Source organism: Apodemus sylvaticus, chromosome 19 (assembly GCF_947179515.1).
Source record: "Apodemus sylvaticus chromosome 19, mApoSyl1.1, whole genome shotgun sequence".
Classification (NCBI taxonomy): Eukaryota; Metazoa; Chordata; class Mammalia; order Rodentia; family Muridae; genus Apodemus; species Apodemus sylvaticus.
Genome location: NC_067490.1, coordinates 784,686 through 836,577, shown reverse-complemented (window position 1 = coordinate 836,577; position 51,892 = coordinate 784,686). Strand labels below are relative to the sequence as shown.

General features: G+C 45.6%; 3 protein-coding genes and 1 pseudogene across 6 annotated transcripts; 2 read left to right on the top strand and 2 right to left on the bottom strand.

Annotated features, from left to right (window-relative positions):
* Positions 1–7,558: 7,558 nt before the first annotated feature.
* On the bottom strand, positions 7,559–9,605 carry LOC127670098 (popy Class I histocompatibility antigen, A-1 alpha chain-like). Its single transcript, XM_052164421.1, has 5 exons — positions 9,530–9,605; positions 9,069–9,338; positions 8,647–8,922; positions 7,808–8,083; positions 7,559–7,677 (listed from the first exon to the last, which is right to left on the bottom strand). Exons 1-5 carry the CDS (start codon positions 9,603–9,605, stop codon positions 7,559–7,561), a joined length of 1,017 nt encoding a protein of 338 aa, XP_052020381.1.
* A 6,625-nt stretch (positions 9,606–16,230) lies between these two features.
* Positions 16,231–32,218, top strand: LOC127670097 (uncharacterized; annotated as a pseudogene).
* Positions 31,762–39,195, top strand: Zfp57 (ZFP57 zinc finger protein). Of its 4 annotated transcripts, none has more exons than XM_052163958.1 (5): positions 31,762–32,029; positions 32,528–32,555; positions 33,740–33,846; positions 35,265–35,415; positions 37,930–39,195. In XM_052163958.1, the coding sequence occupies exons 3-5, from the start codon at positions 33,829–33,831 to the stop codon at positions 39,123–39,125; spliced, it is 1,365 nt and encodes a 454-aa protein (XP_052019918.1). In that variant the 5' UTR covers positions 31,762–32,029; positions 32,528–32,555; positions 33,740–33,828; the 3' UTR covers positions 39,126–39,195. The 4 variants fall into 4 exon arrangements, with proteins under 4 accessions (XP_052019918.1, XP_052019917.1, XP_052019916.1 ...); XM_052163957.1 differs by having other exon boundaries at positions 33,415–33,846; XM_052163956.1 differs by having other exon boundaries at positions 32,528–33,497.
* Positions 39,196–40,537: 1,342 nt separating this feature from the next.
* Positions 40,538–50,844, bottom strand: Mog (myelin oligodendrocyte glycoprotein). The gene is made up of 7 exons (XM_052164420.1): positions 50,760–50,844; positions 48,031–48,378; positions 45,232–45,345; positions 42,911–42,931; positions 42,594–42,614; positions 40,871–40,987; positions 40,538–40,629 (listed from the first exon to the last, which is right to left on the bottom strand). Exons 1-7 carry the CDS (start codon positions 50,842–50,844, stop codon positions 40,538–40,540), a joined length of 798 nt encoding a protein of 265 aa, XP_052020380.1.
* Positions 50,845–51,892: the final 1,048 nt, after the last annotated feature.

Genomic DNA, 51,892 nt, shown 5'->3' with positions numbered 1-51,892 from the left:
CCAGGACAAATGGCAGGAGTTGCCTGTTTAACATACCAAAGTGGACTGGCCTCTATCAGCCTGTGACAGGTTATGGCCGGAGCACTCCCACCCTCTCCAACCCAGGGGCTCCAGTAACCTCCCCTCCCCCACCACCACAACCTCCTTAGGCATTTCCCTATACAATCCAGACATTTTGGTTACCTGACCTTTTTTGTACCTCTGAGCTTCTGGCTGCTGCTCCTAGTTTTCCTCTCTCTTCTCCTCCCCATCTCCCCACATGTCCCAGCTCAGCCAAGGCCACTCTGGACTCTCCCAGACATCTCTGCCTCTAGCTGCCCTCTCTCTTTTTTCTACACTACAATTTTCCTCACCATACCTAGGAGCAGCCATGTTCTTTCTTTTCCTTTTTGTTTCCATTCAACAGCCACCTAAAACTCAAGCTCTAGGGGATCTATGCAAAATCTTTGAATATACTTTGAATAAACTTGACCTCATCTCTCCTGTAAACCCTTCCTACTCAGTGAGTCTACTGAGAGACCTCAAAGAACAGAAGCTGTCATGTCATTTTGTCTCTGTCAAAATGCTTACCAAGGCTGTTATATCCACTGAGCAGCCTTCCCTTCCTCCACATCCAAACCATCTTTATTATATTTTCTATGTGCTTTACCTGCATGGGTATATGTGTACCACACGAACCCATCATGGATATTTGTGCCCACAGAGGCCATCAGATCCCCTGGGACTGGTATTACAAATGGTTGTGAGGCACCATGTGGATGCTTGGAGTTGATCCCCAGGTCTTTGGAAAGAACAGCCAGGTTCCTAACTGCTGAACCATCTCTCCAGCTCCCTGGGCCATCTCTAGGAGCCTACTTTTAGGTTTTAAGGAAACTAATAAAAGGATAAGTTTCCACAAATGGGAAACAAAGAAGCAAAAGCCAGGTTAAAAGTTCTGTTTTAGCCGGGCAATGGTGGCACACACCTTTAATCCCAGCACTTGGAAGACAGAGGCAGGCAGATTTCTGAGTTCCAGGCCAGCCTGGTCTACAGAGTGAGTTCCAGGACAGCCAGGGCTATACAGAAAAACCCTGTTTCAAAAAAAACAAAAGCAAAAACAAAAACAAAAGACAAAACAAAACAAAAGTTATGTTTTACTGTTTCATTTCTTTATGAAAAAGAGTTTGTCTGGATCTATAGAATACACATTAAAGCTGTTTTCCTGAAGAAACCTTCAATCAGAATCACACAACATACTTTATCTCCCCCCCCCCCCACAGCCACATAAAAATTTTTCAAAAGTAATGTAATTTAAAAAAATACTTTTTTGTGTTTTTTTTGTTTTTGTTTTTGTTTGTTTTATTTCAAGACAAGGTTTCTCTGTGTAGCCCTGGCTGTCCTGGAGCTCACTCTGTAGACCAGGCTGGCCTCAAACTCAGAAATCCACCTGCCTCTGCCTCCCAAGTGCTGTGATTACAGGCCTCCGGGCTCCAACTTCTTGTTTCAATGTTTGGGATCCACACACTACCTTCCAGGCTCCTCCAAAGGGCTGGTTTCACTTCTCTAGCTCTGTCTTCTGAGCACTCTAAGCTCAGGTTGATCCACTCTACTGCTGCTGCTGTTCTTGGTGATCATACCATGGTACTGGTGAAAGAAAAGAAAATACATTCTAACTCCAGCCTTCTAAGGAGCCCCAAACACTTCACATTCCAGAGCCCACCCTTTGTTCAGAGCTAGGTAAAAAGGCCTTGAATAGGTGATCCTGGCCTTACAAGGTAACTGGAAATGAGCTAAGCTTATCTTGCTTCTGTAAACTGCTTACGCCATTACCCCTATCCAGGAGTTCATGCAGCTATAGACTCCAAGAAAATAGGAAACTAATTGGTCCACTGAGCTTGGGCTCTGATAATTTAAACTGATTGGCCTAAAAACTGTGGAGTGGTACAAATCCATTGGCTCGCATTTTGCTGGCTCTCCATGCTAAGAAATGATTGGTTTGTGATTCGCGGGCTTTGTTGTAAATTTATAAAAGCTGTCACAATTCGGCACTCAGGGTCCACAGTCCTCTACTCCTGTGCAGTGTACGGCTGTAGAACCCAGAATTCTGGAATGAAGAAATCCCCATGGCTGGGCATGGTGGCACAGGCCTGTAATCCCAGCACTCTGGGAGGCAGAGACAAGCAGATTTCTGAGTTTGAGGCCAGCCTGGTCTACAGAGTGAGTTCTAGGACAGCCCGAAATCCTCATGTTATTTGCATCGAGACTGTTTCTCTCAAGTGATTTGTGGGTCGACTTCCGAGGCAATGGGTGCTGGGGCGCCCTCGGTTTTGGGGGGTCTTACACTGGCATCTCCATTACATTGGGGTCTTCCAACTACAACTATAGCCTTCAGTTGCACCAATAGCCTCTCATAGGCTCTCTCGTTATGGTGAAAATCCTTAACCTCTTTGCATGACCCCTTCAATCCTGGGCCATCAACTGCAACTGAGGCTGCACCTTCACCAATGACCTCCCATGGCCTCTCACAGTGCTAAGGCTCAGCTGCTCTTCATGACTCCTTCATGCCTTCAAAACCAGCACCACCTGGGTGACTCGTACCCATTACCAAGTACAGCTGCAGCATGAGACACAACCTTGGCTATCTCTGAAACACAACTTCTTTGTGTTTTCAGAAAACACTTGTCAGAAGATTTCACCTCAGTGATGCTGGTCTCTTCTTAAAAACAGCTAATTTCTTAGCTCTAGCTAAACAGCATCAATTGTCCCAGTAGTCCCTTTTATTCTTGACTCTAAAGCCAGAGCCACATGACCAAAGCTGCCAAGTTCTGCTGCTTGCTGGGGCTGGAGCATGGACCCCCTTACTCTATTACCAGCTGCTTAAGTTTGACTCTCCTGGAGCTTGCTCTGTAGATTGATCTGCAAGGCTGTCTCCTGGGATTAAAGGTGTGTACCACCAAGCCTGGACCTAAATTTAGCTGGGTAGGATCTTGACTCAAAGTCCCATTCCCTTAATCTCCTTGAACACAAGATTCAGCTCCATTTCACTTCCTGGTACCCCATTAATACTTGAACCATATATTTTATATTTTTCCTTTCTAAGATTGCTACACTTGTTTAAAATCCTCCTCATGAGACTTAATCAGAAAACACGGGTGTTCCCGAGACTTCCTTTGTCAATGCAACTAATCTTAATCTCTTCACCTTAGCTTCAGGCAGACTCTTCAGCAAGGACAAAAAAGTAGCCACCTTCTACACCAAAATACCATAAAAGCAGTTTATAGGCCATATTCTGATAATCTTCTCCACTGAAAAGTCTTGGGCCCAGTCTGCACCGTTCAAATCATACTCAGCAAGAAAGTCTTCCTTATTCCTACTAGGATAGTCCATTAAGCCCAATTTAAAGCATTCCACTGCTTTCCAAAGTCCCCAAAGTCCACGTTCCTCCAAACAAAAATATGGTCAGGCCTATCACAGCAATACCCCAGTCCCTGGTACCAACTTCTGTCTTAGTCAGGCTTTTATTGCTGTAAATCAACTCTTAGAAGAACATTTAATTGGAGCTGGCTTACAGGTTCAGAGGTTCAGTCCATTGTCATATAGGCAAGAACATGGCAGCATCCAGGCAGGTATGGTGCAGGAGGAGCTGAGAGTTCGACATCTTCATTTGAAGGTGAAAGGAAAGAAAATAATACAGCCTAACTCTAATGACCCCAAGAAATCAGGAGTTTAAAATGTTATCTTGCTTTGTTAGAAACTAGGTAAAAGGTCACATTCCAGAGCCTGCCCTTTGTTCAGAGCTAGCAGAAAAGCCTTGAATAGGTGATCCTGGCCCCGCAAGGTAACTGGAAATGGCCTAAGCTTATCTTGCTTCTGTAAACTGCTTACGCCATTACCCCTATGCAGGAATTCACGCAGCTGTAGACATTCAAGAAAATAGGAAACTAATTGGTCCACTGAGCGCAGGCTCCGATAATTTAAACTGATTGGCCTAAAAACTATGGAGTGGTACAAATCAATTGGCTCTCATTTCACAGGCTCTCCATTTTAAGAAATGATTGGTTTGTGATTCACGGGCTTTGTTGTAAACTTATAAAAGCTGTCGCGATTGGCTCACATTTCGCAGGCTCTCCATGCTAAGAAATGATTGGCTTGTGATTTGCGGGCTTTGCCGTAAACTTATAAAAGCTGTCACAATTCGGACTCGTGGTCCTCAGCCCTCTACCCCTGCGTGGTGTACGGCTGTGGAGCCCAGAATTCTGGAATAAAGAAATCCTCATGCTATTGCATCGAGACCGGTTCTCACGAGTGATTTGGGTGTTGCCTTCTGGGGTGTGGGATGCTGGGGCACCCTTGGTTTTTGGGGGTCTTACAAAGGCTGCTAGCAGAATACTCACTTCCAAAAAGGTAGGATGGGGGTCTTAAAGTGCACAACCATGGTGACACACTTACTCCAACAGGGCCACAGTTTCTAATAGTGCCACTCCCTGGGCTGAGCATATACAAACCATCATAGTAGGAAACCCAAACAGGGTAAGGGAAGAAGATGCTGCTGTAGAGTCAGATATGAGCAGAAGACTGAGAAGTAAGTCCAGCTGCAGAGGCAAAAAAGGTGGGATGAGATCTAGGGAAAGGAATGGACAAATAGAGGAACAGAGGTTCAGATAGATTGGAGGAGGATGAGCAAATTATAGTAAAATAGGTCACATCTGCATAGCTGAGAGGAAACCCTAGGGATAGTCTGAAGTTCTCTGTCAGTCACTGATGCACACGTGAGGGTCAAATGACAGACTGGTGTGGGACCAATGGCATTACAGTGTTGGGTGTCCACATCCTTCTGGGGCTCTGATGAAGGAGATGTACCCCTTCATTAGTTGGGTGTGTCCCATAGTTTTTGGAACTGATTTTTCCAGATATAATTCTAATAAACCCACATGGCTCTACTACATTTATAGCAGATGGTAGTCCCCACTACTTGCAATACCGGCACTGAGGCAGAAGCAGGATGACTTATGGGAGTAGACAGACAACCTAAACTACTAACAACCTAAACTATCACTCACTTTTCTCATTAATGTAAAAACAAACCAAATGAAAAAAAACCTAAAAGAATGGATGCAGCAAGAAGGATTTATTTTGGATTTGATTTAAGAGGTGCATTCCATCCTGGCAGGAAAGGCATGGTGGAGTGCATAGCAGTTGGAGCATGTGCCTGGACTCACATCTCCATACATCAGGAGCAGAGTGTGGGGTGCTGGATCTCATCTGGCTTCCTCCTCTTCCTCTCATGTCTTCTATCTTGGCCCCCAAGTCATTCAGTGCAGCACTCCAGATTCTAAATCTGGGAGATTCTAAATCCAGTCAAGCTGACAATGAAGATTAGCATTTACAGCTACATAGTGAGTTCCAGCCCAGCCTGGGGTACAGTGAGAGACCCTGCCAAAATAAAGATGGGGGAAGGGCAGAGGGTGGGCAAGTAGTTAACAACATTGGTTGGTTTTGCCAAGGACCAAGGATGGTTCAGTTCCTCCCATCAACATGGTGGCTCACAACTGCCTGTAACTTCAGTTCTGGAGAATCTAATGTCTTTTTCTGCCTCCTTGGGATGGTGCACACACGGTGCACATAAACTCAGGCAGACAAAGATAGATACACAAATCACAGAAGCACAAACTAAAATAAGCAAGCAGGACTTTATAAAAATAACTGGCTGGAGAGATGGCTTAGTGTTTGAGAGCACTGGCTATTGTAGCTGACCAGGGTTCAGTTCTTAGCACCTACACTGTGACTCACAGTCATCTCTAGCTCCAATTCTAGGGCACCCAACAAGTTTTCTGAGTTCTGAAGGCTCCTTCATGCAGCCAGTACACATACATATGCTCACACATACACATAAATAATAATTTAAAAGAATGGGCTGGCAGCTGTTAAGAGCACTGATTGCTCTTCCAGAGGTCCTGAGTTTAATTCCCAGCAACCACATGGTGGCTCACAACCATCTGTAATGTGGTTCAGTGCCCTCTTCTGGTGTGTCTGAAGGGAGCTACAGTGTATTCACATACATTAATCAAATAAACAAATAATTAAATATTGAAGAAAAATAATGAAAAATATGTAAAACCTTTCTCAAGACAGGGAGGGAGTAATACTGGGACTCCCTGCTCAACAATCTAAGACAGGTCTGGGAAGAAGTCCAAATCATTTAGGACCAGATTTGTGGTCACTGATATCAATTATTAGAGTATCACCCAAAGTAAAAAACAAGCAATAAAGGACTTCTGTCATCAGCCCTGAGTTGTCATGTTGATAGACACATGGTTTTCCCCTTCTATGGGATCTAGCTTCAGGCAGAAGACTTAGGAAATAATTTACATAATGGAAGCCTCTGTCTATTTGCTATCTGATAAGCCCCTTGACTGATTTCTAACTCCTAGGTAAAAATAGGAATTTTATATGTGACATGGAGGGTTGAAGGTAATTTTATTATTTCATTATGGAACCAGGTTTGGGAGGAGAACGCACAAGCCTATCAAGTCCAGGGGCCACACAGGATACACTTCCTGCCACTGGACACAGGTGCTGGTCACTGTGGCTGGGGCAGCTTCCCTGTAGCTCCTGGAAACTGGATGTAGCAATGTACCCTTCCAAACACATTCTCTACAGTTTCAGCTTTTCCTTATCCCTGTGTGCTGAAGCAAAGTCCAGCTTGTCCTCATTTGACAAGGATTCATGCTGTGCTCAGCTGCAGGAATGCTTTTGGGAAGGTCTCTGCTTCCTTTCTACACTCTCAGAGGGGTATCCCCCTGAAGAATACAGTTCAAGTGGTGAGATGAGTGGCCAAGGGAAGGAAGTCAAATGGGAAAAGTCAACTCTTAGAATAGATTGAGTAACTACAACCTTTTTCATCTGTGGGAAGAAAAAGATAGGGAGAGAGGCAGGATTGGAGATCCTAGCAGAATTCCCAGGGTTCAGCACTTCAGGAATGTTTTTAGAATTATTATATGAAGAACTATAGTAGAATCAGGAAATAAGAGAAGGGAGGTCCTCCTGAAAAGCCCCCAAGTTCTAGCCAGGAGATCTGTCACAACTGGCATGTCATGTTCAATCACATCAATGTAAGAAGATATTGTCGGGCTGGTGAGATGTCTCAGCTGGTAAGAGGACTGACTGCTGTTTCAAAGGTCCTGAGTTCAAATCCCAGCAACCACATGTTGGCTCACAACCATCTGTAATAAGATCTGATGCCCTCTTCTGGTGTGTCTGAAGACAGCTACAATGTACTCACATATAACAATAAATAAATCTTTTGGCTGGAGCAAGCTGGGCTGGAGCTGGAGTGAGCAGTAGTCCTGAGTCTAATTACTAACATCCACATGAAGACTCACAACCTTCTATTTGTACAGCTACAGTGTACTCATATACATAAAATAAATAAATAAATCTTTAAAAAAAGAAGAAGATATTGTCACTTCTTTCCCAATGCGCTTCAGAAAGAGAACACAAGATCCTAGACTGGATAAGCATACCTGTATGTATATATCTTCTACTAATAGTAAGACAAAAGCCCTCAGATATAACCCATTCATTCCTTACCGTGCCTCTTCCTCGTCACTATGGCAACCACAGCCCCAGTGAGCATAACTCCAAGCAGAACCAGGCCAGCAGTGATTCCCATGATGGGGATGGTGTGCTTAGAAGGGACTGGAAGGAAAGGGAAAGAGAGAGAAGGTGTGAGCCCTGGACCTCAGCTCTTACCCATGATCTTGTCAGGGTCTCCAGAAGGGCTTCCACTTTCCCAAATGATCATCTCTGTGTCCACACCACTCCTTACTCCATTTCAGAACAAGGGGCTGGGCTAGTGCCTCATGTTGCACATGACATGTGTATCTCTGTTCCTCTCCAGAAGGCACCACCACAGATGCCCACTTCTGGAAGGTTCCATCCCCTGCAGGCCTGGTCTCAATGAGGTCCATGTCCTGGGTCAGGTCCTCTTCATCCCACTGCCAGGTCAGGGTGATGTCTGAAGGGTAGAAGCCCAGGGCCCAGCACCTCAGGGTCACATCACCTTCAGGTCTAGGATGATGGGTCACACGTGCTTTTGGAGGATCTGAGGAAAAGAATTGAACAGTTCAGGAATCTTGGATTCTTTCCTGAACTGCAGAGATGTTTACGGACCATCCTTGAAATGGGATGGGTAGTTGAGGGATTGAAGCACCATATAGTATTCTAGATGCAAGCATCTGGAATAATCTACTCCTTGGAAAACTCTAGATATAGGATGAGAAGATGGACTTGGACACCTAAGGGAAAGGAGAAAGGTCTTGACTGTGTGAAACCTGAGAGACCTAGCATCACTGGAGTCAAGACTCCAAGGAGGTTGGGTGTGGACTGAGAACATGGTCTGAGAAAGACCATGGCTCACAAAGGGCTGCAGACTGAGGGAGCAGCTGGTTAGGGATCTTCTCTCCTTCCTTCCTGAGACAGAGTTTCAACTCTCCTGAGAGAAAGTCTGGAGAGTCTCTATCTAGTGTTTGATCAGGAAACCCAGAACACTCTTCCCCCTTCAGCTGCAAGGAAAAGAAGCAGTACTCTAGCCCAGTTCATTTTGCTCCCTTCCAGGGAGATCAGCCCTAGGATAGATGGAGGAGATTCCTAGAGGCCCCCATGTACCTGCTCTAAGCAGAGTCTCCTTCCCTATCTCCAGGTACATTCGGAGCGATTCCACACACTCGCCCTTCAAGTAGGATCTCCTTTGCTCAGAGACACCAGCCTCCTCCCACTTGCGCTGAGTGATCTTTGCCTTTGTGTCACCTGAGGTCCAGGAGTGCAGGTCCTGGTTTAGGGCGAGGTAATCGCGGCCATCGTATGCGTGCTCCTCATGCCCACGGAGGAAGAGTCCATCTGGCCCCACTTCGCAGCCAGACACACACTGAAAGACGTGAGAGCCTCCTCCTGCCCAGTCGTAATTGGACCAAAAACCATGCGTGAAACCTGTCCAGGGTCTCCTCGAGTCCTGCAACCTTGGGCCAAACCTCGGAGCTAAGAACCCAGGAACTAGGGGTTGTCCTAAAGGATGTGAAGGGCTCACTCACCATCCTTGCTGTGGTTGTAGACTCCCATGGCCTCTCGCAAGTTCACCTGGGAATTCTTCTCAATGTCCTTGACGGTCTTGGTTTGCCGCTCCCAATACTCGGGCCCCATCTGCTTCACCCACTCTGCACGCGGCTCCATTCTCTGACTTTTCCCCTGATTGTTGTAGCACAGGAACTGTGTGTCATCCACGAAGCCGACAAAGACGAAGGAATGTTCCCTCAAACCAGGCTGGGTCGTGGCAGTGGCAAAAAACTGCAAGGAATGGATGCCTGGAGGCAGAAGACACAAATCCTCCTTCCAGGGCTTGTGGAGGTGTTGGTGTCAGAAGGGGAGCAGGGCATGGGCTCAGGGTGCAGATTGGAGAAAGGAGAGGGAAGAGTCTGGTAAGGGGATTTGGGGCTCCTTTCAGCTCCAAGCCCTTCCTCTGCTTGGCAGAGGAGGGATCCTGACTTGTACTCACCTGCGCGAACCTGGGCCAAGGCCAAAGCTCTGGGGAGCAGCAAGAGTAGGAGGGCAGAGAGCGCAGGGTTTCCCATCCTTGGTGTTTAGAAGGTCTAGAGGAACTGAGACTTTGTTCCTCTGTGGATTTTATAGCACTGCGGGGTGTGGGGAGAGACCATGATGAAAGAATGTCTTTCTGCAGAATTCAGATGTGCAGTGAGTTCAGGCAGAAGGACTGACTGACACTGATGTAACCTGGAGGAAGGGGTTCAAAGGTAAGGAGGAATCCGTACATCCCTTGGAGAGCAGAGCTGAGAGTCAGTCACGTCAGAGACCAGGAATTTTACTACCCTCTTCCTCCTGCACCTGGTGCCAGAGCTATGCTTCAACATTTTGTTTCCAGGACCTATCTCTGCATGCTTTTACAGATGTGAGGACCTCAGAGAGATATGGCATGTTACATCCACCCACATTTATTACCCACATATTAAAAATCAAAAGATAGCGCTGAGGAAATGTATAGGACCTGGGTTGGATTTCCAACATCCGTACTGGACAATTTTGGTTTCTGGCTGTGTAAATGAAATTTCTCAAACTTAGATAATCTGGAGTTAATGAGTATGGACACAACCACTGCAGTTTCTGGGTCCTAACCCTCTCTTCCAGCCTTCTCAGGCTCCTACAAACAATTGGTGCACATACAGGCAAGCAGGCACTCACACACACACACACACACACACACACACACATGAAATAAAAATAAGTATTTTTTTTCTGAAAGATAAGTATAGTGATTCAGGCATGTATTCTCAACACTTGGGGGGGGGGGTTATACAATCTTGTTACAGAATTTGAAGCCAGCACAGACTACATAAGACTCTGTCTCCACCAAACAAAAACCAGAAAACAAAAGACATTTAAAAAATGAAAATATTCTTTTTATCCCGTAAGTAACCGCAGTTGGATAATATGATTATTAATACACCCAATTGCAATTGGAGCTCCTCAGCCTGGAGTCATACTAACATGTCAACAGATTAGACGGCTGTCAGGAAATATGGGAAGTAAGTTAGAAAAAAGCATAAAAATATCCCGAGGTCATGGATCCTAAGAAAGCATCTATGTGGCTTTGAGGGTCCCACAGAACATGCTTTCAGAACTGCTGTTCTGGGGGCTGGAGAGATGGCTCAGAGGTTAAGAGCACAGGCTGTTCTTCCAGCATCCTAAGTTTGATTCCCAGCAACCACATGGTGGCTCATAGCCATCTATAATGAGATCTTGTGCCCTCCTTGTAGCCTATAGGAATATAGTATTCATACTATATACATATAGAAGAAAATAGACCACAATCTCAGCTTTGTTACTGATATACATCACATCCAGACAGACAGATTCCTGTTCTCTCCACATCATGCCTGCTGATAGAGGGAGGGTCCAGTCAGCATGGGAAAAATACCATTGGATGGATCTGTGAGGCAAAGGGCTGTCCCACAGTGTCTTTAGCAATCCCATTTTGTGCTACTGCAGTTGAAAGGTTTCTCAAAATTGGATAATCTGGGATCAAAGGTAGGGATGGGCCCCAAAGGGTATATTAGATATTTGCTTTATTTACACTTCAAATGGTATCCCCTTTCCAGGTTACCCCTCTGAAAACCCCTTATCCCACCCCCTCTCCCTGCTTATCTCTCCCACCCCCAATTTCATGACTTGCATTCTCCTATTCTGGGGAATCGCACCTTCACAGGTCCAATGGCCTCTCCTCTCATTGATGTCTGAAATGGTCATCTGCTACATATGTAGCTGGAGCCACGGGTTCCTCCATGTGTACTCTTTGGTGGGTGGTTTAGTCCCTGGGAGCTCTGGGAGTACTGGTTGGTACATATTATTGTTCCTCCTTCTGGGCTGCAAACCTCTTTGGCTCCTTGGGTCCTTTCTCTAGCTGCTCCCTTGGGGACCCCATGACTGCTTCTTTGGGGGTCTCATTTGGACAAAATCAGAAGCATTTTGAGTTGAACTTTGGAGTGCCCTAAAGTAGCTCATGACCTGAGTTAGAGCAGGCATTTTGCAGAGACTGACATTTGAACCTCCAGGCTTCATAGCCTTGTTTTTCGGGAGCTTTCTGAATGATGTCTATAAGGACACCCTGTTTTATCTGGTTAGGAAATTATCAGCATATTGTGTGAGGATGGAGACTTGGGTAAAAGCTATAGAATCTAAAACACCCTTAAGTAATGAAGAAAATCCTGAAGGAAATTCACATTATGCCCAAGGTATTGGATTCCAGATTAATTTTCTCTGTTTAAACTCAGAGCAGAGGGAAATATCAAGTCAGGATGTGAAGGAACCTATAAGAAAGATGAGCAAAGGCTGGTCACTGTATACCTGCATACATCTTCCTGAGGGAATTCAAAGAATTACAGCACTCGGGGTGTTGTTTTCTGCAAATCAAGGTATTTGATTTCTGAGTGCAATTTCCTTCTTCCTTTACTAACAAGGTTGGCTTTATAGAGTGAAGAAGTAAAAACAAAGGCAAGTAAAAGAGAGAAGGTTCTTTCTTCTGCATCTTGCAAGGGCTGATGTTAGGCTGGTAAAGGGGAAGGTTTGTTTCCCTTCAAAGGAAGGGCTATTTGTCTGAGGTCAGTAGGAGCCCAGCCACATCAGCCATTAGCGTGTGGGCAAAAGCCAGATGAAACTTCCTGTCACGTGTGGTTCTGTTCTCAGTATTAAATGAAGATAACTTTCCAAATGGGCAATAAGTAGGAAGTCTGAGGTCTGCTCTGAGGCCATGGAAATCAAAGCACACTTCCTTATGATTTAATATGGTAACATTAAACTTACATAACAAAGGTTTCTCTAAATGTACACTGGTGAGAAGACAGAGAACAAAAGAGCCTGCAACGCTGAGGGTGTCTGATACGACTTGGCTGTGATAGCTGCACCATTACATGGGTTGCTTACTGACTCCAACAGCAGCTAGGAGGGACTCAGAAGTCTCAGTTATTCACAATTTCTCTGACCCAAGACTAGAGAAAAATCACAATAAAAATCTAATTTTGGGGCCTGGAGACATGGTTCAGTGGCTAACAGCACGGACTGCTCTTCCAAAGGTCTTTTTTTCTTCTTCTTCTTTCGAGACAGTGTTTCTTTGTGTAGCCCTGGCTGTCCTGGAACTCACTCTGTAGACCAGGCTGGCCTTGAACTCAGAAATCTGCCTGCCTTTGCCTCCCAAGTGCTGGGATTAAAGGCGTGCACCACCATTGCCAGGCTTTCTTCCCTAAGGTCTGGAGTTCAAATCCCAGCAACCACATGGTGGCTCACAACCATCTGTAATGAGATCTGATGCCCTCTTCCGGAGTGTCTGAAGACAGCTACAGTGTACTTATATATAATAAAATAAATAAATCTTTAAAAAAAATCTTGTTTTGAATTTTTTACTTTCAGCTCTAGGCTGCCACTAAAGATTATTGACTCATTAGGGTATGTGGTTTTGTCTTACTGGAGAGGAAAAGGAACCCCTGGAGGGTCCTGATACTTAAGGAGTATGTCCTTTAAATATTCGCCCAAAAGCAATGATGCTATACTATCTGAAGGTTTAAAGGCAAGATTTGCTTTAACAGCAATGTTTTTTTTTAATTAGAATTATTCACTTAATTTTATGTTTTGCCTGCACCCATTTATGTGCACTGTGTGTGTGTTTATGCACACAGAGGCAGAAGAAAGCACTATATCCTATGGAATGGGAGCTACAGATTGTTGTGAATCAAGTGGATGCTAGGAATTGAACCAGGAATGCTTAAGAATATTAAGCATTCTTAACCTCTGAGCCATCTCTCCATTTTGTTCATTTAAAAAAATATTTTCCTGCTGGGCAGTGGTGGTGCATGCCTTTAGTCCCAGCACTTGGGAGGCAAAGATAGGCAGATTTCTGAGTTTGAGGCCAGCCTGGTCTACAGAGTGATTCCAGGACAGCCAGGGCTATATAGAGAAACCCTGTCTTGGAAGAAAAATCTTTTTTTCCTGCTGGGCAGTGGTGGCAAATGCTTTTAATCCCAGCACTCAGAGGCCAGAGGCCAGCCTGGTCCACAGAGTGAGTTTCAGAACAACCAGAGCTACACAGAAGAACCTTGTCTTCAAAAAACCTAAATACATACATACATACATACACACATACATAAGTACATAAATCATTTTCCCCCAAGCCAGGCATAGTGGCACATACTTTTAATCCTGGTACTCAGGAGGCCTGGTCTACACAGTGAGTTTCAGGACAGCCAGAGCTACATAGTGGGACCGTTTTAGCACTCCCCGTCCCCCTCAAAAGTTATTTTCACTTCTTGTTTTCCTAAACATCATTTCCAAAAGAAACCCAAAGCAAGACTCAGCCCCTGTGGCTCTGCCCAGCATTTCTAGCCCCGCCCCCTACCCAACCTCTCCAACCCAGGGATTGGACTTCCCTTCCCTTTCCCCAGCTTCTCTTTTCTATATAACTCGGCCATTTTGGCTACACCTGTTGGATTGCCCTTTGCCTCAGGCCATGGTTCCTCCTCTCTAGCCCCGTCTCTCTTTTCTTTCTGTTCTGCTCTCCCCTCCCCCGCCACCCTCCTTTTTGTGGCCCCGTTCAGTCTGCACCTTTCCAGATGTATCTGGCTGAACTCTCCCTCGTATCTACAGTAAAATAACTTCTCATCAATCATCCCTAGTAGCAGCCATGTCCTCATTCGCATTCATACTTCCACTCAATATTTAAAGATAGAGCAGCCCAGCCAACTATGCTTTCCCCGGTCTCTTGCTTTATACTGGAAAGTGAGTTCCTGACCACAATGGAAATGGAAAAAAAGGTTTGTCTAATACAAGGTCTAATACAAACATGTCTGAAAAGTTTGTTTAAACCTTTCAGCAAAACCCTTGAGATAAATAAACAAACAAATCATGACTCATTTATGTATTTATTTATGTATTTATGTATTTATGTATTTATTTATTTATTATGAGTACACCGTAGCTGTACAGATGATTGTGAGCCTTCATGTGGTTGCTGGGAATTGAACTTTAGACCTCTGCTCACTCAGGTCAACCCCACTCGCTCTGGTCGGCCCCGCTCGCTCCGGTTAACTTTGCACACTCAGTCCCTGTTCGCTCTGGCCCAAATATTTATTTTATTATTATATGTAAGTACACTGTAGTTATCTTCAGACACACCAGAAGAGGGCGTCAGATCTCATTACGGATGGTTGTGAGCCACGATGTGGTTGCTGGGATTTCTAACTCAGGTATCACAGCTCATACCTGTAATTCTGAAACTGTGGAGGCCAGGCAAGAAGCCTTGTCACAGGTTCTAGGCCAACCTCGTACTACACAGCAAGACCTATTTCAAAACAACAACAAAAATAAAAGACACACAGTTGAGCCAGACCCAAAGACAGGCCACAAAGTGCTTCAAGAGGCGGAGCTGAGGGCTCTGACGTCGCAACCAAGGGCTCTGAATGCTGCACACAGAACTGCAGTATTTGGCATTTGGCTTGCTGGGTTTGGGGTAAACCACAATACCTGTATTTTCCTGCTTTTTTTCTTCTATCCTCCTCCTCCTCCTCCTCCTCCTCTTCCTCCTCCCCCACTCTCTGAATGGAAATATTAATTTTATATCATTATTAAAATATCTACTTTTTGTTATTGTTGTTATTTTTAAACAGGGATCATAGTTAGAACTGAGAAGATTTTAGATTTAGATTTCCGTCTGTTACTGAGAGACCCCAACTCAAAAATGTGAAGGTTTTTAGGCCCCTAGCAAACAAGCCTCTGAGGTCAAGTACACCCTGACCTCGGAAATAGCCGACATTTGCTTAACTGATCCTGAGAAGCCCTGTTTCAGGAACTAGCTGACCAAAAAGAATGTCTGAATGACTTGCCTTGTTTTACAATGTTTAACCCCAAGGATGTTGGTTCCAGATAATCTCTAACCCTCCTTAAGGCATAAACTATTGCCTGACTTCCTCATTCTGTACTTCCCCATCCCATGCATAATTTGTCCTCCACTCCTTGCCTTGTGAATTCTTTTCTTTTTCCTCCACCCCCTGCCTTGTGATTTTTCCCTTTTAATACCCCTGACTCCAGTTACTGGGGGTCGATCTCCTCTAGCCCTGCGTGGTTATGAGACGACCCTAGTGCACTGGTTTCTCCCAAATAAACCTCGTGCATTTGCATCAAGAACGGTCTCCTGTGAATTCCTTGGGTGTCGTTTCATCCCGAGATTTGAGTGAGGGTCTCCCCTCATTGGGGGTCTTTCATCTTGGGGGCTTGTCCAGGATTTGCGACCACCCAAGTTTCCAGAGACCCCTCTTGGAGGTAAGATTCTGTCTATTTGTCTTGGTCTCCACCCGCCGATTGTTTTGATGTTTTGGTTCTGTTTCTTTCGGTTTGCAGTCGTCTGCGCTTGCTCGAGCAAAGACTTCTCTTCGAGAAGGTTATCAGCAGACGTGCCAAGAGGGTAACCGACTGCCACCCTGGGAGATGTCCTGGGAGGCTCTGTGGGAACTCTGAGGATGCTCAGAAGATTCCCGGCTGTGTGTTGGGTCAGACTCTGATTCTCTCCTAGGGAAGAGATTCTTTGTCGATCCCCGACCATCTGATTCATTTTTCTGGTGTTGGAAGTCTCGCAACAGACATCTTTTGGTGTCGATATCTGTGTCCGTCTTGAGTGTTGTTTTTATTGTCTCTCTGACCATGGGTCAAACTGTCTCGACCCCACTGACTTTGACACTAGACCACTGGACTGAAATTAGGACTAGGGCTCATAATCTGTCTGTTGAAGTTAAGAAAGGACCTTGGAAGACTTTTTGCTCTTCCGAGTGGCCCACCTACGATGTCGGTTGGCTGCCAGAGGGAACTTTAGATTTGACTATTATTTCTGCTATCAAAGACATTGTTTTTCAGAAAGGGCCAGGGTCGTACCCTGATCAAGTCCCTTATATTTTTGTCTGGGAAGGTTTAGCTCAGGACCCTCCCTCTTGGCTTAAACCATGGACCCACAAAAACAAACCAGGCTCCCAAGTCCTAGCAGTCTGTGATGTGGACCAGAAAACAAAACCAAAGCCTGAACCATTGCAGAAGCCATCAGCTCCGCCTAAGATCTATCCTGAAATTGAAGAGCCTCCCGAATGGTCAGGAACTCCTCCTCTCTACCCTCATCCTTTACCTCCCCAGAGCCCTCAAGGATCAGTTCAGGGTGCCGCTGGTGGGGCAGCAGAAGGACCGGCCTCTGGGACACAGAGCAAACGAGCTCAAAGTCCCAGGGAACCTGATTCGACTACGGTGTTGCCTTTGCGTGCTTACGGCCCCCCTCCGGCTAACCCTAATAAGATATAGCCCCTTCAATATTGGCCCTTCACTTCAGCCGACCTCTACAATTGGAAAAATAACCATGCTCCTTTTTCAGAGAATCCCTCCAGCCTCACTAGTTTGATTGAGTCCCTTATGTTCTCTCGCCAACCTACCTGGGACTGTGGGAAGCCATTAGAGACCCTCACTTTGGCTGACAGGGCAAAGGCCCTGAGATAAGCAAACAAGAGCCTCTCCCTTGGGCATTGATTTAGCCATTGTCTCGAGATAACTGCAGAATGGTCCTGCCTGCTTCATCACCCGCCGACCCCGGTAATTGCGATGGAAGGAAGTCCTGAGATAACTGCGGCAGGCTCCAGCCTGTGCAAACACCTGTTGTCTCCAAGGGAGGACCCTTATCTCTTCCTGCTGAAACTGCTAGGATTGCCCTTCCTTCCTTTGTCCTTGCCTTGGGGTACGCCCCTCCTGAAAGCCTTAAAACCTGTGTACCCCAGAACATTAAACGAGGCTTTGACATAACCCAGATTGACTTGTCTTTCTTGGTGCTTGGCCTCCTTCCTTCTCTCCCCCCTTTTTGACCCTCAGGTAGCACCCCTTCGGAACCCTGGAATAACGGACCCGCGGGACGGGTTACATGGGACGATTGTTCAGCAACTTTTGCAGGTCCTCTTCACTACCGAAGAGAAGGAGAGAATTCTGCTGGAGGCCCAGAAAAACGTCCCGGGCAACAATGGCCGACCCACTCAACTCCAGAATGAGATAGATGCTGGTTTCCCTCTGGACCGACCTAATTGGGATTACAACACAGCTGAAGGTAGGGGGCGGCTGACAGTCTATGGCCGGGCACTCATGGCAGGTCTCAAAAGTGCGGGCAGGCACCCCACTAATTTGGCTAAGGTAAGAGAAGTTCTTCAGGGGGATAAAGAACCCCCATCAGTATTTTTAGAGAGGTTAATGGAAGCCTACAGGCGCTACACCCCCTTTGACCCAACTTCGGAGGGTCACCAGGCGGCAATTGCCATGGCATTTATTGGGCAGTCCGCCTCAGACATACGGAGGAGGCTGCAGCGCTTTGAAGGGCTACAGACTTTGTCTTTACAAGAGTTGGTGAAAGAGGCTGAGAAAGTTTATCACAAGAGGGAGACAGAGGAAGAGAGGAGAGAGAGAGAAAGGAACGAGAAGAAAGCGAAACTAGGCGAGATAAAAGCACGAGAAAAGTCTAACTAGGATTTTGGCCGCAGTTGTAGGTGAGAGAGAGGATATAGAGAAAGACAGGGGCCAAGGCAGACAGGGTACCTGGGCAACTCAGGGCTGAGAAGACCAAACCCAAACCCAGGAGGGTCTATGAGACAACCGTTGGCCAAAGATCAATGTGCGTATTGCAAAGAAAAGGGCCATTGGGCCCGAGACTGTCCCAAAAAGAAACTGAGAGGCAAACAGCCCAAGGTTCTTACTCTAGAAAATGAAGACTAGGGGAGTTGGGGCTCAGACCCCCCTCCCCGAGCCTAGGGTAACCCTAACTGTGGAGGGGAACCCTGTAGACTTTCTTGTGGATACTGGAGCAGAATTCTCAGTTTTAAAGGAACCTCTAGGTAAATTAAAAGACAAGAAAACAATAGTAATAGGAGCCACCGGCCAGAAACCTTATTCTTGGACCACGACCCGTTTAGTTAATCTAGGGAAAGGACAAGTAACTCACTCTTTCCTCGTCATTCCTGAATGCCCTGTGCCACTCCTGGGTAGAGATTTATTGGCCAAATTGAAAGCCCAGATTAGCTTCACATCTGAAGGAGCCACTGTGGACTGGCAGACCCCAACTTCTATGGTTTTGGCATTACAATTAGAGGAAGAGTATAGGCTGTATGAGAATCTTGGCCCTAAGACTGCCTCTGTAGGGGACGGTTGGCCGAATATGTTCCACCAGGCCTGGGCAGAAACCGGGGGCATGGGAGAAGCCAAAAGGGTGCCCCCCCCGTTGTTATTAGTCTAAAAACTGATGCCACCCCTATTGGGATACACCAATATCCTATGAGTAAAGAAGCTCGGGAAGGCATCAGACCCCACATTCACAGACTTTTGCAATCAGGAATTCTGAGACCCTGCCAGTCCCCATGGAACACCCCACTGTTACCAGTCAAGAAACAGGGAACAAATGACTACAGGCCAGTACAAGACCTCCAAGAAGTTAATAGGAGAGTGCAGGATATACATCCTACCGTCCCCAACCCTTATAACTTGCTCAGTCTTGCCCCCGGACAGACAATGGTACAGTGTTCTTGACCTGAAGAACACTTTCTTCTGCCTAAAGTTATATCCTAACAGTCAGGTAATCTTTGCCTTCGAATGGAGGGATCCAGATACTGGACAGGCTGGACAACTAACCTGGACCAGGTTGCCACAAGGATTTAAGAATTCGCCTACCCTCTTTGAATGAGGCCCTTCATCGGGATTTGGCCCCGTTCATGTCAGAACATCCAAACCTCACTCTTCTTCAGTACATTGATGATTTACTTTTAGTGGTACATACTGAACAGGAATGAGAAGGGGGACCGAAGAACTGTTAACAGAACTAGGTGAGTTGGGGTACCGGGCATCAGCCAAGAAGGCTCAGATCTGCCATACGGAGGTCATGTACCTGGGACACACTCTAAAAGGAGGAAAACGTTGGCTGACTGAAGCCTGACGGAGGACTGTGACACAGATTCCAGTTCCCAACACTCCAAAGCAGGTGAGAGAATTCTTGGGGACCGCAGGGTATTGCAGGCTCTGGATCCCAGGGATTGCTACCCTGCCAGCCCCCCTTTATCCTCTTACCAAGAACACAGGATCCTTTACTTGTGCTCCAGAACATCAGAAAGCCTTTGAGGAGATCAAAAAGGCTTTACTTAGTGCCCCCGCTCTGGCTCTGCCGGATCTAACTAAGCCTTTTACTCTCTATGTGGACGACAGAGCAGGGGTCGCTCAAGGAGTCCTAACTCAGACCCTGGGACCATGGAAACAGCCCGTAGCCTACCTATCAAAGAAGTTAGACCCAGTGGCCAATGGGTGGCCATCCTGCTTGAAAGCTATTGCTGCGGTAGCACTGCTCCTCAAAGATGCAGATAAATTGCCTTCAGGACAGCAGACAATCATAGTAGCCCCCCATGCCCTAGAAAGCATCTTTAGGCAACCTCCAGATCGTTGGATGACTAACACCCGCATGACCCACTACCAGAGCCTCCTACTGACTGAGAGAGTGTTGTTTGCACCCCTGGCTATCCTGAACCCTGCCACCCTGCTGCCAGAAGCTGATGAATCTGCACCCATACACCAGTGTATGGACATCCTAGCAGAAGAGCCTGGAACCAGGAAGGACCTCACTGACCAACCCTGGCTGGGATGCCCTAGTTAGTACATGGATGGCAGCAGCTTTGTGGCCGAAGGTTAGCAGAGAGCCGGGGCGGCGGTGGTAGATGGAAGACAGACCATCTCGGCCAGCAGTTTACCTGAGGGGACATCAGCTCAGAAAGCAGAACTGATTGCACTCATCCAGGCTTTGAAACTGGCCGAGGGAAAGTCGATCAACATCTACACAGACAGCAGGTACACCTTCGCCACCATGCATGTACATGGGGCTATTTATAAGCAGAGGGGGCTACTTACATCTGCTGGAAAAGACATTAAAAATAAAGAAGAAATTCTAAGCTTGCTGGAGGCCATACATCTACCAAAGAAAATGGCCATCATACATTGCCCTAGCCACCAAAAAGGACATGATGCAGTGGCCAAGGGAAACCAGATGGCAGATTCAGCGGCAAAACAGGCGGCTCAGGGGGCCACGATTCTTCCAGTCGCATCCAAAAATAAAGAGACCATAGTTATTATGACATCAGAGACACCAGCTTTAGATATACACCAGAGGACCACAAATTGATGGAAAAGCTAAAGATTGTACAGGGATATTCCCCCTATGGGATAGCAGAAACAGAAGAAAAATCCGTCCTGTCCCAAAAGGAGGGACAACAATACGTTGCTAATTTACATCAGCTGACCCACCTGGGAACTAAGAAACTTAAAGACATTGTTCTCCACTCTGATGACTATGTGATGAGACTATCAGACATTGCACAGGAGGTGGTCCAGAATCGCAAAGCCTGTGCCCAGACTAATGCTGGGCACCACATGGCGACTTCTGGTAAGCGACTCCGAGGAGATAGGCCAGGAGCCTATTGGGAAATAGACTTCACTGAAGTCAAACCATCAAAATATGGTCATAAATATTTACTAGTTTTCATAGACACTTTTTCAGGTTGGGTAGAAGCATTTCCAACCAAAAAGGAGACCGCCAATGTTGTGGCCAAAAAGATTCTAATCTTTCCAAGATTTGGCATTCCTAAGGTAATTGGATCAGACAATTGCCCTGCCTTCATTGCCCAGGTAAGTCAGGGACTAGCCACTCAACTGGGATCAATTGGAAATTACATTGTGCTTACAGACCCCAAATCTCAGGACAGGTAGAGAGGATGAATAGAACCTTAAAAGAGACCTTGACTAAATTAGCCTTAGAGACCGGCGGGAAGGATTAGACCGCCCTCCTGCCTTTTGCCTTGTTTCAGGTGCGAAACACCCCTGGGAAGTTCAAGCTCACCCCATTAGAGCTACTCTTTGGGGAACCCCCCCACTTAGCCGAAGCAGGGGGTGTTCTTGATCCTGAGGCTTCTTTTTCCCAACCCCTTCTAGCCCGCTTAAAGGCCCTTGAACTTGTCAGAAAAGACACCTGGGAGCAGCTCAAGGAAGCTTACAAGCCAGGGACCACTGAAGTGCCCCACAAGTTCTAAGTAGGGGACTCTGTCCTGGTCCATCGCCACCGAGCTGGGAACCTTGAAGCCAGGTGGAAGGGACCCTATCTGGTGCTCCTGACCAGCCCCATTGCTGTTAAGGTTGACGGCATTCCTGCCTGGATCCACACCTCCCATGTCAAGGCCGCACCACCTGCAGCCCAAGATGGCACCTGGAAGCTGGAGAGTACTGATGGTCCTCTTAAGCTGCGCCCTCCTCGCCTGCTCACCTCTGATGAAGAATAACAACCCTCATCAACCCATGACTCTCACATGGCAAGTACTGTCCCAAACCAGAGACATTGTCTGGAGCACCTCTAAGGTCACCCCTCTGGGGACCTGGTGGCCTGATATTACTTTAGATCTCTGCCTATTAATGGCTGGGTTGGAAACATGGGATATCCCTGATGTCAGACCCGATGACCTGCCTGTGCTCTCAAGGTTACTCATTCCCAGAGGACGGCCTCCCTAGGCTGCAGCAGACCTTGGTCTCGATGTCAGTTAAGGCTTACCGAATTTTACGTCTGTCCTCGAGACAGGCAGTCCAGGCAAGAGGCTAGACGATGTGGAGGCCTAGAACACTTTTATTGTAAAGAATGGAGCTGTGAGACCTCGGGAAATGCTTATTGGCATCCCACCTCCTCATGGGACTTAACAGTGTCCAGAAACCATTCGGGGCCTACCCAGTGCCCCCAGGGAGGAAGATAGGTGCCCACTTATAAAGCTACCTGCAATTCAGGACCCTGCAATCCCATAGTAATGCGATTTACTTCACAGGGGAAATTATTCACTGAATGGCCTAAAGGCTGGTGGTGGGGGATCCGATTCTATGTATCTGGAACCGACCCCAGGGTAGTGTTCCAAATATGGCTAGAAATAGGAAGCCCCCCAACAGTTCCTGTGGGACCCACCGCCGCTGTTCTAGCAGAACAAGGTCCTCCTAAGGCACCCTGCCTTAGAGCCCTGCCATTGCCTTCCCCTCCTCCAATCACAGAGACCCTGGTCTCTACTGATATGCCTCCCTCAAGGACAGCTCCACCTGCTCCTACAACAGGAGATAGACTTTTTAATTTGATCCAATGGACCTTCACATTCCTCAATGTCACCAATCCTGATGCTACTGCATCCTGCTGGCTTTGCCTGGCTATGGGCCCCCCTTATTATGAGGAGACTGCCATTCTGGGTACTCCAACCAGCACCATGGATCATAATCGATGCCCCTGGGGAGCAAAAAGCAAACTCACTCTTACTGAAGTTTCTGGTTCTGGGCTTTGTATAGGAAGGGTGCCCCCTACCCACCAACATCTTTGTAACATCTCCATGACTCTTAACACCTCAGAGGCAGATCAGTACCTATTACCCAGTAATAACAGCTGGTGGGCATGCAGTACTGGGCTCACCCCCTGTGTATCCACTTCTGTTTTTAATCAGTCCAAAGATTTTTGTGTTATGATTCATCTAGTACCCCATGTCTATTACCATTCTGAAGAAGTGGTCATAGAAGCTTATGATACTGGATTAAAACGAGTCGGAAGAGAACTGGTTTCTCTTACTCTAGCAGTTATGCTGGGGTTAGGCTTGGCGGCAGGCATAGGGACAGGGACCACTGCCCTAATCAAGGGACCCCAGGATTTACAACATGGCCTTGACACTCTGCAGGCCACTATGGATCAGGATTTACAGGCCATCAAGGATTCAGTTACTAAACTGGAAGATTCCCTTACCTCCCTATCGGAAGTGGTCTTGCAGAATAGGAGAGGATTAGATCTATTATTCCTTAAAGAAGGAGGGTTATGTGCAGCGCTTAAAGAAGAATGTTGTTTCTATGTTGACCATTCAGGGGCTATCAGGGACTCCATGAGTAAACTTAAAGACTTAACAAGCGCAGGCTTGAGAGAGCACCCAAAACTGGTATGAAGGGTGGTTTACTAAGTCCCCATGGATGACCACTTTGTTCTCGGCACTTATGGGTCCTATGATGATTCTACTACTCCTGCTCACCATAAGGCCTCGCATAACCAATAGATTAATTGCTTTTGTTCGCCAGAGAGTTAGTGCTGTTCAGATCCTGATGCTTCGCCAACAATATCAACAACTAGGGCAAACCAATTCAGAATCCATAGAACGAGAATCAGACCTTTCGTTCTAAGATTAGAACTATTTATTAGAGGGAGTGGGGAATGAGAGACCCCAACTCAAAATGTGAAGGTCTTTAGGCCCCTAGCAACAAGCCTCTGAGGTCAAGTACACCCTGATCTCGGAAATAGCCGACATTTGCTTAACTGATCCTGAGACACCCTGTTTCAGGAACTAGCTGACCAAAAAGAATGTCTGAATGACTTGCCTTGTTTTACAATGTTTAACCCCAAGGATGTTTGTTCCAGATAATCTCTAACCCTCCATAAGGCATAAACTATTGCCTGACTTCCTCATTCTGTACTTCCCCATTCCATGCATAATTTGTCCTCCACTCCTTGCCTTGTGAATTCTTTTCCTTTTCCTCCACCCCCTGCCTTGTGTTTTTTCCCTTTTAATACCCCTGACTCCAGTTACTGGGGGTCGATCTCCTCACGACCCTAGTGCACTGGTTTCTCCCGAATAAACCTCGTGCATTTGCATCAAGAACGGTCTCCTGTGAATTCCTTGGGTGTCGTTTCATCCTGAGATTTGAGTGAGTCTCCCCTCATCAGGGGTCTTTCAGTTACAACTGTTACGACTGTACAAAGTGGGTCCACAGAGATGTCTCAGTGTGAAGACCACTTACTGATCTTCCAGAGGAGCCAGCAACTATCTGCACTTTATGAGACTGGCTTGAAACCTTGTGGAGATTAAGGGCAGAATATTTTGGATTAAAGTGATAGTTTGGGTGTACAGACAGTTGTGAGTTGCCATGTGGGTGCTGGGAATTGAACCAATGTCCTCTAGAAGGGCAGCCAGTTCTCTTAACTGCTGAGCCATCTCTCCAGTCTTATGATTAATCTTCTTTATTGAGTTGTCAGGATTTAGAAACCACCCCTCAGGGCATACCTTCAAGAAGACCCACCCTGAATGTGAATGGCATTATCTATCAAACTGGCTTAATTCTCAGAGTGAATGAAAAAGGAAACAGGAGAAAGCCTGCTGAGTGCTTTCATTCATTTTTTTTTTAACTTCCTGATCCACCCAGATCCACCACTACCACTCCTAGCTGCTCCTGTAGCCATACCTTCCCTTCCGTGTTGAGCTTTACCTTTCAACCACAAGCCAAAATAAACTTCCCCCACATGTTACTTCCTGTGAGCATCTGGTCACAGAAATGAGAAAATGAATTTTATAGCAAGTACTTATAAGAATTATAAGCATTTGAAGCCCCTATTCATTGCTGACAGAGATACAAGTAATATAGGCACCATGGGAGATACTCAGTAGTTTACTAAGGAAACACTTAACTATACAATATACAATGGCCACACTTACAGATATTTTCCCAGGTCAAATCAAAAGCATGGTGCACAACCTTGACAAGGTGCAGGCAGCATTTCGCCTCTCTGGATATCTTAGATGCATGGCCCCAGTCTAACTCAAGTCAAATAACATTCCTCAGTATGCTGGGCCAGTCCGCCTCAAAAAGTTATCAGGGTTATCAAGGAAAATCAGAGAAAGTGTCACAACAAGAGAAACCCTAAGGATCAACTGAGACTGAGTGTGTGGTGTCTTGGATCAAATGTCCTTGGAAAGAAAAGGGACATTAGTAACAACTGAAGAGTATAGATGAAACATGTACGTGTATTTAGTTTCATGGGTTATAAAATGTATGATGACTTATTTTTATGTATGCGTATGCTTGCATGAGCTTATGAGACACATATATGTAGTGCCCTTGGAAGTCATCAGATGACTGTGAGCTACCACGTGAGTGTTGGAACTGGAACTGGGTCCTCTGCAAGAGCAGACAGTGCTCTTGACCAGGAGCTGTCTTTCCAGCCCTGTAGGATGTTTTAAACAGAGAAACTGGAGGCCCTTTGCAGTTTCTCTGAGAGGTGGGGGGGGGGGGGGGAAGCATCCTGGGGCTGGAGAGATGGCTCAGTGGGTAATAGCACTGCTCTTTCAGAGGCCCTGAGTTCAAATCCCAGCACCCATACGGTGGCTCGTAACTATCTGTAAAGTGATCTGACATCCTCTTCTGTTGTGTCTGAAAACAGCTACAATGTACTCACATATAATAAATAAATAAAATCTTTTCTTTAAAAGGATCCTACATTTTATTTTATTTTATTTATTTTTTGTTTTGTTTTTTGGATTTGGGTGGGGTTTTTTTGTTTTTTTGTTTTTTGTTTTTGTTTTTGAGACATGGTTTCTCTGTATAGCCCTTGCTGTCCTGGAACTCACTCTGTAGACCAGGCTGGCCTTGAACTCAGAAATCTGCCTGCCTCTGCCTCCCAGAGTGCTGGGATTACAGGCATGTGCCACCGCCGCCCAGCTCCTAAATTCTATTTTAAGGTTTATTTATGTGTGTGTGACAGAGAAGCTGGAGTTGCAGACTGGCTGTGAGCCATCTGATGCGGGTGCTGGGAACTAATTCAAGCCCCCCTCCCCCCTGCAAGAGCAGTAAGTGCTCTTAAGCGTTAAGCCATCTCTGCAGTCCCATACATTATAAAATTTAAAGGGTCATTTAAAAGAAAATCGTCTTCAGGGGCTGGGAGTGCTGCTTAGTAAATATCGCTTGCTTAGTGTGTGCCCTGGGTTGAATCCCCTGTTCTGTGAGCATGTAACAGTCTCTTCCATTTTCCAATGTTGACATCAAGGGGTTGGAGAGGGGAATGCTCAGAGATATGACATAATTCCTTCTAACAGCTCTAACTTTCTTCCAACTACTGCGTAGTTCTGGATACTCAGAAGCATCTGCATTCCCTACAAACCTTGCCCAGGTTTCAGTAAGCCATTTCCAACTGATTCCCAGATAATCCTGTCCTCACCCCTTACACATCTAAAGGAGGACAGAGCAGCAGCGCCCTCGTGTGGTCTTGATATTGAGTCTAGAAGACCCTACAACCTCTTACGGAAATTTCCTGAGCCCTGACTCAGTATGCAGTGACAAGTGTTGACACAGTCTGAGTGCTTCCCAAATCCAGGCAAACACAGATGTGCCCTCTTCTTTGAATGGTGGTGGACTCTGACTCACAAGTCTCCAGCTGGTTTGTAGCTTTCATTGTGCCGGAACTTCCCTCTTTCTGGGAACTAGTCCAGAATGTCCACAAATAAGATGGGGGAGGAGCCAGAACCACCCAGGGTATTGTCCTGGGAAGACAAGGAGGTCACAGAAGTCAAAACAGGTAAATTGAGACTGGGAGGGAAGCCAAGAGGAATGCTGGGTGGAAACCAGAGAGAAAGGTGCACTGGAAGTCTAGTTGGGACATCAATGCTTCAGGGGTGGGTTCTATTGAAGAGATGGGATTAGGAGCTTTTAGCTCAAGTGCTGCTTTTCACATGGATAGTGACCCATTGAAATGTCAGGTTATGATGTTTTTCATTGTATTTTATATGTATGGGTTTACGTTTTGCTTGAAAGTACACTTGCGCACAACTTTCATGCCTGGTTAAAAACTATGTGTGTTGGGCTGGAGAGATGACTCAGTGGTGAAGAGCATTGACTGCTCTTCCGAAGGTCCTGAGTTCAAATCCCAGCAACCATATAGTGGCTCACAACCATCCGTAATGAGATCTGATGTCCTCTTCTGGCGTGTCTGAAGACAGCTACAGTGTACTCACATATAATAATAAATAGAGCTTAAAAGAAAAAAAAACCTATGTGTGTTAGGTTTCTCTTAAGATTGCCGAAGATTTTTATTTTTATTTTCGTTTTGTTTGTTTGTTTGTTTGTTTTTGTTTGTTTGTTTGTTTGCTTGTTTGGTGTCGGTGTGTTTTGGTTCTTTATTTTTTTAGACAAGATCCCACTTTGTCTGCCAGGCAGTGGTGGCTCATGCCTTTAAATCCAGCACTTGGGAAGCAGAGGCAGGCAGATTTCTGAGTTCGAGGCCAACCTGGTCTACAGAGCCAGTTCCAGGACAGCCAGGGCTATACAGAGAAACCCTGTCTCAAAACAAACAAAACAAACAAAAAACAAACAAAACAAAACAAAATGATGCCACGACTGTCGCCCCACCCCAAACGTGAGCTCCTACATCTCACAAGCTAAGTGAATGCCCAGCAGTCACTGACCTACACCCTCAGGCTTTTTCTTTAGAAGCATGTTAATGTGCCTGGAGTGAGCAGGGCAGTGCCTGACACTCATGCTCCGTTTTCCCTGTACCCACTAGCTTCATTTTGGGACGGGGTATTTAAGTGGTTTGTTCTGCATCCATGTGATTTAGTGATGAACAAGGGCTTGCCCAGTTTCTGCTCAGGCTATTGCACCTTTCCATGGTCATCTAGTTTCTATAATTTCTCCAAAATTTCCAAGCGTTAAGAACAGCTAAAAATTCTGGAGGTTAGTGATGTATGCCATTAAGGTTTTTTCATTTGTTTTATAATTTTAAACAGGGTCCTTCTCTGCAATCAATTTCTCCTACATTCTGAGATTGCAGGTATCCTGCTTATAAGTGTGTTAATTCAGGGTGGGGGGGGGGAATAAAAAGGTGTAGATTTGCAAATCCCACCAGGATAGGGTCTGCACCTGGATAAGGCCAGATTTCCTGCATGGTCTGGTTTCTCTACACCTTATATTTATTTTAGTAGTCAGCCTGGAGTTTGGACGAGCTTGTGTTCAGATATTTGTTTGTTTATAATACAGGGGGTGAAACTCAGGGCTTTCTATATGTTAGCCATACACTGAGTGCATTGCCAGCTATATTCAGAGTTTGGATCTCAGTCCTTCTGTGCCTGCCTCCTAGTCTGAACACTGTCAGTACTAGAGCCCTGTGGCTATAGTAATTTGCTTAGGAGTTGGTAAACACGTATAGGTACTCCTTAGAGTTTTTTTTTTTTTAAGATTTTATTATATGCACACTGTATCTGTCTTCAGATACCCCAGAAGAGGGAATCATCTCATTATGGATGGTTATGTGCCACCATGTGGTTGCTGGGATTTGAACCAGGACCTTTGGATTTGGTTTTTCGAGACAGGGTTTCTTTGTATAGCCCTGGCTGTCCTGGAACTCACTCTGTAGACCAGGCTGGCCTCGAACTCAGAAATCTGCCTGCCTCTGCCTCCCAGAGTGCTGGGATTACAGGTGTGCGCCACCATTGCCCGGCAACTCAAGACCTTTGGAAGAGCAGTCAGTGCTCTTAACCACTGAGCCATCTCTCCAGCCCTAGAGTTTCTATTGCTAGGATGACACACCATGACCAAAAAGCAAGTTGGGGAGGAAAGGGTTCATTTGGCTCACACTTCATATCACTCACTGTTCATCTTCGAAGGAAGTAGGGACAGGAATCAAACAGGGCAGGAACCTGGAGGCACAGTTGATATGGAGGCCATGGAGGGGTATTGCGTACTGGCTTGCTCCTCCTGCATTGCTCAGCCTGCTTTCTTGTAGAACCCAGGACCACCAGCTACAGGTGATTCTACCCACAATAAGCTGGGCTCTCCCCCCATCAATCACTAATTAAGAAAATGCCTTACAGGCTTGTCTATAACCTGATCTTACAGAGGTATTTTCTTTTCTTTTTATTTATATGAGCACACTGTAGCTGCGTTCAGACACACCAGAAGAGGGCATCGGATCCCATCACAGATGGTTGTGAGCCGCCATGTGGTTGCTTGGAATTGAACTCAGGACCTCTAGAAGAGTAGTCAGTGCTCTTAACCACTGAGCCATCTCTCTAGCCCCCTGGAGGTATTTTCTTGATTGAGGCACCCTCCTCTCAGATGACCCTAGCTTGTGCCAAGCTGACATAAAACTATCCAGCACAGATACAAAGACCAGAGACTTGCAGTTCTTGCTCACCGTGGTGGTTAGAGGACAACTTGGGCAAGTCAGTTCTTGCTTTCCACCATGCATGTTCTGGGATTCAAACTCAGGTGGTCAGGTGTGGTGGAAAGGGTTTATAACCACTGCTGGGTGGTTTCTGTTTGCTGTTGTTCGTTTGATTAATACAGAAAAAAATAAAACAAACAAATAAACCCACAAACACTGAAAACCATACCCAGGGTGATTACCAACATCCTGCTAAAAGACAATGTCTGCAGGAAATCACCCTGGTCCATGGACTGATTTTGTTCTACTAGCATGAATCCAGGCACAAGCAGCTCCTCTCCTCCCTTCCTCTCCGATCTTTTTCTCTTCACTCTCTGGCCTGTTCTCTTTCCTCCTGGACAAAATATCTATTTTGCTTACAGTTTTGGATGTTTTACTCAGTCGTGTCAGGGAGGGTGTGTTATGGGAAAGCGAAGTTCAAATGGTGTGATGCACAGGAAATAGTGGGGCGGTAACAGGAAACAGCCAAGGCAAGATGTCGTCTCCAGATACATACTGCCAGCGGCCTACTTCCTCCAACCAAGTCCTAGCTTCCATGGCTTTACAACCTCCCATTGGATTAGTCTATTCAAACTTTAAATCCATAGATGAATTAAACTAATCGTTAGGTTGGAAACTTTATGATGTAATTGTCTCTAGAAATACCTTCACATACACACACACACACAGAGATATGTGCTTTACCAATCTCTAAAGTTCATCAAGTTGATTGTTCAGACAGGGTCTCATAGTCTAAGCTAGCCTGGGACTGATTATGTAGCCTGGGATGCTATTTTCTTGCCTTAGCCCTTTAAGTACTGAGATTAGAACTGTGTGTGACTATGTCTGGCTCCCTATTCAGATTTCTCTATAATGTGAACCCAAACTCTGGCAGGGAATCAATGACACACATCTAATGGCTTCCTGGTTAAGATAGAGTCTCATGTAGCCCAGGCTAGCCTTGAACTCACTCACTAGCCGGGCATGGTGGCGCACGCCTGAAATCCCAGCACTGGGGAGGCAGAGGCAGGCAGATTTCTGTGTTCGAGGCCAGCCTGGTTTACAGAGTGAGTCCCAGGACAGGCAGGGCTACACAGAGAAACCCTGTCTCAAAAAACAAAACAAAACAAAAAACAAAAACAAACAAACAAAAAAAGAACTCACTCACTATGTGGCTGAGGATAGCTTTGATTCCCCCTTCATCTTTCAAGTGCTAGGATGACAGGCACGTGCCGCCACTCATGAGAGATGTTCTCTTTAGTAGTGGATAAAACCTTCTGCATTCTCTAAATTAAGTTTCCACTTAGCGTAGAGGCGCTGAAACTGAAGAGGCGACAAACCTAGTGCTATGCAGAGTGTAGTTAATTAAAGATCTGGAGACAGAAGCGTTTCTTAGACATCAGCAAAGCAGGGGATTCCTGCCACGCCAAGGCAGGAAGAAGGACGCCATGCTAGATAAAGGTGGGATGCAGAACCGAGGGGTGGGCTAGAATGTACCTAGGCTTTCTCAAAGGTTCTTAGCACATCAAAGACCAGCTGGGAACAGTGTAGGTGCCAGTGGGGTGAGCAGCATGAAAAGCTGAACTGTCTAAGGGCTTCATTTGCCCTATAGTGTTAGAATGTGTGCCAGGGCTACCTGCTGCCTAAGATGGTACCAAAAGAAGAGTTGGGATCCCTGGTTCCGAGTCCTTGTGAACGTCTCTCTGTACTAAGTCTCCTGGAATCTTCCTTAACTACTGAGCCATCCTGTAACTACAGTCTTTGAAGTCTTTTTTGGTTTCTTGTGCTTTCTTGGTTTTTACTTTACCTAAGATGTTGCTCCACAGCTCACTTTACTTGTCTGCGAAATGTTCCAGTTTTCCTTTGGTCTCGTGTGTGTGTGTGTGTGTGTGTGTGTGTGTGTGTGTGTGTGTGTGTTTACTGTGCAGCCCAGGCTGGCCTGGAACTCATTTTCACCTGCCCAGTACGTGGAATTACCGAAATTGACTCACCCGTCCCTCCCATCCCCCACCCCTCACCCCTATCCCCCACCCCCATCTCCCACTCCCAACCCCCACCCCAGGAGTAAATACTTATCTTAGGAAATGGAATTTCCTAGCGCAGCTGAGACCAGTGAAGACCGACCGTAGGCGGGACGAGAAGGCGTGGCATTCAGGCATTGGGCTTCTTCGGATCTAAATTTCTGACCTTGGCAGACAGTCACTTGAGATGTGTTACCTGCGGATGGAGCAGAACGGAAGCCGCGGGACAAAGTAGCGGATTCTTGACTTCGGGAAAGGGCCCCTTCCTGGGTTCACGCAGCTGCGTTCTGGTCTGGGGTGGAACGCGCGCCCAGCCCTTTGTGTGGCTGTGGGCCGAGGCCACAGCTCAGAAGACGAGCGAGCGTTGAGGGACGGCGGGGCAGCCGAGCCCCTAGTAGGGCTGTCGAGCGCGGTGAGAGCGTGCGGGGACCCGGGTGGAGCCCCGCGGTGGAGCCACGAAGGCCCGACACCTGGGTGGGAGAAGCCGCTTGGCTCCGTGGTGGAAAGGCACACGTGGCTGAATTCCCGGGGGGGCGTTCGGGGCTGGGACCAGGGCAGACCCAGCAAAGCCAGCGGGCATTTCTCCTCAGATTGTGTGTGAGAGCTGCGGGGGCCTCAGATTTAGAGAGACTAACAGACAGGGTGTATTGTGGCCAGTCGGCCTGATCTTCCTGTCTTAGCTTCCTTTGTGCTATTGGGGCTGAATCCTCAGATTTGCTAAACAATGAGTGGACGGGTGCACTCAGGATTGAGAGACGTCTGCACAGTCCCTCCAGAAATGTACCCAAAGGAAGGGTGAGGCCAGACCTGGCCCATCTCCCGTGTCAGGGGTGGTGGGAGTTGGGAGGGACCGGACCTGACCTCCTGCCAATCAACAGTTGAGTCTTATTCAGTCTCCTTGCATTCTCAGGGCTCCTGCACCAGGACAGAACAATCAGGTAAATGAGTGAGGAGGTGGATGGAGGTACACAACACCTGTCAGTCTCCTAAGCAGCCTATATCTATATTAAAGACCACTCCCTGCTGTGTGAATGTGCGGCTGCTATTGTTGTTGATGATGATAATGATTTATGTAGCCCAGGCTGTCTTAGAACTCCTAGAGATTCTGTCTCAGCCTTCCTGGTGTTTGGGTAACACACCTTCATGCTATTGTGAATTGAGAGGGAAAGAAAGGGCAACAAACAAGTCTCTGTGTCTTTGTGCTTCCCTTGAATCTAGAGAGGAGAACTAGAAATAAAAATTTCAGAGTGAACAAGGAACTTAAATGTTGTTGGGTTATTATCACTGTGCTGTACAAGTGATACTGGACTCATGCTGCCAAAACTTAAGATATGGTGGGAAAGTCTTACATATTCAGACAACTTGTACTTTGGGTTTTGATTTAACTCGTCCTTAGACTAGTACTATGTGGTGTATAGGGATAGATAGACACTCTGATATTCCTTAACGCTGGGTACTAGTCACAGTCTGCACTTTCCAGACAGCTAGTAGATCAGGAAAGGAAACAATACACTCTTACAGTATACTTAGTACTTTGTTACTAAGCTATGAGGTTCTGTAGGTAGGTGTATTACTTGCATTTCTGACCTAATGATATTTTCAGCTTAAGAGGTCATCAGAGGCTAGCTCCATTGTAAATATTGTGTCTATATATTAAACATTGAAATCAGTAGAGTTTGGGGTATGCATAAGGTTCAATGGTATAGCACTTGCTTAGCAGGCACAAGCTCCTAGGTTTGAGCCCCAGGATACGTATTCAAATCACAGAATCTGTGTTTTAATTTCTGGTTCTGGAAGAGATATTTACTCTCGTCTTTCCAATTGAAATCAAGTCATAGAGGATGAAGAGACAGACTCAAAGTGGTATGTGACACATTCAGGTATGTACTTTTCAGTGATTCTGATTCTAGAATGAAGCCTTACTCTCCCATGGATCACATGTCCTAGAATGGATGACTTAACGCTCACACTTGAGGTTTACGAAAATGGAGCCAATTTTCCTCACTTGATACTGCTGAGAAGGCTCCGTCTCAGTGCAGGAAGCTAGTGACTGGGTGCTACAGAAGCACTTCTTCCTTACTCTCTCCTTTTGCTGATATTATATATTTTTCTCAAACCTTAGATTTCTAGAAGTGGGCACTTACAAATTGTGGCTAGAAGCAGTCTGGAATAGAAGTCAAACGCATAGGACCAGCCTGGCATTACCAAACAATGGCAGCTAAGAAACAGGTAACTAGAGCCCTGAGCTCTATGGCCTAGGCTTTGAGGGAACTAAAGCTGTCAATTGTGAAGGAATTTCAACAGTTGAACAACCAAGGATGACAATGTCTTTTGTTATAAGGAGCAGTATCAAATTCTGGGGCCCTTGTAGGAACCTCCCAGCTGCCTAGTACCTGGGATATAGTCCCATTAGCCTTGGGATCCAGACCAGAAGGCTCTAAAAGTAGAGACACCACTAAAGACAAGCTGCTCCATGGGGTAGGTAGTATGTTAGCTGCTCTATAGAAGCCCAAAAATGAAAGATTATGGTGGAAGGATTGGGGAGATGGCGCAGCATGTTGTAAAGTACTTGTTGCACAAAGTTGAAGACCCAATGTGTAATCTTCAGTCCCCACATTAAAACGAAAGACAGACAGACAGACAGTCAGCAGGATAATCCCAGACAGGCTTTCTAGCCAGATAATTCCTGTTGAGTTGGTGAGCTCTAGGTTCAGTGAGAGATTTCTCAAAAAATAGGTAGAATAAAATAGAGGAAGGCACAAAAGTACATAACACAGATTACTAGTGAAATCCAACATCAGAAGGGAGATGGTCAGGTGGTCAGATAAAGAAGTGGTAGGCCCTAGACTCTCTTAAGGTCTTTTACTTGCCTGTGAATCTGATAGAACTCCAGATTGTCCCAGGCCAAACAATAGAAAAAAGGAATTGGCAAGATCTTCTCTGTCTCCCATACCATCTTGGAATCCTTCATAGTTTCCCTTCCCTTCCATTTTCAATGGATTCCTTTTTCTGTGCCTGTCCTTTGTTCTCTGTAGGTCACAGCTCCTGACTCTGTGCCCTGCTCCATGCCCGTTCACTGTATTGTCTTTCTCTTAGGTTTGAATTCTCTAAATCTTAAGACTATGTCAAGCCGGGCGTGGTGGCTCACGCCTGTAATCCCAGCACTTGGGAGGCAGAGGCAGGCAGGTGGATTTCTGAGTTCGAGGCCAGCCTGGTCTACAGAGTGAGTTCCAGGACAGCCAGGGCTACACAGAGAAACCCTGTCTCGAAAAACCAAAAAAAAAAAAGACTATGTCAGTATTTATAGTCCAAGTGAGAAAGTTACACACCACCATACGCATACAGCCAAATAATAGTCCTTTATTTAAGCTGGTAACCAGGAGCAGGCTGGTGCCCAGGGAAAGCTCTTGGCATGGAAACTCAGGGGTACTGTATTTATAAAAAAGCAAAACCACATTCTCAGGAATAGCTTAAGGGAATCTGTAATATGTGTTTTGCTTACACACTCAGCAAATTTTGGCTATGCGTTTGGGCTGTGGTCAGGTCTGTAGAAAGTCCTGAATGCGTTGCCAAGGCAGGCGTGATTGTTCAGAGGCTTAGGAACTGAAAAGTTCCTGAGCAGATACTTCAAGTCTCTGTATTTACAGTCTAAGTCTGCCCAGCGATCCAGGACATCAGTCAGTTATGAAGACGTGGCAGTGTCTTTCACCCAGGAAGAATGGGAATATCTGACTTCCACACAGAAGAACCTTTACCAGAAAGTGATGTCAGAAACCTTCAAGAACCTGACTTTCGTCGGTAAGAGACTGTGACTCCCTCAGCATTCTCCCTGTCCTATATAGCCTTAGAACATATGGTTGGTTTTTCTACTCAGACCAAAGACAGCCTAAAAGATTTGAGTCACAAAGTTCAGGGGTAAAAAGTAAAAGAAATAAAAACTTCGATGACAAGCTGGGCTTAGAAACAGAGGTAGGAAGACCAGGTTAGGGTGATTCTCAGCACATAGCCACTTTAAGGCCATGCTGGACTCCCTGCGTGAGTCCAGAGAGGTGGCTTAGGGACTGAGAGCGTACTTGTTCTTGCAGAGTACCTGAGTTTAGTTGCTAACCCACATGGTGGCTCACAAACATTCGTAACTGTAATTCCAGGGGTCCCACACCTGACTTCTATGGACACCAGACATGAATGTGGTTCACATACATATATACAAGTAGTCAAAACACTTAAGTCACAAGAAATAAACTTGAAAACAAAACAAAACAGAAACCACCCCAGGAATACAAAAATAATGTTGCATGTGTGTTCCTGTACATATAGGTACACTTATGTGTTCACATGGAGGCCAGGATCAAATCTGGGCTTCGTTCCTCAGGATACATCCACTATGTACTTTTTGTTTTGGGTTGGGTCTCACTAATTGGAACTCACTGATTCAGCTAGGCTGACTGACCCGTGAGCCCTAAGTATCTGCCTTTTCCGCTTCATGGTGCTGGGTTTATATCCAAGTGCCATTACACCTGGCCTTCTTAGCATGCATTCTGAAGATCAAACTTGAGTGCTCATGATTGTACGGCAAGTAAGTTATCTACTGAGCTACTTTCCCAACCCCAAGGCAACACTTTTATCATTGTAATTATATTGTGATGCAAACTTGCTGGTCAGTCCTAGTTTGTTGACAAAAGTCTGTAATTCCAAGACTTCCAACACTCACAACCTTCTGGATCTGATGCAGGACGATTGCAAAACAACAAAACCATGCCCTCTTCCCTACCCAAAATATGACTCTAGTTAGAGACAAAATATTTTTTGCCTAAACCAGATTGGGACACCTTACAAAAAGGAAAAGGACAGAGATCAGATCTCTATCCTCCCAAAGACAACAGGTGAGAATTGTAAAGGAAGCTGAGTATGGTAGCTCACATCTGTAATCCCAGCACCTTGTTTTTATCATGTATTTGGGGGGCCTATCATCTCCTAGAACCAAGGGCCAGCAAAATGGTTCTGGAATTTGAATGTACTTGGTGTAAAGAGAAAACCAATCCTACAAGTTGTCTGCAGGCCTCTATAAGCGTGCCATAGCATGTGTATACTTGCGCACATGCATACAAAATAGTAAAAGTGTAATTTAAAAAAAAAAACCTCCAGAGGAGAGAGGAGGATAAAAAAAGACCTAGGACAGTGTCAGCATGGTAAGCGGACCTAGTGCATCAGGCTCAGTATCTTTACGCCTTTCCATCTGTGTTAGCCTTGGGACTAGAGAAAACCCTGAGATCAAAGTTTCAAGTCCACTGGCTTCATAATGAATAGCCAAGGTTTTCAAAACAAGTAATCTAGTTTCCAGGAATCGAGAGACTGCATGAGAGCCCCTCTGCGAGTGTCACCCTTTGATTTAGAACCTGGGAGCATCGATCTGGAGAAGGATAAGCTTGTTCCTGAGACAGGAATTAAGGAATTAAGGGGAATGTTAATTTAGGTTGGCCACACTTTCCAGCTCAGACAGTCCTGGTGTGTTGCTTCTTATTCCAATTGAATTATTAGTAATTATAAGCATCAGTTTTCATGATACAATAGTCTTCCTTTGGGCAAAAGATGCAACTCACTGGTAGAGCATTTGTATGCATGGTTTGCTTTCCTGACACTGGGAGGTGAGTTCTCTGCTATCTGAAATACTTGTTCAGGTGGTTCCTGAGGCTACAGCCACCCATAGCACTGAAGTCTATTTATGTGGTCTTTGTTTTTACGGAGCTGGGGGTTGAGACCCAGGCTTTGTGTATACTAGGCAAGTAGTGTGCTACTGAACTATATCCCCAGGTCCTGAGTTCTGTTTTCTGTACTAGACACAGTAATAAACTAAGATACTAATAATATAGAATAATTATAATCTATATTAAAAAGTGATTTGAATGCGGTCTTACAGGAGGAAATTCTCCATTCAATATTTTGTACTTGGCTGACAACGTGTGTAATCAGGGATGAGGGGAGGATTACTGCTTTGTTATCTGTGGGGTATCTGAAAATATGAGTCATATTGAGAGTGGGAAGATGGATTTCAAAGATGTAAGTTGGTGTTTAGATATTTGAAATTATAGAAGATGCCTATGAAATTTTACTAGCTATTATTATTATTATTATTATTATTTATTACTACTACATTTTCCTATTTCTAGCCTATGAGGTCCAATGGGTGCCATTTAGCCAAGGGTGAATGGTTGCATTTTAAACGTTGGGAAATGGGAAAGTGGCTTGTACTGAGTGCAAACTTTGTGCTGACCGCCTCATAGTGAACAGTGTATTTTTCCACCTTTACCACAGACAGCAAGAAAAAACGTCAAGAACCTAGCTCTGATCTGGAAGATAAAGATGATGATGGGGAGAAGCCCTCCACTTGCACAGGGGTATTCAAAGGTGGTCCATTTTTTTTCTGTCTGACCTGTGGCAAATGTTTCAAAAAGAACTCCTTCCTCTTTAATCACCAGTTTCCAGTGAGGTCCCGGAGGTTGGCAGTCACAAATCCACAAATCCGCAAAGCCCTTGGCCCCAAGCCACAAGCCCCTGGCCCCAAGCCACAAGCCCCTGGCCCCAAGCCACAAGCCCCTGGCCCCAAGCCACAAGCCCCTGGCCACAAGCCCCAGCATCGTGGAGAAAGGCCTTTCTTTTGCAATCTCTGTGGCAAGACTTACCGTGATGCTTCTGGACTGAGCCGTCACCGACGTGCTCATTTAGGTTATAGACCCCGTTCATGCCCTGTGTGTGGAAAGTGCTTCCGGGATCAGTCTGAGGTCAACCGCCACCTGAAGGTGCACCAAAACAAGCCAGCGCCAGCACCAGCGCCAGCTCCAGCGGCTGGCAACCAGAAGCGGAAGAGTAAGGTTCCACCTACACCACCTAGTTCCCAAGCAACCGCCCTCAAATATGTGAAAGTGATCCAGGGACCAGTGGCCAGGGCTAAGGCACGGAACAGTGGCTCCTCATCCCTGAACGTCAGATCCAACCCTCTTACAGTGAATCGCGCACGAGAAAAGATCTCTTGTCCCTATTGTCGCATAACTTTTACCATGAGAACTTGTTTCTTAAGCCACCTCAAGATCCACTTCAGGCGTCAACCCAACCAGCACTTCTGTTGCAGAGAGGCCCACTCATCCAACACACTCAGGATGCAAAAGATCTACAATTGCCCCGTCTGTGACAGCTCCTTTAGGGGAAAGGAGAGCCTGCTGGATCACTTGTGTTGCCGGAGACCAATCAGATTTAGTAAATGCTGGGAAATCCTGGGTCATTTACTTGGCTATCTTCGTGAACCGTTGGTGCTGGGAAATAGTTTAAGAGTAAGGGAATCTTCGAGGGAAAAGATGGAATCCAGGAAGAGAAGGAGGAAACATCCAGGCAGAGAAAATCCTGAAACAGAAGGCCTGTCTGGGGATGGTGAGGTGGCAGAAATGGAGGTTGCCACCAACCCTGACCCCATGAGTGTGAACCCTGAGACCCCTGTGACAGAAGGAAGGAACTGATTCCTGACCTCCCACATGCCCATGCACAACCCCCTCTCCCCACCCCACAAAATAAATACAATTTTTAAAACTAAAAGGAGTGGGGGTGGGGGGGGTCTAACTGAGATCTTTGGTTTTTTTTTTTTTTCCTGAAGAATGACCTCTGGCATCAGGAGGCTTGAGCAGGAGAGGGGTAGATGATGAAGGAAAGAGACAAGAAAAAGAAGTGTGCACAGAGAAACTTGTATTATTAGCACCTAGCTTGCTTGTGTCTGGTAGACCACCAAGTAGTAATTGTTGGGGTAAAAAAAACAGTGGGTACTCAGATAAAGAAAATAGAAAGTGAGAGGCGGGAGTATGAAATACATGAAGGTGTGGACCCTAGGGGAGCACCTTCCTTCTCAAGGTCCTCCCACCAGGCTGCCAAAGCAAGATGGTGTTGGTCTGATCAGTATTTTTTCAATTTTTAGCTCCAGGTTTTGGTTCAGGCTCCCATATTCATACCCTGGCTCACTTAGATTTCCCTGATATTGTGGGCTCTTCTGTCCCTGACCTTGTACTCTCCACATTGATATTCTTCCCCATCAAGGCTGTGGTCTTGAAAGAAATATCCACCGTTTGCAGAGTTGGTGTTCTGTAGTTCATAATGATGAAGTGCTGGGTATCCCTGTTGGCAGAATCATTCCTGTATTACTTGGGTGCATAGGTGTCTCCTGATAGACTGCCTGGCCTTAGCCATAGGGTGTTTTCTAGAGGCAGACTTAAGACAGTAAAAAAAAATGTGGAAATCAAAAATTAGAGGAAGGGGCTGAGGAAAGGACAGTTGAAGGAGGGAAGTCAAGTTCTACTTGGGATCCAGAGTGTTTCTGTAGATGTAGATTGGAATATGTCCATGGCGAAGAGGCCAACAAGAGACGACCTCAAGGAACTGCCAGGCTCTCTTTCAAGAAGACACATCACTCAAAAGGGGTTTCCTAAAAAAGACAAGTGACTTGAATAAATCTGCCAGTGGGTTCTTTTCATGAAGTCATTGAACCTAGGAGAAAGTTCACAGGGGTCATGTTATCTCTACCCCACCACCCACAACTTCCTGGTTGGTCTTGAAGGGAGGTGAGTGAGGTTCAGGATGACTATTATGGAGACTGTCAAAGGAGGCTGCAGAAGCAGGATTCTGGCTAAGAGGCACTAAAGGCTATTAAGCCAACAGGTAAGAGTGGCTCAGCAGCCTCTCTGGCACTGAAAACTTGACAGTTGCTTAATAGTTAATCCCCTTTTCCCTCACAGGAGGAGTCATTCCAGCCCTCCCTGGGATTATGGTCCCTCAATAACCATGTTCCCCCTGATGGATTTTTGTTCAGTTTAGAAGCAAGAAAACAGTTGGGTGCAGTGGTACATGCAGAAGAGAATTGTCATAGTTTCCAGACCAGTCTGGTTTACATAATGAGTTCTCGGGCTGCATAATGCGGTGTCTCAGGAATGGAGAAGGGTGTTAGGGAGAACTTACTTAGCTCCTCAAGAAACTGTCCTGTAAACAAAGAGAAATGAGTCTCAGTGGGAGTCCCCCTCCACCTTCCCCAGACAACCCTCCCTTTCCATTAAGGGACCTATGCATCTCATTAAGTGGTTCTCCATTTTCCTGAGGATTCTGATGGTGAGCATAAAGATTTCTACAGCCCCGGAGAACCTTGGTTCCACTCTTTTCCCATTCTGGTCTGCCTGAGTTCCCTCCTGCACAGTGGTCCCATTTGCTGTCCAGACAACCGAACCTGCCAGTCTTCGGTGCAGCCAGTTGTAGCAGATGATCAAGGCAACTAGGGGTCCAAGAACAGGCACAATAACAAAGAGTGCTATCTTCCAGCAAGGCACCCTCAGGAAGTGAGGATCTGAATGGTAAAGCAGAACAGAGTTTTTCCCTCTATGCCACACCCACTCTTCTTAACCTGAAGCTCCCAAATGACAAAGAACTAAGGGATAAGCTAGAGTCCATGAATTCTGATGAAGTGCATTGTGCCTTTATTTCCATTAGCTTCTAATTGAATTTAGCTTTTTCCAATGCTTTCACGCATTGCTCATATTCAGCCACACCCTAAGCCTCCCTCTCTCTCATCTCTAGCATTTTTTTTTTTTTTTTTTGAAGAGAGGTTCTTGCCCTGTATCTCTGCCTGGCCTTGAACTTGAGAAATCCTCCTGCCTTGGCCCTCCAGATGCTGGGATTACAAGTCATCAACCTTTCTTTTTCTAAGGTTTTCTTATACTAACAACTATACAAGTAGCAGTTCAGTAGAGGGTCATCTGTCTTACATATTGAGGGGACTCTGAGTTAAAGTCTAAAAAGAAAAAAAATAGCAAAAATGAAAAGTCAAAAACTGGTGTTAGCCCCTTCCTGGAGGCTGGGAAGGTAGCTCAGTTTGTAGAGCTATATTCTTGTAGCTTGCACAGAGCTGAGTTCCATCCCCAGTACAGCATGAACTAGGCTTGGTGGCTCACACCTATAATCCCAAAATATAGGAGGTATAGGCAGGAGGATCAAAATTCAAGGTAATCTTGGGCTACATAGCGAGTTTGAGTCCAGCCTGAAGTTTGTGAAACAGACATTTCTAAACAAAACAGAAATGGGATCAGCAAGATGGCTTAGTTGATAAAGGCACTTGCTGCTAAACCTGAAGATCTGAGTTTGATCCCCATCCCCACATGATGGAAGGAGAGAACCAACTTCTTCATATTTTCCTCTGATCTCTGTGTGAGTGCTTGCCCAAACTCTCCCACTCACATCCTCCACACACGTAATAAAATCCGTTCAAAGACTACATGTGTGATGTCCATACACTGGCCCAGTGTCAAGTGCTAGGCTGGAGCCTATTAAGTGTGCCAGGTACCAGGAGATCTGAACAGGGTTACATCTGGCTTCAGAAGGAAAGGCTATGTTTAGGAAGATTGATCAGAGCAGCGATTTCCTGTGCTCTGTTTAATGTTATTTTTTAGCTGTATGGAATCTATTCAACAAACATTTGAGTATTCTGATGCTGGTATTGTCCTTAGAAAATCTGCAATCTGAAGTGAAGAAAATACAAAGATAATTCTTGAGGAATTAATATTCTAGTTGGGGCATGCATGGTTGAATATGCGTTTACCAGCACTTGGGAGTTGAAGGCAGAAGGATCAGAAGCCCAAGGCCATCCTTCATGACATAGTGAGTTTGAAGGTCAGCATAGCCTATGAAACCCTGACTCAAAAAAAAAGTTAACTAGCGAGGCTTCACTTTCTCCTCAAAGAAGCCTGCCCTGATGAATCATGGCAGATGACATTTTAAAATGTAATTTTCTAGGTATGGTGGCACATGTCTTTAATCCCAACACCGGGGAAGCAAAGGCAGGTGGAACTCTGTGAGTTCAAGGCTAACCTGTCTATCATAGTGAATTCCAGGTTAGCCAGGGTTACACAGTGAAATCCCGCATTGACTTGGGAGGGTTGGGATATGCCTGAACTTACCAAAAGTCCGATGGAGATTCTCTGAAAAGAACAAAAAAGAATAGGCTCAGTAAGGAGCTGAAAGGGAGTCCCTTCCCTGAATCTATCTAAATCCCTCAAGGCTGGTTCTAGCCCTGATGCAAAGTAAACCATGCTTTAAGAACTCAGGTAAACAATTTCTAATTTTTAGCTGCCTATGGTTTTAAATATTGAAGTGCCCAATTGAAGGGAGCATGGAGCATTGGGGGTGAGACAGAAATGGTCTGAAGAGAGGGAGAGTTTGGTTAAGCTGAAAAGACCAGATAAGGAATTGGGGAGGGAGGGTCCCTGGAACTCACCGACTTCTGCACGAAGTTTTCCTAAAATAGAAAGAGGCAGGGTTTTTTTTAGTTCCTGATCTGACAGTACGAGGACCCTTCCACACCCAGCACCTTGGACCTTTGTGTGGGGAGTTTTTTGATGACCTGGAAGCATCTTAGGAGAGTAGGAAGAGCTCTATATTTAAAACCAAGAATTCAGCCTCTTTCTGTGGGTATTGTCTGAATTAAATAATGAAATAAAGGCCACAAGAGCCTGGAACTGATTGCAGTGTCTATCATCCCAGCAGTGACAGGGCTGATAGTCAGGGCTGATTATGCTGATACATCTGGCTTCTTTTCTTACAACTACTGCATATGTGTCCCTCCCAACACTGCTTGCTTGGCGGGAGAGCATGACCTCCCAGAAGAACAGGGCCCACTGTTCTTTGGTCAAAGGTATAACAAATAGCTGCAGTTAATAACTAGAACCTCCAAACCCTTTTGTACTTAAGAATGCAAAAGTATTGAGAACTGTCCCTTAGAAACCTGCAATGCTCAAATCACATGGTTGGTTTGCTTTTCTTATTTTTAACTCTATCTATGTCTCAGTGAGTGTGTATATGTGTGTGTGTGTATGTACACATGAGTATGTGTGTCCCTGGAATCCAGAAAAGGTTGTCAGATCTCCTAATGGTATGGTGGTTATGATTTATTTGCTTGACATAGGTGCTAGGGATAGAACTTGAGTCCTCTGTAGAAGTACAGGCTTTTAGCCTCTGCACTGTTTCTCCAGCCCTATATCATAAGGCTTTATCATCTCTTCCATTACTCCTTGCTCAGTTCACATGGCCAAGAAGATTGTCATTTTGTAAATATAAACCCATATCCCACCTGAAGGAGAAACTATACAATAGCAAGCAGCTACTTTATAATTGCATGTATGTTAGATACTTTCCTCTGTAAGACTTCCACAGTTCAAGAGAAAAATGCTTTCCCTACTTGGAGACTCGAAGAACCTAAGAATTTTTCTCATAGTTGGTATCTACAGTAGAGTTGGATTCTGGGCTACCTAGCTCTGTGTTCCTGCTCTGTTCAGCCATGATGAGGAAGAGCCTTTTCTTTACCATGGAGTAGGTAAACAGACATTCTGGGTGAAAACAAACAAACAAACAAACAAACTAAATCCTCACTGTGGGTCTGGGGATGTAGTACTGTGTGGAGAACTTGCCCATTGTGTATAAGGTGGGGCCATTGTTGATCTGATACTTGTGTCCTTTCCATGGCCCAAACCCTCCTTGCTGCCACATTCTCTTATCAGTAAAAGGAGGTAGATGCAAGAACTCATGCTTTGGTCTCAGAAGGACACCGCACAAGGAGACTCTGACTTGTAGACTCTGAACACAAAACTACTTCCTCTACAGATGAACTCCTGTCTACAGTTGAATGGAAAATACAGGTTTTTAATGCATTCCACATGGCAAAGACTTTCATTTCAGAATCTTTATTAAAATGTAAAGTAGTGGAACTGGAGACACGGCTCAGAGTTAAGAGTGTTTGCAACTCTTGCACAGGACCCAGGGTGCAGTTCTTAGTACCCACATAAAGCATCTTACAATTCCCAATTGTTCCAATTCCAGGGTCTCTGACACTCTTCTGGCCTTTTTTTTTTTTTTTCTTTTTGGTTTTTTGAGACTGGGTTTCTCTGTGTAGCCCTAGCTGTCCTGGAACTCACTCTGTAGACAAGGCTGGCCTCGAACTCAGAAATCTTCTGGCTTCTTACAGAACCTATAAGTACGTGTACACATATAGACAAACACACACACACAAATGAAAGTTTAAAAAATTAAGATTTATTTTTAATTGTGTGTGTGTGTGTGTGTGTGTGTGTGCTTGTAGGTATATACAGACATGACTGCAGGTGTCTGAGGAAGTCAGAGATGTTGGATCCCGTGGAGCTAGATGGTTGTTACATAATGGTTACAGATGGTTATAAGCTGTCTGATATGGGTTCTGGGTCCTCTAGAAGAGAAGCAATTGCTCTTAGCCATGCAACTATCTCTCCAGCCCTTAAGATTTATTTTTCAAAATGCCTAATATTTTAGACTTTACTGACGTTGAAGAGATGACTCACCCATTTTCACGAAGCTGCTAAGGACTATGAAGGGCAGAGCTCTACGCCTGTAAGTCACCAAACCAACTCTAGACTCAATTTCTTCCTCACCAACGAGGCTGACACTATTACTTCACAGGTAGATGCAAGGTAAATTGTTCGGTAGAACCTGTTATGACATTCTGAACTGAGAAGACTTAAGGATTAACTGTCCCTAAGAACCAGGGACAGACCCACCCGCTGCCCGTACCTCTCAGTCTGTGCTGCAGGAAGAGGAATACGAGGCCTACAGAGACCTGCAGGAGGAGCAGAGGCACAAGAGCAAGGACAGCCAGCACGCCGGGGCTGATCCAGTAGAAGGGGTCTGGAAGGCAGAAGGAACGTGTCACCCAGACTGCTTCCTCAAACCCCTGTGCAGAGCCTGTGCTGCAGTAGTTTGGGTTAAATAAGGAAACCAACATCAAGATTTAAAAGATACTGACACACCCGGGCATGGTGCTATACACCTGCAATCCTAGCATTCTGGCGTCTAAGGCAGGACACAGGCCAGCCTGCAAGACCTGTCTCAGTAAAAGAGGAGAGCAACATAGAATGGAAATGTTGGTACAGTGAGCCCGGTTCTAAAAGAGATAATATAGCCATTGTTTTTTGTTTGTTTTGTTTTAAACTGGGCAAGTCTGTTCTTGAACTCTTTGTCCTCCAGGCTCTACCTCCCAAATGCTGAGAATTCAGGCCTGGGCTACAAGTCCCCAAATTTTATTTAGTGTTTTGAAAGGAACTCCAACCACTCTCTGTTTCTGTCTCTCTCTGTGTCTCTGTCTGTCTCTGTCTCTCTGTCTCTCTGTTTCTCTCTCTTTCTGTCTCTCTGTCTCTGTATCTGTCTGTCTGTCTCTCTCTCTCAAGCTGATTAGAGGGATTTGGAATGTGGAAACCAACTCAAAGGAAAGTATTCTCCCCTGAGGCACAGTTTTTAATGCCTATTCTGCCCCACTCCCCCTCTGCCCCTCATCTTTCTTACTTGTAATTTGTTGGGCCTCAATGAGTATACTGGAGTTGGCAGATGAACTGGGAATTTGTTGATTGGGAAGAGAGAAAAATCTGTATGCTAAAGTTCTGACCCTCCAGGGCTTTGTGTGTGTGTGTGTGTGTGAGAGAGAGAGAGAGAGAGAGAGAGAGAGAGAGAGAGAGTAAAAATTCCCCAGGGAGAAAAAAAACCAGCTGTCTGAAGAACATTCTGTGGCACACAGCTATTTTCATGTCCCTGCAAGCTGTCTCTAGAAATAGCGCTTTGTTACTGGGCATACAATGCATCTTCTGGTCTCAGCCTGGCAACAGTCACCCCCACCTCAGATACAGCAATGATGGATTGTCTGGTGTTCACACTGCAGGTGCTGAGGAGAAAGGGAAAGGATCAGAGGCCCAGCACTCACAACACTTTTGTTCTTCAATTACATTGCAATTAACTTTCAACACTCCTTCTGTTTTCCTATCCATGCTTTAACTGCTCCAAGGCAGGACAAATAACAATGAGTAACTCCAAAATCAGCCACCATACAAAGCATACTGAAAATGAAGTTATAAAGACAAAGCAGTGTCATGGAAACTACTGGTCTCCTCCACCACTGTGTATGTGCTTAATTTTTATTTATGTGGCCAGGCGGTGGTGGGGCACTCCTTTAATCCCAGCACTTGGATATATATGTATGTATGTATATATCTGTGTGGGGGCATTGGCCTTTGGAGGCCAGAGAAGGCATCAGATCCCCCCTGAACTGGAGTTATGTGGGTGCTGGAATCAAACTCTGAACCTTTACATGAGCAGCAAAAGCTCTTAAGCCCTGAGCCATCTCTGCAGCCTCTTGGTTTTATTTTGTTTTGTTTGAGACAGTCTCTTATATTCGAGGATGAGTGTCTTACCTCTCATCCTCTTGACTTTAACTTCTAAGTGCTGCGATTTTTTTTTTTTTGATGTGGTTGTGTTGTTTTTTTGAGACAGGGCTTCTCTGTGCAGCCCTGGCTGTCCTGGAACTTACTCTGTAGACCAGGCTGGCCTTGAACCCAGAAATCTGCCTACCTCTGCCTCCTGAGTGCTGGGACCAAAGGCATGCACCAACACTGCCCGGCAGCTTCAGGTGCTAAGATCAGTTTATACAATGCTATTACTTCCATTCTAGGTAAGAACTCTACCAACTGAATTATAGCTGTCATATATTGCACACACACACACACACACACACACACACACAGGAATTGTATCCCTGCCACCATATAATCCACACATATATATGCATATATACATATTGAGTGTATACATTATATATATATATGTGTGTGTGTGTGTGTGTGTGTATACATGCACGTATACATACACATACACATATGTAACTACACACTCAAATACAGAGATATGTTTTTGTTCTCTATATTCTATGGCTAGCTTATGTTACTCAACAAGCTCTCACGGAAGCACCCAGGCTCTCTGGTGTGTTTCTAAAGCCATCATTTTAAGCTGAGCATGGTGACTCATGCTTTGAGTCTCCCAGCACTTCAGAGGCTGAGGTTGGAGGATTGCCCAGGTTTTATATATATATAAAGCTAGTTGTAGCGGCACATGCCTTTAATCCCAGTTCCCAGCTCTTAGGAGGCAGAGAAAGGAAGACCATTTTGAGTCTGAGGCTAACGGGGTCTGTATAAATGAGTTCCAGGCCAGCCAGGGCTACACGTTGAAAAGCCATCATTTAAAAACAAAAACAAGATAAAAACTGAAGTGCAAAAGCATTTGTCTAGCTTAGATACAATCTTCTATCTAACGTCACATTCTTAGCCATGAAAACTTACTTCTATTCCAGTTTCTTTCCTGACTCAAATGACAAAATAACCAACAGCTGCAGCATAGGAGTCCCTATTTACTGGTGTGTTTGTTCCTTTGGAATTGATCTCAGAAGTGACAAGTTTGGGTAGAAAGATCTAATCTCCGCTGGATGACTGAAGGATGAAGAGAGATCAGCTATCCCACAGGTCATACTGCCTATGACCCTGGAGGACTCACCTTCCACTTTCAACTCCACCGCTGCCTCTTCTTGGTAAGAGTGGTCTCTGAAGAAGCAGGTAAAGCCTCCTTCATCTGAGAACCTCACGTTATGGATCCTGAGGGTGACCTTTCCCTCACCAATAGACTCTTTCAGAAGCTCTGTGCGTCCCCGGTATTCAGGTGCTTGCTCTGCATCTTGGTCCTTGCCATTTCGGTAGAGATGAACCACTCTTGAGAAGGGAGAACGGTACCATCCCACCTCCATGCCCGTGGCGTTCTTCCCAGGAGATATGCGGCATGGCAGATCTGCTTCATCCCCAACTAAGGCCCGGATGGGATGCCCTGGTCCTATCACTCTGAACTGCCCTGTCCAAAACACCAAAGGTGGGAAAGACAAAAAAACAGAGTCAGATGTGACAAATCCATCCATCATAGGAAAGCTGCTTCAAAAAGAAAGAGGGGAAGGAAACATGAAAAAATTCATTTTTATTTTATTTATTTTTGAGATAGGGTCCCGCTATGTAGCTTTGGCTGTCCTAGAACTCACAGAAATCTGCCTGCCTTTGCCTCCCAAGTGCTAGGATCAAAACTACCTTCACACCCAGGGATTTGTTTTATTTTAAAGTGTGTGTGTGTGTGTGTGTGTGTGTGTAAATTGTGTACATCGGTACACACAAGTGCAAGTGTCTTCAGAGGCCAGAGGCATTTGTCCCCCCTGGATCTGTAGTTATAGGTTGTTGTGAGTCACCCTATGGATGTGGGTGCTGGTAACCAATCCAGTCTTTTGTAAGAACAGTATATACTCTTTACCACAGAATCATCTCTCTAGCCCCTATTTATTAAATTTGAGGCAGTATCTTGTTCTGTAGCTCAGACTGGCCTTGGACTCACAGCAGTCTTCCTGTCTCACCTTTTTAAGTGCTGTAACTGCGAGCATGTGCCACCATGCTTGGCTCAGGACAATCGATTTTTCTTGTAAAGGTTTTGCATCGTGTCAGCATGGGTGAATGTATGTCACCTTTGTATACCTAGTCTTGAAATACATAAGAGGCTATGAGGTCCCCTGGAGCTGGGGTTACAGGTAGCTGCTGGCTACCCCATAGATGACGGTGCTGGGAACCCTACATTGGATCCTCTGCAAGAGCAGCAAGCACACTTAACTGCTGAATCATCTCTTCAATGCGTCTCCTCGGTTTTTTTGTTTTTGTTTTTGTTTTTGTTTAAGACATGTTTATAGCTCAAGCCGGCCTTAATCTTCCATGTAGCTGAGAACGACTTGAATTTCTGGTCCTTCTGCTTCCATCCCACAAATGCTGCGATTATAAGGGCTCCCCACCATGCCAAGTTTGGGAATATTAAATGGAATTCATGAGCCTTAGTAGGGATCATTTTTATTTTTTACTTTAAACTGATATAAAGTAAGTAGTCTCTAGTAAAAGATAGGTTCTGAATGTCTAGGACAGAATACTCTATTATGAAATCATCTGGACAATGGCTTCCACTTTTCTACCAGCTATATTCATCTCTGACTCCTCAGCTCAGATGCTTGCCTCCTTCTTGTCACGTAGCCTACTACTTCTAAGTGCTGCCCAGTGCTCTAGGTTATTGGGAGCCACCCCATGGATGTGGGTACTGGTAACCCCAGTCTCTTGTAAGGGAAGTAATTCTCTTTACCAAAAAGCCATCTCTCTAACCCCTATTTATTAAGTCGCTTCTTTTGTACCTTCAGCCTCACGCCAGCTCTGGAACCTTCCCTGAACATCTCCCCAGCTACTAGCAAGCAAGCCAGGCTCTTCCTTGTACCGAGATGCCCACAGAGAGTGCCTGGGCTAGTAGGACTTCATCAATCACATGGCTCCCTGAAGTGGAATTCTGTCCGCTGTTTCTTTATTTCTTCTCTTAGCTGGAGAACAGACTCCTGTATAAAAATGTATCTCTTCCTTATTCTGCAAAGCAAGCTCTCAAACATAACACAATGCTATAACTCAACTTTGTATTTTATTTTATAGGTGTTGTTTCATTTTAGCATTCAGGCTTAGAGACAAGCACATTTGCCCACTGAACCATCTCACTGACCCTCATCAAACATTTATTGAGGTTTAATACAAACAGGCATTGTCTTAATATGCAAAATACAAAATACTCTCGCTTAACTCTGACAGTAACTCCAAAAAGTTAGTGTCTTCTTTTGAAAGACGAAACAAAAAAGAAACTAGAGCTACAGATACAGCTTAGTAACTCAGGCCCTGAGTTTGATTCCCAGCACCATATGAATGGGGAAAAGTTTGGATTTTACTCCCCAAGAAGTCAGGAACGAGCTGGGCAGTGGTGGCTCACGCCTTTAATCCCAGCACTTGGGAGGCAGAGGCAGGCGGATTTCTGAGTTCGAGGCCAGCCTCGTCTACAGAGTGAGTTTCAGGACAGCCAGGGCTACACAGAGAAACCCTGTCTCGAAAAACAACAACAACAACAACAAAAATGAAGAAGAAGAAGAAAGAAGAAGAAGAAGAAGAAGAAGGAAGAAGAAGAAGAAGAAGAAGAAGAAGAAGAAGAAAAGGAGAAGAAGAAAAGGAAGAAGAAAAGGAAGAAGAAAAGTCAGGAAGGTCTCTAAAGAGAGAGACCATATCAGCAGACCCAAGTATAGATAGGAAATTCATATAGCCATTTGAGGATGATTAAAAGAGGTTAGCCAAGGATACTCCCTTTCTGCTCTTAAGTCTCTGTAGGGCTGGAATGAGAATGCTTACCTGCGTAGCTGCATGACAACTGGAGGAGGAGAAGGAGCAGGGAGAGGAGGCAGCTGGGCAGGGAAAGGCTCCACAAACGGGCCATCTTTATGGTTACTGGGGACTGAGTCCCTAACAGCAGGGTCAGGCCAAGCTGAGGCCCTCCGGCTGCATGTCCCTTACTCCAAGAAGCCTGAAGGGAGAATCTGGGAGGGCACTACCGCCCAAGCCCAACCTCCATGTAAGCATTACCACAGCTGTGCCCTGAGGAATGGCCCCACGTCACCCTTGCCAGATATTTGTACAAAAGGACTACAGAGCCATTGATGACCAGGGTTTGCCTTCCGACCCAACCCCTCACAGCACTGGAGAAGTGGCTGCCTGGTACTGGGCATTTCTCTTTTCCCCTCCATGGATCCAGTCTTGGGAAGGGCGTGTAGTAGCTAGTCGGTGATAATCAGAGGAACTTGTTTGAAAATTCTAATTTTTGATTAATTTTTGATGCCACCAAAAACTTTCTAGGGGGAAAGGGATTAAAAAAAAATAAAAAGCAGCCAGGCGGTGGTGGCACACACCTGTAATCCCAGCACTCTGGGAGGCAGGGGCAGGCAGATTTCTGAGTTCGAGGCCAGCCTGGTCTACAGAGTGAGTTCCAGAACAGCCAGGGCTATACAGAGAAACCCTGTTTCGAAAAAAAACAAAATAAATAAATAAATAAATAAATAGTATTCAACCTTGACTTGCTGTGTCTATTTTCTGTTTGTGTGTGTCTTGAGTCTTGAGTATAGTATCTTGGTCACAAACTAATATAGCACAGGACGACCTTTAACTGTGGATCCTCTTGTCTTTGTATCCTGACTACTAAATGACAAGACCACCTGCAATCATCATACCCTAATCTAGTCTCCTCTTCCTCCTCTCCAACCCCAACTCCAAGACAAGCTCTCCCTATGGTTGGCTACCCTGGAATTTGACATGTAGACCAGGCTGGACTTGAGCTCACAGAGATCCACCTGCCTCTGTGAGTGCTAGGATTAAAAGTCTGTACCTCCACGTCTAGCCTCTTCTTTTCTGCTACCAAAGACTACATGTGACTTTTCGTTGTTGGAAGTTAGTGGGTTTTTGCTTGTTTGTTTGGTTTTGAGACTAGGTCT

What these genes read in the sequence shown, in the direction of transcription:
- Mog (XM_052164420.1), bottom strand. Translation starts at nt 50,844, where the DNA reads ATGGCCCGTTTGTGGAGCCTTTCCCTGCCCAGCTGCCTCCTCTCCCTG. An exon ending in CCTGCAGCACAGACTGAGAG is followed by an intron (nt 42,932 to 45,231) that starts GTACGGGCAGCG and finishes TTTCTATTTTAG; the next exon opens with GAAAACTTCGTGCAGAAGTC. An exon ending in GAATCTCCATCGGACTTTTG is followed by an intron (nt 40,988 to 42,593) that starts GTAAGTTCAGGC and finishes TTTACCATTCAG; the next exon opens with ATCCTCACTTCCTGAGGGTG.
- LOC127670098 (XM_052164421.1), bottom strand. Translation starts at nt 9,605, where the DNA reads ATGGGAAACCCTGCGCTCTCTGCCCTCCTACTCTTGCTGCTCCCCAGA. An exon ending in CTTGGCCCAGGTTCGCGCAG is followed by an intron (nt 9,339 to 9,529) that starts GTGAGTACAAGT and finishes TTCTGCCTCCAG; the next exon opens with GCATCCATTCCTTGCAGTTT. An exon ending in CTACAACCACAGCAAGGATG is followed by an intron (nt 8,923 to 9,068) that starts GTGAGTGAGCCC and finishes GGGCAGGAGGAG; the next exon opens with GCTCTCACGTCTTTCAGTGT.
- Zfp57 (XM_052163958.1), top strand. An exon ending in CAAGAACCTGACTTTCGTCG is followed by an intron (nt 35,416 to 37,929) that starts GTAAGAGACTGT and finishes CCTTTACCACAG; the next exon opens with ACAGCAAGAAAAAACGTCAA.